Source organism: Panicum hallii, chromosome 1 (assembly GCF_002211085.1).
Source record: "Panicum hallii strain FIL2 chromosome 1, PHallii_v3.1, whole genome shotgun sequence".
NCBI lineage: Eukaryota > Viridiplantae > Streptophyta > Magnoliopsida > Poales > Poaceae > Panicum > Panicum hallii.
Window position 1 is genome coordinate 13,246,477 of NC_038042.1, and position 72,089 is coordinate 13,318,565.

Sequence of the window (72,089 nt, forward strand, 5' to 3'; positions counted from 1 at the left end):
ATCGAGTTCGCGGCAGCTGGTTAACGGGGTTTTTTAGATCCCCATAGCCAACATCGTGGGTGTTGCAGCCAAACTAGCTTCCAGCCAAGACCCAGCTGCACAACAAGCTTTGCGACTAGCTCCAAAAGGCGTGGCTGTAGCTTGATTATCGGAACCCAGCTGCATGACAACTCGCCAACTAAGAACAAGTGGGCGAACGTCACAGTTACCCATAGGCCAGCCGGACTCCCGTGGGACACCCTCGACAGCGCCTCGGAGGCAACCAAGGCAACAGCGACACTATGTAGAGTAGTCGCTCCGCAGGCAGGAGGCCACGGCCAGCTCCAAGGGGCAACTAGGCACCACCTCCTCCACCACTGCAATGTCGAGCCAGCAGCTACAACCGTCGATGACCACTCAAGTACCTGCAATGAGGGGCGCGGTGCTCGCATCATCATTGAAGCTCGATGAGAAGAGCAAGCTGCAGCTGATGGCTAATGCGTACCAGATGACAATGATTGCTTCCCGGCATTAATGAGTCGATTCAGCTTGTACCAGTACCCGGAGGGCTTCAAACCGATCGGCATCACCAAGTATGATGGCAAGAAAGCTCCTCAGCTGTGGCTTAGGTGCTATTCTACGGCCATAGAAGTCACAGGCAGCTCCAACACCACTAAGGTCGTCTACTTCCCAATGGCCCTGGAGACCGCTCTGCTCACATGGCTGGAGAGCCTCAGGAAAGACTCCATCGACTCTTGGGATGTTCTGAAGGCTGTCTTCACCGACAACTTCCAAGGGGCGATCACCCGAGCAGGTACTTGTCATGATTTGCCTCAATGCAAACAGGAACATAACAAGGTCCTACGATCCTACACTCAGGAACATAACAAGGTCCTACGATCCTACACTCATCATTTCTTCGACACGCATGCCACCATCACAAACATCTCCGAGCAAGATGTTATCGACTGCTTCCACAATGGCATTACCAACCAAACTCTCTTTAGAGGCTTTGGCCGCAACCGACCCAACACCGTCGTGGGGCTCTGCGACATGATGCAAGCTTGGGCAGACTAGGAGGAGTAGGAGCGTGATCGCTTCTCGAAGCGCAGCAAGGGCAAGGGCAAGGGCAAGGGCAAGGGCAAGGAGGATGATGAACCAGCGGACAAGTTGGGAGGCACCCAATTCCAGAACGCATGAAAACCGTAAATGTAATCTTTGGTGGTGAATACGGCTTAAGCTCCAAACGAGCTCAAAAGCTAATGTTCCGCGGGATCTTGTTTAGCGAGCCAGCGGCACCACGACCACTCCAATGGTCGGAGGTCCCCATCTCATTTTCAAGAGATGATCAGTGGACTAGCTTCTTAGAGCCGAGAAACTTCCTGCTTATGCTGGATCCAGTGGTAGCCAGTGTCAGGCTCACCAGAGTACTCATAGATGGAGGAAGTAGCCTCAACCTTCTTTTCATGAGTACTTTGAAAAAGATAGGGCTGGATATCATAGATATGCTCACCCCAAGCAAGGCTCCCTTCTACGGAATCGTACCAGGGATCTCGGCCACACCACTCGGGTCTGTGACCTTGCTAGTTACCTTTGGCATGAGGGAGAACTAAAGGACCGAGTACATCAAGTTCAAGATGGCAGACTTCGAATCTTCATACCACACCATCCTGGGAAGACCCGCATTGGCCAAATTCATGGCTGTGCCGCATTACGTCTACTTGCTTTTCAAGATGCCAAGAAAGAGTGGAGTGCTCACCTTCTGCGGTGATTTGAAGAGGTTGTACGACTATGACTAGGAGGCTATAGAGTACGCTTTGACCATGTGTGTGCTAGATTCTTCATCTCAAGTACTCACGACCACGCAGCAGCTCTCCCAGTCAGGGCTGGAGATCCCGATGATGAAGGCGAACAAGTCCAAGTTGTAGACCACCAGGGATGTCGTACTCAAGGCAATCCAGTTGCAGGTGGGTGACTCATCCAAGACAGCCCTGATCGGCACAGGACTTGGTGACAAATAGGAAAGCGTGCTCATTAGTTTCTTTAGGGCCAACTGAGATATAATCGCGAGGAAACCAGCGGATATGACAGGTGTGCCCAAGGGGCTGATTGAGCATAGTTTGAATGTAAATACTAAGGCCACCCCCAAGAACCAGCGACTCTGTAGATTCCCTCAAGATAAGAGGAAGGCGATCAAGAAAGAGATAGCTAAACAACTCGCAGCTGGTTTCATCAAAGAGGTGTTCCACCCAGAGTGGTTAGCTAATCCTGTCCTTGTAGAAAAGAAGAAGAATAATGAATGGAGGATGAGTGTTGATTATACCAACCTCAACAAGCACTACCTGAGGATCCCTTTGGGCTACCACGCATCGACCAAGTCATTGATTCCATCGCCGGCTCCGTACTACTTTGCTTCCTTGATTGCTACTTGGGCTATCGGTTGGCGTTTCTTAGCATTGCTACCAGGATTGTCAGTCGTTGGCAATGGCATCAAGAAATGCCTGTGGCAGAACCAACTTGAATTACACCGGCTCAAGTGCGCTGATCCTACCTGGCGCGCCAAATGTCGGAGGAATTCTCCAGCCGGGTGGCGGAAAGCACCCGCCTAATCCTAGTTAAGGATGGGTTTGGAGGAGACTTAGGGGCGCACGATCGGTGGACAGATGAGCGCAGGAAGGATACAAAGATTTAGAGTGGTTCAGGCCGCCGGAGCGTAATACCCTACGTCCACTTTGGTGTTGTATTGATTGTGTAGGCCTGCCTGGAAGTTGGCCTGGACTTGTGTTTGTCTGTGTCTGAATCTCTCTTCTAGCGAGTGCACTCTCCCTTTTATAGTCCAAGGGGAGCGCTTACACTGAGCGGGGCCCCGACATGTGGGTCCGGCCTACAGGAGCCTGTTCTACGAGAGATATGGAGGTCATCTCCTCGAGCTCCTCTCCGTAGTCCTCTTTGATCGAGAAGTTGATGCGTGTATCCACAGTACTTCAAATGGTGTAACCCCGTGGTCTGTCGGGTAAAGTCCCGATAAAACCACCTAACTCGGGATCAAAACAAGGTACCTCGCACGAAGACAAGTCCAGAGATACAAACACCAATCATTTTACATCACAGGCATAATATTATATTATTATTCAAACATGTGTGGTAGCAAGACCTAACTAGTATGAATTTATACAAAACTGTTCAAAGTTAGAGAAGTTGCAGTGGAAAAGAAAATGCAACACTTCCAGACGTCGCGGAACGGATATTGAGCTAAGCCCCAGCTCAATATCACTCGGAGGGACTTGTGTTGGCCAGGGACGGATCCCACTCCACGGACCAACCATCAGGAAGAGCATAGGGCCATGGCACAGGCAGAGTAGAGTCCTCAGGGGGATTACCTGGAACAAAAGTCACATTGCAAGGCTGAGTATTCTAATACTCAGCAAGGCTTACCCGTTTCATGGTATACTTAGCCATGTAGCTAGACTATGAAAGCTTATAATGGTTCTAGGTATAGTTTCAGCTGAAAAGCAGCAAAGAGTAGATCCTTAATTTTAACTTTTAGCTTTCAGGTTCTAGTTGATTATCCATTCTAGGTAAGCAACTAGAACTATTCAAGCATGGTAGAATCTTTTAAACAAACATCATCTTTGATAATCATAAGGTTGCTCTTGTTACTCTATGTGGCAAAGGGATCAAACAGTCTCAATCTCTGTAAGAAACGGACGATTCTAAATCGAATTTAGAAAATCTTGCAAGGGTAAACCTAACTCACACGCTTGGAACATCCAGTGATCGTTCCGAAGCAACCGTTTGCCTTTCATTCCGACTCATGGATCAGTGCCACCACAAGCGACTGTAGGACCATACGCACATCCAATGTGCAGGATGTCGTCTATAGCGCGACTACATGACCGTACTCCTGTCCGCTATCCGAAACGTACTCCTACATTGTGCATGACTGTAGGACGTACTCTCATCCGCTGCAGAATGTACTCCCGCACGTCGGTGCATGTGCAAAAAAAAAACCAAATTATGAGTGGTGGGGGGTATGTCCACTCCTCGGGCCGATCGGTTACTAGGCTTACCGCTTACCATATTTCACGGTATGTGGCTAGTACTTTCAAACGCTTAACCACCGCTACCACACACTGCGACCTTATCAAATTTTCATCAACACAGACGGGGTTTTTACCAAGGTCATGAATCATAATCACAACCCCGTCCGTCAACCTTATAGTGGTTGCAGGAATGTAAACATTGCAACTCCTATAAAGCTCGCGAGTGACAGGGAATCACTCAACTTCTACTAGTCCTATTAGCTTAGCAGCTAGTCGGACTCAGGTTCTAGTATTCAATACATAGGTTCTTAGGAATATGCAACTAAGGTTTCAATACAAGTCCTAGAAACTTAAATGCACAAGTAGATATACATAGATATATGAATTGCAGTGTAATAAAAATAGCGGTTTATGTCCGGGGCTTGCCTTCTTGGGTGGGGTTGGGGTTAGGAATGTCAATAACTTCCGAACTTTGGTTCGGGGCTTCAGTTAATTCCTCGGCGATGTTCACTTGGTCTTCCGAAATGCCCTGCTCGGGTTTCGGAATCAACTCGTAGGTTCCATCGGTGAGGGTAGTCGAATCTAGATGATATGCGGTGATTTGAAGCAATGGTTATTGATTTAAGAACTCTACTTCACGATAAAGTTGCAATCCAACAATTCAAAGTCAAAGCATCACAAAACAAGGATTTGAATTCTAAGAATTCTAATCTACTTCTTTGTAAATTAAACTTATGATAACAAGTTTTATTTTTAATTTGAAATCTAGAAAGGTTCTGGTCTTATATTTTGATAAATGTGTTTACCTCTATTAAATGAGCTTACTGTAAATTTTTCATAAATTCTTGAAGACAGAAATTAAGGTATTTGAATTAAGTTTAAATTTCAAGTCTAAATCCAAACCTTAGGTAAAACAGTGCTCTTAAATGCTTGACAATTTATTATAAGCCACTTAATATCAGAACTACATATGGCAAAAAGATCTAGGCAAGAAAGCATTAGTATCATACTTGAATAAATTGATTTCTTTTCAAACTTTATTTGCACAAAGTTTAAATGAGTTTAAGTTAAAGTGTAATATTGAAGGTGAAATTTGCACACAAGTTTACTTACTCCCTAAACAGGTTGCATACCGAAAATCATATGAAATAAAGCTAGCATGCAAAAGTTATATACAAGATATCCTTTTGCTAAACTTTAAAATAACTTTAAAGCATTTAGTGTCAAACTAAACTCTAGTAATATAAGTTGTAGAGTTTAGTTCAAGGAATCAAACAAAACTGGTTTGACATTTTTCTCAATTTCCTACGAATTTCTATAAATTTTTAAAGATCACTGATTTGAATTGGAAGAGAGGGACTGAAATCTTGCAGTCAGACCCTTAGAAAGATTTAAATCAATGCAATCAAGTCCCTAGCTCGTTGGGGAAGAGAGCCGAGACTTGCCGGCCAAATTCCGACGGCGGTGGTCGCTGGCAGCGAGGGGAAACCGGTCAGGGAGGATTAGGGGGTGAGTGCCGGTCTAGCTGGGGGTGATGTGATGGTCGGGGTCGACCGGAGGGGGTAGAACGGCGATGACCCGAAGCGGCAGCGATGGAGCTCGTCTATGGCGGCGGTGTTCCGGCGAGGGGGTTCACCGGTGGTGGTCCACAGGTTGGGGAAAAACTCGAGGGGAACAAGGCGGTTCGATTGATCACCTTGGCAAGGATTGAGGTAGTCGAGGAGGTAGATTTCCACGGCAGACCGAGGCGGCGGCGGAGAGGTCGACGGCGACGGTGATGCTCTGGTGATCAACATCGGTGAAGGTCCTGCGCACGAGCATCGGTGAGCCATGGGTGACGCATTGCTGCATTCAATTGAGGCTAACAGCTACGGGAAAGAGGTGATCGACGGTGACCGTGACGACGGTGGAGAAGAAGAACACCGGCGAGCGTCGGAAAGGCCAAACTGGAGCTCAAAAGTAGTTGATTGAAGGGTGGGCGAGCTTCACAGGGGCACGGCGAAGATGCCGGAGGTGATAGTGTGGCTGGAGAAGGGGCGGAGCGAGCTGTCCACGGCGGCGGCAGGGGCTGCGGCGGAGGTTCGGTGAAAGCAATCAAACAGAAGAAGGAAACAGCGGGCGCGTGAGGGGTAGAAGTAGTCGAGGGGCATCCTGGAGCATGCTTTAAGACCAGGAGAAGGCACAGCGAGCAGTAGCAGCTGCTGTCGACCGGCGGCTCGATCTGGCGGCCGGGCGGAGCTCGGGTAGAGGCGGGCGGCGTGGCGCGCGCGGAAGAAGGCCAGAGGGGAAAAGCTAGGGCGGTGGCCGGTCTAGAGGCGATGCGTGAGAGCTGCCAGAGCAGGAGGTGGTGCCGGTAGGGCTGCAGCGGCGGTGAGCGGCGGTGGCCAACAACAGCAAGGTGGTTCGGTCGGGCGACAGAGCGGCATGGCGTGCTCGGGGAGGGCCAGCAGAGAGGGGCTAAGGCGGTGGACGAGCTCGGGGGCCACGCGTGGAGCGGCGCTGGAGCAGGAGGTAGCCTCGGGCGGCGCGGCACGGCGGCCAGCGGCAGCGCTGCTGCGCGGCAGAGGGGGAACAGAGGAAGAAGAAGGAGGGGGGGGGGGGGCGCTAGGGGCTGAGTTGAGAACTTCAAAAACCCCAGGGACCTCACTATAACATAGAATTTCCTACTATTCTAAAGGTCAAATGAGAAAATTGTCTAAATAAAAGTTGTAGAACTTTTTAAAACCTACAACTTTGATTTAGAGTTTAGATTCAAAAACTCAAAGGATATAGCTTTTTTTAAAAAAAACTTTGGACCTAATTCAAACTTTTCAAAGTTTTTGTCCTTAGTTAGGTAAATTTCATGTATTCTTGGACTTAATTGCAAGTTTTATACACTGCAATGATGACTAACATTTTTACACATTGACCCCTAGTAAAATTTAAGAGTTACCTTTGTAATTCAAATATTTTGCATAAAAGGGCTCATATTTTTGAAACAATTACACATAAGTCCTTATTTTCACACATTCACTCAATTCAATACACACATTACACATTCTTTACTAATGTTTTAAAATTTTGACACCTAGGGTGTCACAACCTTCCCCCCTAAAAGGAATCTCGTCCCGAGATTACGAGAATGATATATTAGAAGAAAGTTACCTAAGGATTCTTAAGGAACTCGGGAAAGTTTTTCTGAAGATAATCTTTAGTTTCCCAGGTGGCTTCATCAATGGTATGGTAGTCCCATAAGATCTTATACATCTTAAGCTTCTTTCTTCTAGTGACTCTCTCTTTGGTATCTAGAATTTGAAGGGGTTGTTCGACATAAGATAGATCAGGCTCGATCTCGATGGCTTGTTGTTCGATGATCTCAGTAGGCACTTTGTTGCATTTCTTGAGTTGAGATATATGAAAGACATCATGAATGGCGGCCAACTGAGAAGGAAGACGAATTCTGTAAGCCACTGGGCCACAGGCTTTGGTGATTTCAAAAGGTCCGACATATCGGGGTGCTAATTTTCCCTTTATGCCGAAACGTTGAACACTCTTAGTAGGAGATACTCGAAGATAGACGTAATCTCCTACTTGGAACTGTAATGGTTTTCTCCTTTGGTCGGCATAACTTTTCTGTCTAGATTGGGCTGCCTTAAGATTGGCAGCTTGACTTTATCTTCGGCTTCGGTAACTAAGTCTGGTCTGAAGATTTGGCGTTCACCGGTCTCAGACCAACTCAAAGGAGTTCAACATCTTCGACCGTAACAATGCCTGAAAGGGAGCCATTTGAAGACTGGATTGATAGCTGTTATTATAAGAAAATTTGGCCAAGGCTAGACATTTGTCCCAGTTCGTACCATTGTGAATGATACAAGCTCAGAGCATGTCTTCAAGGATCTGATTAACTCGCTCAGTCTATCCAATACTTTGCGGATGATACGTAGAGCTTCGAATTAGCTTGGTTCTGAAAGAAAATTGTCATTGCTCCAAGAAGCGCGCAACAAATTGTGCCCCTCGATCAGAAATGATTGTTTTAGGGACACCATGCAGTCGAATAATTTGCTCCAAATAGATTTCGGCAAACTTCTTAGCAGTATAAGTTGTATGCGCAGGAAGAAAGTGAGCGATTTTGGTGAGTCTATCAATGATTACCCAGATGGAGTCATGCTTTTGAGATGTGTTGGGAAGTCCAACGATGAAATCCATAGTGACGTCTTCCCACTTCCAAGATGGAATAGAAAGTGGTTGGAGTGTACCGGATAATTTCAGATGACTTGCTTTAATTCTCTGACAAGTATCACATTCAGATATGTATTTAGCAATTTCTCTTTTCATCCTGGTCCACCAAAAGTTTTGCCTAAGGTCTTGGTACATTTTAGTACTTCCAGGATGAATAGAAAACTTAGACAGATGTGCTTCATCAAGGATCTATTTACGAAGCTGATGATTCTTTGGTACAACAATACGGTTGTTGAACCATAGAACTCCTTGATGATCCATGTGGAAACACCTATATTTTGCTTCTCCCTGAGATAGTTTCTGTTTGATAATTTTGATATCTTCATCATGTAATTGCGACATGATGATCTTATCTTGAAGAGTAGATTTAATAGATATGAGATTCAGTCTTCCTTGAGGAATAATCTCCAAATTGAGTTTCCTCATTTGATAGCAGAGATTTTCACTGAAGACTTCTATGGATAGGCAATGATAATGTGCCTTGCGGCTTAGTGCATCCGCAACCACATTAGCCTTGCCGGGATGGTAGTGTACCTCAAGATCATAATCCTTGATCAGTTCTAACCAACGCCTTTGCCTCATATTTAAGTCAGCTTGAGTAAAAATGTATTTGAGGCTCTTATGGTCAGTGTAAATATTACACTTGGCGCCCATAAGATGATGTCTCCAAATCTTGAGAGCGTGAATAACAGCTGCTAACTCAAGATCATGGGTTGTATAATTTTGTTCAAGATTCCGGAGTGCTCTGGAAGCATAAGCAATAACCCGGTTGTTTTGCATAAGCACACAACCAAGTCCGGTTCCGGAACCATCGCAATAGACATCAAAAGGCTTGGTACTATCTGGTTGAGCTAGTACTGGAGCAGTGGTTAAAAGTTTTCTCAGTGTGTGAAATGCTTCTTCGCACTTATCATTCCAATGGAACTTAACCTCCTTCTTAAGTAGCTCAGTCATAGGCTTGGCTATCTTAAAGAAATCTGGAATGAATCGACGATAATATCCTGCTAATCCAAGGAAACTACGGATTTGATGAACTGAAGTTGGAGGCTTCCAATCCATAACTTCTTAAACTTTGATTGGATCAACCGATATGCCTTCACTGGAGATAGTATGTCCTAAAAATTTCACACTATCAAGCCAGAACTCACATTTAGAGAATTTGGCATAAAGGCGGTGATCACGTAGTTGTTGAAGAATGACATGTAAATGATCAGCGTGATCTTCTTCAGTCTTAGAGTATATTAGAATATCGTCGATGAAAACTACGATGAATTTATCAAGCTCTGGCATGAAGACTGAATTCATAAGATACATGAAGTATGCCGGTGCATTAGTGAGTCCAAAAGACATAACTAGATATTTATAAAGTCCATATCTGGTCGAAAAAGCTATTTTTGGAACATCGCTAGCTTGATTTTGATCTGATGATAACCAGAGCGTAGATCAATTTTAGAGAAGACTTTGGCTCCAGCTAGTTAGTCAAAGAAGATGTCAATGTGGGGAAGAGAGTACTTATTCTTTATAGTGACCGAATTGAGTGGACGATAGTTGACACATAACCTTAAGCTATTGTCCTTTTTCTTTACAAAGAGAGTGGGGCATCCCCAAGGTGAGGCACTTGGGTGTATGAAACCCTTATCAAGAAGATCTTGAAGTTGTACCTTTAGCTCGGCCAGTTTATTAGGCGGCATTCGATATGGCCTCTTGAAAATAGGAGCTGTACTAGGTTGGAGCTCAATAATGAACTCAATGTCTCGATCTGGTGGCATTCCGGGTAGATCGTTTGGAAAGACATCAGGATTTTCACAGACTATAGAAATGTCTTCTAATTTGATGTCTGTGGTTGCATACACACAAGAGTTGAAGTGCTCTTGTTGGGGTAGATAGAGGGTAGTGGCTCCATCATATAGTGAATCAATCTCAATAACTCGGGAGGTGATATCTTACACCTTATGTTTTGTCATCCCATCCATTCCAAGTATGATATCCATACCGTCTAAAGGGAGTAAAACCAAATCAGTTTTTATTACCTTACTACCCAACTATATTGACACATATCTAATCAGTTGATTGGAATTAATCTTTCCCCCAGGGGTAGAGATTATGTACGACCCCTTGGCTTGACAATAATCAAGTCCCACTCGGGAAACACATTTGTCACTAATGAAGCTATGAGTTGCACCAGAATCAAATAAGATAATAACGGGTTTATAGTCGATAGAAAATATACTCGTCATTATGAGGGCTCCTTCTGCAAGTCCTGCAAGGGTGGTGAAGTTGACTCGCCCTTGCCGGACTTGCATTACTCGCTTCTTGCCCTTGCCCTGATTGTTTTGATTAGAACTTTGCCCTTGATTAGGCTTCCTGGGTCGAGGACAGTCTCTGATGAAGTGATCCGTACTCCCGCAGTTGAAACAACGATAAGTGTTGCTTCTCTGCTGAAATTGTTGAACATTTGGCCTTGTGCCAAACTGTTGCGGCTATTGCGGAGGCACTGGATGTCTATACCCTCCTTGCTGTTGGGGCGGGCGGAAAATGAATCTGCCAGGTGGGGTATTCCGCTGCGGCGCTCTGATCTGTGCATTGGGAACAACACGATACCTTGGTGACTGAGTACTCGAGGGTCCAGTAGGGGTCTTCCATTTCTTCTCGGCATGATGTGCCATGATACAATCCTCCTGGGTTAGGGCCATATTAACCAGATCACTGAAAGTATTAGCCTTAATAAGGTTCAGGCGTTCCTTGAGCTTGGTACTGAGGCTACGACAGAAACGATCCTGTTTCTTTGCATCATTGTCAGCGTGAAAGCCTGCATATTGGCACAGATGATTGAAAGTCTGTGCATACTGCAGTACCGTACAGGTGCCTTGGGTGAGTGCTAGGAATTCATTCAGCTTTCGCTCCATCAGTCCTTCAGGAATATGGTGTGCCCTGATGGTAGTCCGAAATTCCTCCCAGGAGATAACATGGCCATCAGGTTGCATGGCACAATAGTTATCCCACCAAATACGGGCGGCACCACGAAGTTGTTGGGCGGCAAAGTGAGCTTTACTCGAGTCCGCACATGGTATAGTAAGAAGGGCGAACTTCGATTCAATGGTATGAAGCCAGGCGTCGGCATCCAAAGGTTCTTCAGCTTTACTGAAAAATGGGGGCTGAGTACTGAGAAAATCCTGATAGCTTGCAATTTGGGGGTTGATGTCATCACGACCTCCTCGGGGTTGTTGACGATACTAGGTCTGTTGTGTTTGTACCAGTAGATTAAGAAGTTCCGTCTGTCGTGCCATAACCTCTGCTAGATTTGGGGTGGTGGTGGCGGTTGTTGGGAACCGCTAGCCTGGTCTGGCCTGAAACCTTCAGGAGTTCCACGCGTAGCGCCAACCATCTGAAAAACATGTAAGATGTCCATTACATCAAATTATCCTTGCTTCCACTTTCAGAATATACCGCACACAAAAGGAATAGATAAAGATAGTACAACAGATTGATAGCTCGATAGATAACTGAACAGGAACTCAAGTGGCCCTTAGGTCAGATTGGACTACACACTCCCTATGTTACACCATACTACACTAAACACATCTAGGATATTGACGACAAGGATGAACTAGAAGTCGTCGAGATTGCCCATAGAAGACTGGCTGCTGGAAGAAGAATGATTGAGCTGAGGATTAGGTTCTGGATCTCCATGTTCTGAATCTATCTCAGACACACCTTCAATTTCCTCGGGTTCTTCTTCTAAATCTTCCTCCTCTTCTTCTAGCTCATTCAGCACCAGAGGAGGCATTTGCTGTTCTTGGTGTGACAGTTCATGTACTTGTAAGCTAGGCATATAATTTGTTAGTGTGAAGTATGTGTTTGTTAGCGTAAAGCTCATGTGTGTTTATGTGAATCTTTTGAAAATTTAAAGTGCAAGTAAAAAGGGGTATTTTGTAATTACAGAAAAACCTAGGGTTGTCTTTGCAAAAAGTATTTGGATTAGGGTAATTTCAAAATAAGTGAAAGGTGGTTTTGGTAAACATGTTTTTCCTATGTTATCCCTTGTGAAAATGTATGTTTATTTGAAAGTTTCATTTGAAATGTGTATGTTGAAGTGTGTAAAAAATTTCGGGTAAAGTGGTGAAAATAAGGGTGTTTATGTAATTTTATAAAAGTACAAGTCCTTTTGTGCAAGTATTTGATTTACAAAAGTAATTTTCAAAGTTACTCAGGGCTAAAGTGTAAAAAGTGCAAGTCATCTTGACATGTCTATCCAATCATTATGACGAGTCTATCCCGTCATCATGACATGTCATAAATGCTTGCATTTAGGTCCTGAATATTATAAAATTTCACTCTTTAGGACAAAAGCAATTCAAATCCAACTTTTGTTCAAAATTTCATGTTTAAAGATGTAAGTTTTGAGTTTTTGAACTTGAGCCCTAAAGCAATGTTGTAGATGGGAAATTTTGCTTTACAGACAGGTCCCTGCAATTTTCTGAAATTGCGCATAAGTCCTTGGGGAAATCCATTCCCCCTTCTCCTCTGTTTTTCTTCTCCCTGGTGCTTATTTATCCTCTGCCGACGCCTTTCTCTCTCTCTGGTCTCCACCCTAGTTCTTCCCCTTCCTCTCTCTCCCCTCCACAGGCGGGCGCTGGCGCGGCTCGGGTGAGCCCCAGGGGACGGCAGGAGCTGGGCGGCGCTGGCTCGCGGGCGCGCAGGTGCGGGGCACGCGGGAGCAGGCGGCTCCAGGCGAGCGGCGGCGGCTCGGCGTGGGCTTGGGTGGCTGGCGGCCCGAGCGGCTGGGCGAGCGCAAGCGCACGCAGGCGCGCAGCGCACAGGAGCGGGAGCGGGCGGCAGTTGCTGGGCGCGCGGGGGCGGCTCGGCTGGTGCAAGGCGCGCAGACGCGCAGAGCGGAGGCTCGGGCGGGCCCAGGAGCGGAGCGCTGGCGGAGGGCTGGAGCGCGTGAGCAAGTGCTGTGTGCGGCGGCTCGGCTTGGGCAGGCGCTGGAGAGCGCGCGGAAGCAAGTAGCGGGCGGCCGTAGGCGCGGGTATGGACGCGGCTCGCGCGGGAGGCGTGGCACAGACGCGTGAGCGGTACGGGGGCCAGGCGGCACGGAAACGAAGCTCGCGGCGTGGCGGCGCGCGAGTAGAAGAGGATTGGTGTGGCAGCGCTGGAGCACGCTCGAGGCTCGCGGTACTGGCGCGCGCGTGCGAGTGGAGCTGCGGCTGCGGCACGCGAGTGGTGTAAGCAAGATGTGACACGGCCAAGAACGCGCGCGGTTCGGGCGTGCGCGGATGGAGGTGAGGTGTGGCGGCTTGGGACCAACCCGCACGGAGGGCAACGAGGCCGCGCACGGCGGTAATTTGGCAAGGACGGCCGCGGAGGGACCTGCGACGTGGCAAGGCCAAAGCGAGCGTGTGTCCAGCAGCAGGACGAGGAGTAGCGAGGAGCGGACGTGCGTATGGCAGAAGCACACGCAAGGGAACAGAGGAGCAACAGAGGCGGGTTCGGCAACAGCTTGCCTGCAAACAGCATAGCGTCCAGGGTTTCCTTCCAGGGTTCTACCACGTCGAGTGCTCGGCGTGGGGCGGCGGAGGCAACAGATAGTGATGCGGCTACGCTTTTGGCAAGGCGAGCCAGAAGGAGAAGCGGCAAAGCAAAGGCGGAGGTCCGGGCGGAATTGGACTGGCGCGTCCGCGGATGCGAGCGGAAAGTTCTACCGGTGGCCGACTCAGCTCGTTTCCGCAGGCGTATGCGCGTGCAAGGCAACGGGCCACGCGCATGCAGGCTGGGGGCCGTTGATACGGGAGCAAGTAGAAGCGGCGCACTTGAGATGTAATCAAGCACGGCAGTCCTGCAGGAAGCTACGCGGGTGTGCCGGCCGTGTTTCAGTGGCACACGTGCGTGAGCAGAAGGAGTTCAACCCGTGAGCAGGAAAACCCTGAGGTTCACGGAGGAGTCAGCATAGCGAACCCATCCGGCTTTATCATCTCGTCCCCGGGATCCGCGACATCCAGCAGCTCTTACCCTTCACCGATCGTCCGAGCAAGACCACGACACCTCGAGGAAGCTCGTGAACCCTCTTATCGAGCCTCTTTGGATCCCTTCGCCAGAACATCGTTGCCGTGGCAAAGCCGACTATCGCCGCCACGGATCACCGTGAGGAATACCTCTCCGGAATCTCATCACCGTCGAACTCATCTTATCGCCGATCTTGTTCGCCGCGGGAGTTCACTTTCCATCTGTTCTTGTCCTTCACAACCAAGGCTACCCCAAGGTTTGCCCTGATTCACTGAATCTTCTTAATGCCGGCGATTCCTTTGCCGGAATATCGTCGTTATCTTCCTGTTATCTGTTTTCCCCAACTAGGGACTTAATTGCTTTAATTTAAAAAGTTCTAAGATGTTATTTGTAAAGTTTCCAAAGCTTTCTTTATTTCAAATCAGTGAACGTTTACAAGTTTTATGTTGTGCTCTTGAATTGAAAGTCTTGATTTGTGGTCTAGGTTAAATATTAGGGAATGAATGATTTACTTGTTCCTTGTGTTATATGCATGTGATATAGCTGAAAAGTAATCATAGGATATATGTCTTAAATAGAGATGTGTGATGTTTAGTTAATCCTTTCATATGAGTGCTCTTATCCCTGCCATCAAGACTTTAAATTTAGCTATTAGGTGCGACCTAAGCACATCAATCAGCTAAACCTCTGTTGTTTCCAATCGGCTCTGTTGTAGCCTTCAACGAGTAGCCGATTCTAATTAGTTGTCCACCTTTATTAGTTGTCCACCTAAAGCTCTGTTTAAATTTAGCTTCAAATCTTTTTGGTTGTTATGTGAATAGTGTGTTATATGAATGCTGGATTGCAACTGTATTATGAAGTAAGATAGTTTCATATGCACACTTTGAATGTCATGTCGCATTGCATGTAGATACGATTACTTCGGCAACGGTACCTACGAGATCTCCCGGAGTCTGCAGATGATGTTTCTGAAGACCAAATGAACGTTACCAAGGAATTAACTGAAACCCCAAACCAAAGTTCGGAAGATATTGACATTTCTGACTTCAGCCCCACCAGTAAAGGCAAGCCCCGGACATAACCCACTACTTTATTTACACTGCAATCTATGTCTATCTATCTATACTTATGCATTAAGTCTAGGAGTTGTAATGAAACCCTAGATGCATGGATACTAGGAATCCAATGTAATGCTCCTGAGTCCTTATCGGATAGATGCTCCGCTAATAAGGCCGGTAGAAGTCGGGTGATTTCCTGTCACTCGCGCGATATAGGAGTTGCTTGTTTACAATTCTGCAACCACTATAAGGATGACGGACAGGGTCATGTGCTGTATCATGACCTGAGGTTTTACCCTGTCTATTTTGGTAAAAGCTGATAAGGTCGATATGTGTGGTAGTGGTGGCTAAGCGTTTGAATAGTACTAGCCACATGCCGCGAAATATGGTAAAGCGGTAAGCCTAGTAACCAATCGGCCTGGCGAGTGGGCATACCTCCCACCACTCGATTAATTTGGTTTTTCTCACGCACCGACCTGTGGGAGTACGTTTTGCATGGCAGACAAGAATACGGGTTTTGTAGTCACGCTACAGACGTATGTCCTGCACGAGTGATGTGCGTACGGTCCTGCAAGTCGCTTGTGGTGGCCTGCCCACGATCCGGAATGAAAGGCAAACGGTTGCTTCGGAACATTCTATGGATGTCCCAAGCGTGTGGGTTAGGTTTACCTTGCAAGGTTGAATTTCGATTCAGGAATCGTCCGCCTCTCACGATGAATGAGACTGCTTATCCCTTTTACCACATAGAGTAAAAAGTGTAATTGTTGATGAAATAATCTTGATGGATGATAATATCTATCGTGCTTGTTTAGTATAGGTGCTTACCTAGAATGGCTAATCAAGCTAGAATCTGAAAGCTAAAATTTGAAAGTAAGTTATACTCTTAGTTGCTTTTCAGCTGAAAATAAACCCAAAACCTTTACAATGCCTTCATGAATCTAGTTAGGGGCTAAAGTATACCCAATCCCGGGTAAGCCTTGCTGAGTATTAGTATACTCAGTCTTGCTAGTTATATGTTTTTCAGGTATAGTCTTTGAAGATCCTACTCTTCCCCTGCCTTGGCCCTGTGCTCTTCCAGATGGTTGGTCTGTGGAATGGGATCCGTCCCCGGCCAACACTAATGATCTCGAGTGATGTCGTGCCAGGGCTTAGCGTGACATCTATCCTGATGACGTATTGTAAATCATCGCGTATGTTTTCCGCTGCCAAAAATCATAACTTTAACAATTTGTAATGTTTTCTCTAAATTTGAAACTTCGTACTTGTTTTGGAAACTCTTGTAATGTAATTCCCTGTAATGTAAAATATGATGGTGACTGTATCTCTGGACTCACCTTCGTGTGAGGTAACCTTATTGATCCTGTGTTCGGTGGTTTATCGGGACATTACCCGACAGGCCAAGGGATTATACCGTTTGAAGCACGTTGGAGCCCTCTGGAGTGGACTCGCGTACTTGAGCCGGTATAATTCAGGTTGGTTCTGCCACACTTGGAGCCTCTCAATATGTCCAAGGGTATCACCTAATTCTTGGTTCAAGTCATGGACTTGTTCTTGCAAAAAGTCAATTACGGTGTTGCGCTGGAGAATTTGAGCATCACCCTCCAAGATCTGCACCTCCAAATGTCTAATGGTAGTATCCCTACCGGCAATTCCTTGACAAAGTGAATGAATCTGGTCATCTTTCAGGGTAAGATCCCTGTGAAAATCCTGGGCCAGATTCACCATATCGTCCATACACCTTTGCTTGAGTGACTGGAAGCGATACTGAGCGTTCATATACTTGATCACTGCCCTGAGGGTCTCTTCTGCGAGATTTCCAAGTAAATGTCCAAAATGGTTTGTTCTGTAGATCTACTCAGCATCGTTTGCAAAAACTGCTGGAAATAGTCCAATGGGATAAGCTGCTACTTCCTCCGAATGCTGTTCATGTAACACCCTAAGGTAATTTCCTCAAATTTTAATTAATTTATTTGGGGCTCGAATAAATTTTCCAGGGTTTTCTCTAATTTATCTCGTATTTAAAGTAATTTTATAACGTAAGTAATTAAAATATATCATAGGATTAAAGTGTTTGTGCATTCATGCCGCAGCATTGTTTTTATTTGTGTTGAGTGTATAGATTTGAATTCAAATTGTATTTGAATTCAAGTAGAATTGTTTGAATCAGTGGGGTAGAAAAGGAAAAGAGAAAGAATAAAAGGAGAAGCCAGCCCAAACCATTCCTCTCAGCCCGGCCCACTTTCTTTTCTTCCCTGGACTCCCTTCCCTCTCTCCTTTCCCTCCCGAGGCCCAGCACAGCCCTCTTCTCCCTTTTCCCTTTTCCCCCGCGTGGGCCGTGCCCAGGCCCAGTCTTCCCTCAGCCGCGCCCTTCCTTTCCCTCTCGCTGGCCGCTCGACCCCAACCGTCAGTCCTTTCCTCTTCCTCCTCACGCTGCCCTCTGTTCCGCTGACCCCCCGCCCCGCCGGCCGCACCTTGGCAACCTGGGCCCGCCTCTCTGCCTCGCAACCGCGCCGCACCCCGGCCCGCGACTGAGCCCTTTCCAGAAGCTTCGCCGCAGAGCCAACGCTACGCGGGGTAGTTGCGCTTGATCCGTTTCCCCCGCGTGTAACGATCCCCGCCGGGATTCTTGCGCCAGCTCGGGCACGCGCGCCAGAGCTCACCCGTGGCCCTTAAGGGACTTCCCCGCACGCCCTGGAGCCCAACCACCGAAGCCCGCAAGCGCTAGCCGCCGCCGCCGCCCGTGAAGCTTAGCGGAGGCACCCTGCTCCGCCGTGGTCCGTCGGTCCCGACCCGCCTCCGGTCTTTCTTTTCCCCCTCGGTGAGCACCTCAGCATTCCCGGGCCCTTTTGCATTGATGTGGTGGTTTCTAGCCTCCCTCAGCGACCGGACCGCCGTCCGCCCATGGCCGCCGCCGCACCGAGCCGCTTTTACCGCCGGGCGGACCTTCCTAGCCACCGTAGGCTCGGGCCAAGCGCTCGGATAAGTTGCCCAAGCTGCCAGCTTCCCCCAGAACCCGATCTCGTGCTGGATGAGGCCCAGATGGCCAAGATGGGCATCTCCGGTGTGGCGCCGCCGTGGAGGCCGTGCTCCGGTGAGCAATCGCCGCCACAGGCCCCGGTCTCCGTTCCCCTTTCGTTCTGGCCACCCGATCCACGATCTACGGACCAAAATAGAAACCGCATACCCCTTCGCCGTGAGCCCTTCGATCTGCATCCTGTGCTCGAGATTAGGTCGCGATGGGAGTAGTTCAGAACCGCCAGATCCCGATCCAAGAGCCGAGATCCACGCGTACCTCTTCACTTAGTGGATCTAATCCCAGCCGCACGATCAAGATCCGAGGGCCCAGAACAGGAGATACCGGTTCGGGCTGTTCTTTTTGCTAAAGAGTCCTCGGGTTTTCTGGGAATCAACCCGCGCTCCGGTGAAGTTCAAAGATAATTACGGATAGGTCCTGTTTTATGCCTTTAGGCCCCTGGCTTCTCTGGATTTTGAACCCGCAGTCCATCTCTTGAGTTTTCTCGAGCTAGCCCCTAGATCTAGGCTTTAATTACGTTTTAGTCCCCGAGTTTTGTCCAGAAGCCCCTGGTTTCTCTGTTTTTCTTACAATTAGGTCCCTGGATCCTGTCTTAAGCGCAGTTTTCACGTTTTAGCTCCGTTTTAGGTGTTCTTTATGTGCACGCGATCGTTGTAACGCGTAGAATAGCTTTAGACTAGTTTTGTGTGCTGTTTCTATGTAATGTTGTACTGTTTTCTTATGGTTTATTCTTGTTATGCATGTGTGTATGTGTGGGCTATGCTTGATGATCGTGAGTAGACGCGGAGCCTTTGGAGCAGTACCAGGAGCAGCCGTCTTCCGAGCAGTTTGAGCAGCAGCCGGGAGAGTACGAGGAAGGCAAGTATAATATGAACCTCCTATCACTTTTAAATACAATTTCATACAGCATTTTAATACTGTATACCTATAAGGATTTCCTAGCCACCTTTATATCCTAAATATATATCCTTTGGGTTGCATTGTGGTTAGTTGTGCTAGGTTGCTGCGCTATAACACACTTGGTCCTTTTTAATTAATTTGTTAATGGTCTTATGCAACTTAATTCTGGAGCCGACCCTCTGTGCTGTGTGCTTGAGTGGTTTGTGCGTCCTTAAAAGATGTTTTTGTTAGAAACATGGTTTAGGGGGCCAGCACGGTGCTTAGTGCTTGGTTGGCCACTCTCCATAAGGACCGGTTCATAGAGCGACAATCTGGGACAACCGCGCAACCACAAGACTGGAATGGGACGGTCTTGACTTACTAATTAGGTCATTTTGGTTCGGGGGTAACTTACCTGCGTGGGCAAGAGGGGTGGTAAGCTTCAATGGTCCCTGCTCCTCCGGCTTGGTCTGTGCTGTGTGTCTTGTACCCCCGGAGGTGGGCCCCATCGTCGCTGATCCAGAATCCTTAGTGGTTACACCTTACCAACGTGATTCTTTGTAACGGTCTCGTAGTGTGCTTGCTAGCCATCTCACCTAAGGAAGTGTGATGAACAACTAGTGTAGCTCACGACTTGTGGGTAAAGTTGTGCAACCTCTCGAGAGTGTAAAACTGATATATCAGCTGTGCTCACAGTCATGAGCGGCCCAGATCCTCCGTCTGATTAGTGGGGTTATCAACCTTTGACGAGGGCGATTCCCCGGGTGGTTGGTTTGGGTGGATCTCAGTAGTTCTTAATTAATATTGATTAATTTATTATGCAATTGGGTTTATGGTAATTCATCCACTTGTAGTAATTAGTTTTAATAAAACTTTGCCAAGACTAAAAGCTAATGCAGTTGAGTCATCTAACCTTAGAGCCTCATGCTCGTGTTATACTTGTTGAGTACTAGTTTGTACTCACACTTGTCTCTCTACTCTTCTGTTCTATTCCGGCTATCTTCGACTGCTGCTCAGTGCCCGGCAACGTGGAGGATTACGTCAGCGGCTTCGACGACTTCTAGGCGTTTGTCTCCCAGTCGACGTCCCTGTGGCGCCCAGCTCTCTATGTATCTCTTTTACGCTTCCGCACTCTTGAACCGATTCTTGATTCGGTTGTAATAAAATAATTCATTTATTGATTCATTTACGATTTATATTAATGTTATTCCTGACATGTGTTGTGATATCTTGATGATCTGTTGTATATATGCGTGACTTGATCCTGGCGCATATATGATTGCTCGATTTGTGTTCTTATAAATCGGGTGTGACAGATTGGTATCAGAGCCGTGTCGACTGTAGGACGAAGCCTAGGTAGAATTGGTCGAGTTTAGGACTTCGGTTCTCTTGCTTGCCTCCGCAAATCTTCAACCATCATTTTTCTGCTCCTATTCCTTGAGTCTTAAGCCCTAGATTTGCTATCTTCCCCGTCTTTACTAAGAAGTAGCTTGAGTTTTCCGTAGACGTTGGCCTGAGTCGCCTAATCCTATAAGTTATAAGTTTAAGATGTCCCGATGGAAATACGCTAGAACGAGTGTGTTGGTCGAGTAGAGTGGAAAACTCGACTAAGTTGTGAATATTGAATGTTTGTTATTGTGCAAATGTTTGATTTGGATTTTTGGTTGACTGCATAGGCTAATAGTTAAACTTGTTCATGCAAATCGACCTAACCCAACTCGAACTAAATAATAAAATTGAGTTAGAATGTTGGGGGTAAAACCTATATTCTTTTTCTTTCTGTCATATCCTTCCGAAGTTTCATTTCCGCAGTGGCACGACATCTTTTTCTCATAAATTTCGGTTGTTGCAATCAGATGGTGAACACCAGGCGCACCGGTTCCAGTTCTGACCAACAGGAGCAGAACAACCAGAGTACAGGTCAGCCGCTGCCGATGCCGCCACCACTGACCCCGGAGCAGTTCTTCCAGCTCCAGATGCAGATGATGGCTACCCTGAACAACACCGTTCAGGCTCTGCAGCAGATCCATGCTCAGCCACCGCCTCCACCGCCGCCTCAGCCCCGTGACAGGCGTGCGGACTTCCTGAGAGGTCACCCGCCGACCTTCTCTCACACCACGGACCCACTCCAGGCGGACGACTGGCTTCGCTCGGTGGAGCGCCAGTTGGTTGTTGCACAGTGCGACGACCGGGAGCGAGTCCTTTACGCAGCAGGGCAGCTGCGAGGCTCCGCTCTTGACTGGTGGGAGTCCTACCCAGCTCAGGATCGTGAGGCTCTCACGTGGGACCAGTTCCGTGAGCGTTTCAGGAACCATCACATTCCTGAGGGCATCATGAAGATGAAGCAGAAGGAGTTCCGTGCCCTTAAGCAGGTAAAATTTAACGGAATTCCCTACCATTTCTTTTGAGCTTGATCTATCCTTGACTTCTTTCGTAAAATCTGACCAATTGAGCGATTTCTATCCTTGTTATCTGTGTCCGTTATTTCAGGGGTCGATGACGGTGACGGAGTATCGTGACCGTTTCCTTCAGCTTGCCCGCTACGCCCCTGCTGACGTCGCTCGTGATAGCGACAAGCAGGAGTACTTCAAAGAGGGACTGGATGATCACATCCAGTATGCGCTGCTGAACCACCGCTTCGACAACTTCAACCAGCTGGTTGATGCGGCCCTCAACACCGAGCGCAAGCGCCGGGAGATTGAGGATAAGAAGAGGAAGATGGCTCCATCCTCTTCGGGCAGCAACACCCGTCCCCGCTACCAGTACCCTCCACAGCAGCAGCAGCAGAGGCCGCCCCAGCAGTACCAGCAGCGGCAGCCGTTTCCGCCTCGTCCTCAGCAGCAGCAGGCGGGACAGGGTCAGAGGCTTCCAGCGCCTCCGGCCCCACCAGCTCAGAGGCAGGGAGCGCCCACTCCTCCTCCTGGGCCGCAGGCCGCTGCATTTCTGCGAGTGTGCTTCCACTGCGGCGAGCCAGGGCACTACGCCAACGTCTGCCCCCGGAAGGCGCAGGCAGTACAGCAGGGCCGTGCAGCACCGCCCAAGGCCCCAGCTCAGGGCAGGGTGAACCACGTGACGGCCGAGTCAGCGGCCGAGGCTCCTAACGTGGTTATTGGTACGTTCATGGTTAATGCCCATCCTGCTACAGTGCTTTTTGATACTGGTGCTACGCATTCTTTCATCACCCAGTCTTTTGTTGAGCATCATGGCATTCCTACTAGCACGTTAAAGAGGTGCATGTTAGTATCTTCACCGGGAGGGCAGTTGAGGTCTCATGTCTTCTGTCCCAGAGTCAGTGTGGCTATAAGGGGGGTAGATTTCAGTGCGAATCTGATGGTGCTAGACTCCAAGGGCATTGATGTGATCCTCGGAATGGAGACTCTTGCTAAGTGGGGAGTCCGGATAGATTGTGCTCAGAGGACGGTTCTCCTGTCAGCACCGGATGGTCAGGAGGTTACTGTTGGAGCTACGGAGCCTTCTGGATTTCTTCATCAGATGGAGGCTAGGCCCACGGATGGTATTCGCGTGGTGTCTGAATTCCCGGATGTCTTTCCGGATGATTTGCCAGGTATGCCGCCTGATCGCGACATTGAGTTTTCTATTGATCTCTTGCCTGGCACAGCTCCTATTGCTAAGAGGCCCTATCGTATGGCTCCGGTCGAACATGAGGAGGTTAAGAAGACTGTCGACGAGTTGCTAGCTAAGGGTTATATCCGTCGCAGTTTCTCTCCTTGGGCTTTTCCTGTATTGCTTGTAGAGAAGAAGGATGGCGCGAAGAGAATGTGCGTCGATTATCGGGATCTGAATGCAGTCACTATCAAGAACAAGCATCCATTGCCCCGTATTGAGGATCTCTTTGATCAGCTTCAGGGTGCTTGTGTATTCTCGAAGATTGATCTGCGTTCGGGCTATCACCAGCTGAAGATTCGTCCTGAGGATATTCAGAAGACGGCATTCACCTGCAAGTATGGGTTATACGAGTATACGGTCATGTCCTTTGGCTTGACCAATGCTCCGGCTTTCTTCATGCATCTGATGAACAAGGTTTTCATGGATTATCTGGACACCTTTGTGGTGATATTCATTGATGACATCCTGATATATTCCAAGACAGAGGCGGAGCATGAGAAGCATCTGAGGCTTGTGTTGCAGAGGCTCAGGGAGCACAAGTTGTATGCCAAGCTCAGCAAGTGCGAGTTCTGGATTGACGAGGTTCCATTCCTCGGTCATGTTATCTCCAAGGGAGGTATTGCTGTGGACCCCGGGAAGGTGAAGGATGTGCTTGACTGGGTTGTACCGCAGACGGTGAAGGAAGTTCGCTCTTTTCTGGGCTTAGCAGGTTATTATCGGAGGTTCATTGAGAATTTCTCCAAAATTGCGAAGCCTTTGACTTCCTTGCTGGAGAAGGATGTGGGTTTTTCTTGGAATGATGAGCGTCAGAGTGCCTTCGAGGAGCTGAAGAAGAGGTTGACTACGGCGCCAGTTCTGACTCTGCCAGACCAGGGCAAGAGGTTCACAGTGTATTGTGATGCTTCGAGGGATGGTCTTGGTTGCGTTCTGATGCAGGAAGGCAGAGTGATAGCTTATGCTTCGCGGCAGTTGCGCCGGCACGAGCTGAATCATCCCACTCATGATCTGGAGTTAGCCGCAGTTGTGCATGCTCTGAAGATATGGAGGCATTACTTGTTTGGGCAGAGGTGTGATATTTACACCGATCACAAGAGCCTCAAGTATATTTTCACTCAGAGTGAGCTGAATATGCGGCAGAGAAGATGGCTAGAGTTGGTCAAGGATTACGACCTGGAGATTCACTATCATCCGGGCAAGGCCAATGTTGTAGCAGATGCTCTGAGTAGGAAGAGCTATGTTAACATGGCCGTGGCTTTTCAGATGCCTCAGGAGTTATGCGAGGAGTTTGAGCAGTTGAGTCTGGGTTTCTTGCATCACACCTCGGGTACATCGTTCGAGGCGGAGCCCACTCTAGAGGCCGAGATCAGGCAGCATCAGAAGGAAGATCAGAAGCTGCAGGAGATTCGTGAGTTGCTCAAGATTGGCAAAGCCCCTCATTTCAGAGAGGATGATCAGGGTACCTTGTGGTACAAGGGTCGTATATGTGTGCCGGATGTGAATGATCTCAGGAAGTTGATTCTGAGTGAGGCTCATGATACAGCATATTCTATTCATCCAGGCAGCACGAAGATGTATTACGATCTGAAGGAACGATTCTGGTGGTATGGAATGAAGCGTTCCGTTGCGGAGTACGTGGCTATCTGTGACACTTGTCAGCGTGTCAAGGCAGAGCATCAGAGGCCAGCAGGGTTATTGCAGCCGTTGAAGATTCCAGAGTGGAAATGGGAGGAAATCACTATGGACTTCATTGTTGGCTTACCTCGTACTCAGAAAGGGTACAACTCCATATGGGTAGTAGTGGATCGGTTGACGAAGGTTGCTCACTTCATCCCGGTGAACACTACCTACTCCGGTGCTAGACTCGCAGAGTTGTACATCTCCAGGATTGTCTGTCTGCATGGTGTTCCGAAGAAGATTATATCTGATCGAGGATCTCAGTTCACTTCGCGGTTCTGGGAGCAGTTGCACGATTCGTTGGATACGAAGCTGCGCTTCAGTACTGCTTATCATCCTCAGACAGATGGACAGACAGAGAGAACCAACCAAGTGTTGGAGGATATGCTTCGAGCCTGTGCTATTCAGTATGGTACCAGCTGGGATAAATGCCTGCCGTATGCAGAGTTTTCTTATAACAACAGTTATCAGGCCAGTCTGAAGAGATCCCCGTTTGAGGCTCTGTATGGTCGGAAATGCAGGACTCCGTTGTATTGGGATCAGATTGGCGAGAGGCAGGTGTTTGGTCCGGATATTGTTGAGGAGGCCGAACAGTTGGTACAGCAGGTGCGAGAGAATCTGAGGGTCGCTCAGACTCGTCAGAAGAGCTACGCGGATGTGCGTCGTCGAGATTTGACCTTTGCAGTGGGTGATCATGTATATCTGAAGGTCTCGCCGATGAGAGGAATCCGCAGGTTTAATGTACGAGGGAAGTTAGCTCCTCGATACATTGGTCCGTTCAAGGTGTTGGAACGGAAAGGTGAGGTGGCATATCGTTTGGAGTTGCCACTCAATCTCTCGGGGGTGCACGATGTGTTCCACGTGTCTCAGCTGAAGAAGTGCTTGAGAGTGCCAGAAGAGCAAGCACCGATAGAAGGGTTGGATGTGCAGGAGGATCTAACCTATGTCGAGCATCCGGTGAAGATTTTGGAGATATCTGAGAGAGTTACCAGGAACAAGAAGATCAAGATGTGCCGAGTTCAGTGGAGTCATCACACGGAGGATGAGGCTACTTGGGAGCGAGAAGATGAGCTGAGGAAGACATATCCCGATCTCTTTGCTAGCTAGCCTATCCAAATCTCGGGACGAGATTCCTGTAAGGGGGGTAGGTTTGTAACACCCTAAGGTAATTTCCTCAAATTTTAATTAATTTATTTGGGGCTCGAATAAATTTTCCAGGGTTTTCTCTAATTTATCTCGTATTTAAAGTAATTTTATAACGTAAGTAATTAAAATATATCATAGGATTAAAGTGTTTGTGCATTCATGCCGCAGCATTGTTTTTATTTGTGTTGAGTGTATAGATTTGAATTCAAATTGTATTTGAATTCAAGTAGAATTGTTTGAATCAGTGGGGTAGAAAAGGAAAAGAGAAAGAATAAAAGGAGAAGCCAGCCCAAACCATTCCTCTCAGCCCGGCCCACTTTCTTTTCTTCCCTGGACTCCCTTCCCTCTCTCCTTTCCCTCCCGAGGCCCAGCACAGCCCTCTTCTCCCTTTTCCCTTTTCCCCCGCGTGGGCCGTGCCCAGGCCCAGTCTTCCCTCAGCCGCGCCCTTCCTTTCCCTCTCGCTGGCCGCTCGACCCCAACCGTCAGTCCTTTCCTCTTCCTCCTCACGCTGCCCTCTGTTCCGCTGACCCCCCGCCCCGCCGGCCGCACCTTGGCAACCTGGGCCCGCCTCTCTGCCTCGCAACCGCGCCGCACCCCGGCCCGCGACTGAGCCCTTTCCAGAAGCTTCGCCGCAGAGCCAACGCTACGCGGGGTAGTTGCGCTTGATCCGTTTCCCCCGCGTGTAACGATCCCCGCCGGGATTCTTGCGCCAGCTCGGGCACGCGCGCCAGAGCTCACCCGTGGCCCTTAAGGGACTTCCCCGCACGCCCTGGAGCCCAACCACCGAAGCCCGCAAGCGCTAGCCGCCGCCGCCGCCCGTGAAGCTTAGCGGAGGCACCCTGCTCCGCCGTGGTCCGTCGGTCCCGACCCGCCTCCGGTCTTTCTTTTCCCCCTCGGTGAGCACCTCAGCATTCCCGGGCCCTTTTGCATTGATGTGGTGGTTTCTAGCCTCCCTCAGCGACCGGACCGCCGTCCGCCCATGGCCGCCGCCGCACCGAGCCGCTTTTACCGCCGGGCGGACCTTCCTAGCCACCGTAGGCTCGGGCCAAGCGCTCGGATAAGTTGCCCAAGCTGCCAGCTTCCCCCAGAACCCGATCTCGTGCTGGATGAGGCCCAGATGGCCAAGATGGGCATCTCCGGTGTGGCGCCGCCGTGGAGGCCGTGCTCCGGTGAGCAATCGCCGCCACAGGCCCCGGTCTCCGTTCCCCTTTCGTTCTGGCCACCCGATCCACGATCTACGGACCAAAATAGAAACCGCATACCCCTTCGCCGTGAGCCCTTCGATCTGCATCCTGTGCTCGAGATTAGGTCGCGATGGGAGTAGTTCAGAACCGCCAGATCCCGATCCAAGAGCCGAGATCCACGCGTACCTCTTCACTTAGTGGATCTAATCCCAGCCGCACGATCAAGATCCGAGGGCCCAGAACAGGAGATACCGGTTCGGGCTGTTCTTTTTGCTAAAGAGTCCTCGGGTTTTCTGGGAATCAACCCGCGCTCCGGTGAAGTTCAAAGATAATTACGGATAGGTCCTGTTTTATGCCTTTAGGCCCCTGGCTTCTCTGGATTTTGAACCCGCAGTCCATCTCTTGAGTTTTCTCGAGCTAGCCCCTAGATCTAGGCTTTAATTACGTTTTAGTCCCCGAGTTTTGTCCAGAAGCCCCTGGTTTCTCTGTTTTTCTTACAATTAGGTCCCTGGATCCTGTCTTAAGCGCAGTTTTCACGTTTTAGCTCCGTTTTAGGTGTTCTTTATGTGCACGCGATCGTTGTAACGCGTAGAATAGCTTTAGACTAGTTTTGTGTGCTGTTTCTATGTAATGTTGTACTGTTTTCTTATGGTTTATTCTTGTTATGCATGTGTGTATGTGTGGGCTATGCTTGATGATCGTGAGTAGACGCGGAGCCTTTGGAGCAGTACCAGGAGCAGCCGTCTTCCGAGCAGTTTGAGCAGCAGCCGGGAGAGTACGAGGAAGGCAAGTATAATATGAACCTCCTATCACTTTTAAATACAATTTCATACAGCATTTTAATACTGTATACCTATAAGGATTTCCTAGCCACCTTTATATCCTAAATATATATCCTTTGGGTTGCATTGTGGTTAGTTGTGCTAGGTTGCTGCGCTATAACACACTTGGTCCTTTTTAATTAATTTGTTAATGGTCTTATGCAACTTAATTCTGGAGCCGACCCTCTGTGCTGTGTGCTTGAGTGGTTTGTGCGTCCTTAAAAGATGTTTTTGTTAGAAACATGGTTTAGGGGGCCAGCACGGTGCTTAGTGCTTGGTTGGCCACTCTCCATAAGGACCGGTTCATAGAGCGACAACCTGGGACAACCGCGCAACCACAAGACTGGAATGGGACGGTCTTGACTTACTAATTAGGTCATTTTGGTTCGGGGGTAACTTACCTGCGTGGGCAAGAGGGGTGGTAAGCTTCAATGGTCCCTGCTCCTCCGGCTTGGTCTGTGCTGTGTGTCTTGTACCCCCGGAGGTGGGCCCCATCGTCGCTGATCCAGAATCCTTAGTGGTTACACCTTACCAACGTGATTCTTTGTAACGGTCTCGTAGTGTGCTTGCTAGCCATCTCACCTAAGGAAGTGTGATGAACAACTAGCGTAGCTCACGACTTGTGGGTAAAGTTGTGCAACCTCTCGAGAGTGTAAAACTGATATATCAGCTGTGCTCACAGTCATGAGCGGCCCAGATCCTCCGTCTGATTAGTGGGGTTATCAACCTTTGACGAGGGCGATTCCCCGGGTGGTTGGTTTGGGTGGATCTCAGTAGTTCTTAATTAATATTGATTAATTTATTATGCAATTGGGTTTATGGTAATTCATCCACTTGTAGTAATTAGTTTTAATAAAACTTTGCCAAGACTAAAAGCTAATGCAGTTGAGTCATCTAACCTTAGAGCCTCATGCTCGTGTTATACTTGTTGAGTACTAGTTTGTACTCACACTTGTCTCTCTACTCTTCTGTTCTATTCCGGCTATCTTCGACTGCTGCTCAGTGCCCGGCAACGTGGAGGATTACGTCAGCGGCTTCGACGACTTCTAGGCGTTTGTCTCCCAGTCGACGTCCCTGTGGCGCCCAGCTCTCTATGTATCTCTTTTACGCTTCCGCACTCTCGAACCGATTCTTGATTCGGTTGTAATAAAATAATTCATTTATTGATTCATTTACGATTTATATTAATGTTATTCCTGACATGTGTTGTGATATCTTGATGATCTGTTGTATATATGCGTGACTTGATCCTGGCGCATATATGATTGCTCGATTTGTGTTCTTATAAATCGGGTGTGACAGTTCACAAAAGGTAGTAATAGTCTTGAGGGCTGCTGCTTCAAAAGCATCCACGAGGTGATATCCAACAACCTCTATCTCAATAGATTTCCACTCAAGGATAGGATGTTGAGGAACAGTGACAGTAGGACAGCATCGAGGGACTCCAACCTCTATAAACTCATGACCCTTATACTGGGGTGGGTACCGGTAGTGAAATATACGAAGTGTATCCCACAAGATTTTCGGAAACCCTTCCCAATGTAAAAAAGCGGTGTGAGCATATCCCTCAGCATCCCAAAAGATCCTCTGAACATCTGCCATCTGAATCAAAAGGATTCAAATGTTAGATTGGATATAAATTCCTTAGGGTTTTAAGAAGGCTGCAGAAAAATGTGAGTTAAGCTCAGGAAATGTTGGAATGCACCAAGATATGCATCCAACTAAGAACTCACAAAGTAAATGGAACAAGATATTGGATTCTAATCACAGCAAGGACTGATTATTAGATAGTTATGATAGATTTGGCGGATGAAACAAAGATACTGAGATACTAAACCCTATGGCTGTTTGTGTGATCATTTCTAGACTGCACTTATGGATAACCATACTCTAAGTATCCCCATAACAACATAAGCACAAGTTCTAATTTACAATCAATTCAAAGATGCATGCATGCACTAACGTCCTCACAAACCAAAATAACTGCCAAATATCTTTGGACTTACGTAGTTAGTTACGGTGGCATAATATAGATACGTCTCTCCCTATAGTACCTAGTCGACAAATCCTAACCATTCAAAACCTACCAATTTGTGGTTAGCGTACCTGCAGAAAACCACAACATATATATCCAATGAACCTTTCATGCCAGCATGTCATGAAAGCGTCCCCAAACATTACTGTTCACTATAGAAACAGTATCTGTACAATTACCGCCGTACAAACAACGTTATCATACGTTATCGAAACAACGTATTCACGGGGGTACCGCAAAAATGCGGGGGTATGAACAGCGATCGCCATACCCTGCGCCTAACCATATACTCCCAATATAATCAACCTAAGTTGATATATTGGCAGCATCTCAAATAGGCCACTGCTTGAGAAACAGCGTTCGGTTCGCATCACCGACAGGAAGGCTAACTCCTCAGTTAGTTGAGGATCCTTACCTTCTTACCTCATCGTCGAAGGTGTCGTTACAAAATGTAAAGTTTGGTTGTGCATAAATTTAAGTTTTAACAGAAAAGTAATGCTGGAAGTTAGTGTGATATATATATATATATATATTATAGCCACCTCTAACTCCCTTATTAAACATTACCCTAGGGCTTTATGTACTAAGCACAATCCTTAACGAAACCAACGTAGTTTTGCAAAATACTTTGTTGGTCAAATTTTATACGAAAAGCATTTTTTAAGGCAATTCATATCTCCGGGGTACACTTGTTAGCTCTGACACCAGCTGTGGCAGAACCAACCTGAATTACACCGGCTCAAGTGCGCTGATCCTTTCTCGGAAGGCAGTAAGTACTCGACCGCACTTCAAATGGTGTAACCCTGTGGTTTGTCGCGTAAAGTCCCGATAAAACCACCTAATTCAGGATCAAAATAAGGTACCTCGCACGAAGACGAGTCCAGAGATACAAACACCAATCATTTTACATCATAGGCATAATATTACATTATTATTCAAACATATGCGGTAGCAAGACCTAACTAGTATGAATTTATACAAAATTGTTCAAAGTTAGAGAAGTTGCAGCAGAAAAGAAAACGCGACACTTCCAGACGTCGCGGAACGGATATTGAGCTAAGCCCAAGCCCAATATCACTCGGAGGGACTTGTGTTGGCCGGGGACGGATCCCACTCCGCGGACCAACCATCGGGAAGAGCATAGGGCCATGGCACAGGCAGAGTAGAGTCCTCAGGGGGATTGCCTAGAACAAAAGTCACATTGCAAGGCTGAGTATTCTAATACTCAGCAAGGCTTACCCATTTCATGGTATACTTAGCCATGTAGCTAGACTATGAAAGCTTATAATGGTTCTAGGTATAGTTTCAGCTGAAAAGCAGCAAAGAGTAGATCCTTAATTTTAACTTTTAGCTTTCAGGTTCTAGTTGATTATTCATTCTAGGTAAGCAACTATAACTATTCAAGCATGGTAGAATCTTTTAAACAAACATCATCTTTGATAGTCATAAGGTTGCTCTTGTTACTCTATGTGGCAAAGGGATCAAGCAGTCTCAATCTCCACGAGAAACGGATGATTATGAATCGAATTTCAAAAACCTTGCAAGGGTAAACCTAACTCACACGCTTGGAACATCCAGTGATCGTTCCGAAGCAATCATTTGCCTTTCATTCCGACTCGTGGATCAGTGCCACCACAAGCGACTGTAGGACCATACGCACATCCAATATGCAGGACGTACGTCTGTAGCGCGACTACCTGACCGTACTCCTATCCGCTGTGTGAAACGTACTCCTACAGTGTGCGTGACTGTAGGACGTACTCTCATCCACTGCGGAATGTACTCCCGCACGTCGGTGCGTGTGTGAAAAAAACCAAATTATGAGTGGTGGGGGGTATATCCACTCCTCGGGCCGATCAGTTACTAGGCTTACCGCTTACCATATTTCGCGGCATGTGGCTAGTACTTTCAAACGCTTAACCATCGCTACCACACACTGCGACCTTATCAAATTTTCATCAACACAGACGGGGTTTTTACCAAGGTCAGGAATCATAATCACAGCCCCGTCCGTCATCCTTATAGTGGTTGCAGGAATGTAAGCATTGCAACTCTTATAAAGCTCACGAGTGACAGGGAATCACTCAACTTCTACTGGTCCTATTAGCTTAGCAGCTAGTCGGACTCAGGTTCTAGTATTCAATACATAGGTTCTTAGGAATATGCAACTAAGGTTTCAATACAAGTCCTAGAAACTTAAATGCACAAGTAGATATACATAGATATATAAATTGCAGTGTAATAAAAATAGCGGTTTATGTCCGGGGCTTGCCTTCTTGGGTGGGGCTGGGGTTAGGAATGTCAATAACTTCTGAACTTTGGTTCGGGGCTTCAGTTAATTCCTCGGAGACGTTCACTTGGTCTTCCGAAATGCCCTGCTCGGGTTCCGGAATCAACTCGTAGGTTCCGTCGGTGAGGGTAGTCGAATCTAGATGATATGCGGTGATTTGAGGCAATGGTTATTGATTTAAGAACTCTACTTCACGATAAAGTTGCAATCCAACAATTCAAAGTCAAAGCATCACAAAATAAGGATTTGAATTCTAAGAATTCTAATCTACTTCTTTGTAAATTAAACTTATGATAACAAGTTTTATTTTTAATTTTAAATCTATAAAGGTTTGCGACACTCAGGTAATTAGAAATATAGACACTAGGTTTTAGTGTGAAAAGTGTATGTTTACTATGGTGTATGTGTAGAGCGCAAAGGAATAGGGGTATAATTGTAATTCTGCAAAATATAGGTCCTTAAGTGATAATTGGGTAAGAATGGGAGATAGCATTAAAACCTAGGACAAATATAATACTAGGTGTCAAATTTATATTACCATAGGAAAGAAAGTGCAAAAGATAGGTTAAATCCTAAGGAAAATATGTCTTTATGTGAAAGCAGGGACCTAAATATAATTAATGCAAAAATATGGGTCCTCTTATGCAAATTACTGAAGTATAAGAGTAACTTTCAGAGTTTACTTAAGGGTTAGTATGCAAGAATACAATCATGATGACATCCCTTGAAAACTTACAAATGTATCCAAAATTACATCAAATCCATCTTGGTAAGGACAACAATAATTCAAATTCCACCTTTGCTCAAAATTTAACGTGCAAAGCTACAAACTTTGGCTTTTTGAATTGAACCTTAAAACAATCTTGTAGAGTTTGAAAAACTCTACAACTTTCATTTTGGGCATTTTCTCATTAAACCTCTAGATCAGTGGGAAATCTTTATTTACCGAGAGGCCCCTGAAATTCTTGGAATTTCCAAACAGGTCCCCCGGACCCCTCCCTCTCTTCTTCTTCCTCGGGCACGTGCTGCCTGCTCTGTTTCCCTGCCGCCGGTGCAGTACTTCGCCTCTGGCCGCCGCTCTGCCGCCGCCGCCGTGCCACCTCCTGCTGGAATGACGTCCACGCGTCGTTCTCCCCCTACCCCGGCCCTGTTCCCCTCCCCTGCTGCCCTCCCACGCACGCGCCACGCATTCCCGAGCCGTCCGCCGGCCGCCACGCCCTCGCCGTCGTTACCAGCTCCTACTTGCACCGTAGCCTCACTCTTGGCCTTAACACGTGCTCAACAACCACCCTGTGATCTTGTTTACTCATTGCCGCACTTCCTTTCCACCGCATTTTCCTGTCCCCGAGCTTACTCCCTCACCGGACCTCCGCCGCCCCTCCTGGCCAACGTTGACCGCCGCTGCCGTCGCTCCGCCCCAATCCAGTGCTCGCACAACACCGTAGTGACCCACCGATGCTCTATAGCCCATCCAATTTCGCCCTTCCGCTTCCAAGTCTCGTCTTCCACAGCTTCGGCTAGCTCGAGTTCCGCCGCCGCCTTCTGCTCACCGTGGGCAGCCCACTCCAAGCCCATCTGCACCACGACAACCCCTCAGCTAGCACCACATCGACCCCGTGAAGCTCTACGATTCCTCCATTGGCTCCCTAGTGCAACACATCGACTCCCCGATGCTCGTCGGCGTTTACCCCCGCCGCCATCGTCACTGCCTCCATCAGTTGCCCCTAATCCGAGGCTTATGTTCCCAATTGATTGCACCAATACCTTCCCCACGACTCACTGAAGCTCATGCGCAGGTCCTTCACCAACGTTGGCCACCGGAACATCACCGTCATCATTGACCCCTCCGCCGCCGCTTCGGGCTCTCGTCGAGATCCTTTTTCCCGACCACCTCTACTCTCGACACGTGGCTCAATCTGACCGCCGTAAGCCCCTGAAGCTCTCACTCCCCTCGGACCTCGCCGCCGGTGACCCTCCTCGACGGAACACGGCCGTCCAACCCCTGCTTCCCCTTTCACCTCTAGCCAAGGACCACGGGTTAAAAGATGCAAAAGCCCAGGGGGCTATCAGCAAGGCTTAAGACTCATGTGAATAGTGCATTAAGGACCCCCTTGTGATAATTGTGCAGTCAACTTTGAAATTCTATATCAATTCAAGGAAAAATCATAAAAATGCAAACTAAAATTTGTTGGAATCCTAATTTTAAGATTTACAACTTTCCTTATAGATGGACTTTCGGTTTCTAAGTGGTTGATGCTCTAATTTAAATACTAAGTTTGGTTAGTTGTAGGCTAAGAAAATGCATGATAAATAGTAGAAAAATGGTAAAAATGTGAAACCAATTGTGTTAACCTTGTTTTGGCATGTAGGACTTAGGAAAAATAATTAACCTGCTGTGTGTGAAATATTTCCATGATATGTGATTTTAATTATGAAGAATGCTTATTTAACCTATATATTTAATATCTATAGTTTTAAATGTTCAAAAATCATGAAAATATTTTGAGGTACTGTTCTTAGGTGGTGTAACCTGTCACTAAATTCTCACCCTAAGATCAAGTATAAAACACCAGGACAAATAAAACATGCAATGATAATGTTATGCTCTTTTCTAAATAAAATAAGTCCATGATTAAATAATGACCTAGGGTTAGTATAAGTAATTAGCAAGCAAATAGATAAAGTTAGTAATAATTGGTTTAAATATTTGAAACCAACTCAACCTGTTGCCTCATGCCATTAGTTAAATATTTAGGGTAACCAACCCTGTTAGTTAATTTAACTAGGTAAAATGGTTAATACCCGATAAATGACTGCCCAGTAGAGAGATAAATGATATGTGTAAAAAGTAAATCATACTTTCATTGGATTGCAACTTTATCATGAAGTAAAATAAAAGAATATGCATTCCTTAACTTATAACTTTGCATATCATGTAGACTCGACTACTCTCACCGACGCTGACTACGAAGTAATCCCGGAACAAGGAGTGGAATCAGCTGAAGACCCCGGGAACGCCGTCAAAGGTCTAACTGAAGCTCCAAACCAAAGTTCGGAAAACTTTGACACTACTGCCCCCCAACCCTACGCAAGAAGGCAAGCCCTGGACATAACCCCTACTTTATTTACACTGCAACCTATATTATTTATATCTATCTATGCATTACGTTCATAGGAATTGTATTGGAAACCCTAGTTGCATTTTCCTAGGAACCAATGTATTGAATATTAGCACTTGAGTTCGAATAGCTGCTCTGCTAATAGGACCGGTAAAAGTCGGGTGATTTCCTGTCACTTGCGCGATATAGGAGTTGCAATGTTTACATTCCTGTAATCACCATAAGGCTGACGGACGGGATGTATGTGAAGTATCATGATTGAGATGATACCCCGTCTGTGTTGTTGAATTTGATAAGGTCGCAGTGTGTGGTAGCGGTGGTTAAGCGTTTGAAAGTACTGGCCACATGCCGCGAAATATGGTAAGCGGTAAGCCTAGTAACCAATCAGCCCGAGGAGTGGACATACCTCCCACCACTCGTATTTGGTTTTTCCTGTTACTTGATTCGACGTGTGGGAATACATGTTGCCGGGCAACCAGGAGTACAGTCGTGTAGTCGCTCTATAGACGTACGTCCTACACATTGGATGTGCGTATGGTCCTGCAGTCGCTTATGGTGGATCTGATCCACGAGTTGGAATGAAAGGTGAACGGTTGCTTCGGAACAATCGTTGGATGTTCCAAGCGTGTGAGTTAGCTTTACCCTTGCAAGGCTGAAATTCGATTCAGGAATCATACGTTTCTCACGGAGATTGAGACTTTTTGATCCCTTTACCACATAGAGTAACAAGAGCAATTATACGGTTATCAAAGATGATGTTTGGCCAAAGATTCTACCATGCTTGAATAGCTATAGGTGCTTATCTAGAATGGATAATCACATAGAACTTGAAAGATAAAACTTGAAATTAAGGACCTACTCTTTATTGCTTTTCAGCTGAAAACTCTACCAAAACCCAAAAAACCTTCATAAGTCTAGTTATATGGCTAAGTATACCATGAACGGTTAAGCCTTGCTGAGTATTAGAATGCTCAGTCTTGCCTTGTGATATTTTTGTTCAGGTAATCCCCCTGATGACCCTGCTCTGCCTATGCTGTGGCCTTACCCTCTGCCCGATGGTTGGTCCGTGGAGTGGGACCCGTCCCCGGCCAACACAGATCCCTCCAAGTGATATCATGCCAGGGCTAGCATGATATCCATTCTGACGACATGTACAGTGCCCGTACTTTAAACACCGCTGCATGACTTGAAACTTAAAACTGTTTGTAATAATTCCCACAAGTTGGGTTCTGATGTTACTTTTAAATACTCATGTATTATATCTGCCTGTGATGTAAAATGTGATGGCAATTGTATCTCTGGACTCACCTTCGTGCGAGGTACCTTGTTTGATCCTGCATTCGGTGGTTAATCGGGACGTTACCTGACAGGCCAAGGGATTATACCGTTTGAAGCACGTTGGAGCCCTCAAGAGTGGACTCGTGTACTTGAGCCGGTGTAATTCAGGTTGGTTCTGCCGCAGCTGGTATCAGAGCTAACAAGTGTACACTGGAGATATGAAGTGCCTTAAAAATACTTTCAGTATAAAATTTGGCCAACAAAGTATTTTGCAAAACTACTTGGGTTCGTTAAGGATTGTGCTTCGAACATAAAGCCCTAGGGTGATATTTAAGGGAATTAGAGGTGGCTATAGTATATATAACTCTAACTCCCAGCATTACTTTTCTGTCAAAACTTAAATTTATGCATAACCCAACTTTACATTTTGTAACGACATCTTCGATAATGAGGTAAGAAGGTAAGGATCCTTAGCTAACTGGGGAGTTAGCCTTCCCGTCGGTGATGCGAACCGAACGCTGTTTCTCAAGCAGTGGCCTAGTTGAGATGCTGCCAATATATCAACTTCGGTTGATTATATTGGGAGTATATGGTTCAGCGCAGGGTATGGCGATCGCTGTTCATACCCCCGCATTTTGCGGTACCCCCGTGAATACGTTGTTTCGATAACGTATGTTAACGTCATCTGTACGGCGGTAATTGTACAGATGCTGTTTCTATAGTGAACAGTAATGCTTGGGGACGCTTTCATGATATGCTGGCATGAAAGGTTCGGTATATATATATATCTTGTGGTTTTCTGCAGGTACACTAACCACGATCACAAAATTAGGACGGATAGGACTTATCGGCTAGTTATTAGTGAGAGACGTATGTATTAAGCCACTGAAACTAACCACATAAGTCCGGAGATATTCGGCAATTGTTTTGGTTGTGAGGTCGAATAGTACGTGCATGCATAATACATTAACCAACAAAAGGAGTGCTTAAATTTGTTGTTTTTCTAAGGATAGGAAACATGTTGGTTATTCTTAGTATGGGTCCAATAGAATCTTAGTTGAGTACCTTAAGTATTCATCTGATTTTCAGCCTTTGCTGTTATCAGAATCGATTGTCTCGTTCTATTTACCTTGTGAGTTCTCAGCAGGGTAAATACATCTTACCATTTGCATTCTTGTCGTAGATGGCCGCTCGTTCGAATGTCTCCTTGGATCATGCAGGGCATCTTCACACTAATGCCTTGCATTGGGAAGGTTTTCCTCATCTTCTGTGGGAATCCTTAAGTCTGTTCCATTACACCGAGCCTCCTCAATATGATGGAGTGGAGTATCGAGAAGAAGGCGTTCCTCGATGCCGAGTTAGGATGACGATTCCTCAACATCCTTTCTGCTCCCAGTGGCATCCTATAGAAGTTGATGTGGTGGGGTATCGTCTTATTGATACCATCGAAACTGCTGCTCTGGAGGCTATCAATATTTTCTGCAACCAGCATCCAATGGAGGTTGCTGCTTATCCCATTGGTCTGTTCCCTGCTATAGACTCCAGTGATCCAGGATGGAACTTTCAGATAGACCATCTTGGTCACTTGTTGGGAGATCTGGCTGAAGAAACGGTCCGTAATGTCACCAGGTTCATGAATGTTCAGCACCATTATCAGATTTTGCTGCTCCGTGGCATGGGTCAGTTGACTAGTGTGGCTCAAAGTCACTATCGGAATGCTGATCGTCAAGTCACTCGGATAGTGGAACTTCAAGCCATGGTGACTCAGAAGGATGAGATCATCGTAGCACGAGATGAGACCATCCTTCATCGAGAAGATCAGATCAACGAGAGTGGTGCTATCATCACTCAGCGCAATACAATCATTGAGTTCCTCCAGGAACAAATTCATGATCTGATCCTTGAGGCCGACGATGCCCAGGCTCACATTGAAGAACTACAGCAGCCACCGGTACCTCCCGTTGCACCCCCAGTACCTGGAGGTGGAGAAGAAGATCCGGAAGAAATTGAGGGAGTCTCAGATCTTGACTCCGAGCATGGAGATCCGGAGCCCAATCCTCAGCCAGATTACTCTTCATTTGGCAGTCACTCTTCTGTAGGCAATTTTGATGATTTCTAGTTGTCAAATCATTGACTCTCTAGATGTAACTCGTGTGAAGTGTAATAACTTAGGTAGTAAGTAGTTTACTTAAACCGTGTGCCATTTGTTGTATTATAGATGGCCTATGTATGGGTCCTTCGGATGGGTGATGTTAAGGACAATTAGAATCTAGGATGTAATATAAGCCTTGTGTTTTATCATCTTATCCAATATCTTTATTTTCTGAAATGAGATGATTGAATGGAGTATATGCATTGCTTATCTGAGTGGTATATCTTCTGAAAATGGGAGAAAGGCTATGTGGTTAATAATGGATATATCCTTTGTTTCAGATGGTTGGAGCCACACGCAGAACCCCGGAAGGCTTCCGGGCAGATCAGGCCAGCGGTTCTCAACAACCGCCACCGCCACCTCCAAATCTAGCCAAGGTGATGGCTCGGCAGACCGAACTTCTCAATCTGCTGGTACAAGCACAGCAGAACCAACAATGCCAGCAATCACGAGGAGGTCGAGATGAACCTCAGGTGGCAAATTATCAAGATTTCTTCAGTACCCAGCCTCCGCTATTCAACAAAGTGGAGGAGCCCCTTGATGCCGATGCTTGGCTTCACACCATTGAATCCAAGTTCGCTCTTCTTACGATTCCATGTGCGGACTCTAGCAAGGCTCACGTCGCTGCCCAACAACTACGCGGAGCTGCCCGTATCTAGTGGGATAACTATTGTGCCATGCAAGCTGAAGGCCATGTTATCTCCTGGGAAGAATTCTGGAATGCTTTCCAAGCACATCATATACTTGAAGGACTAATGGAGCGGAAACTAAATGAGTTCTTGCCACTTACCCAAGGCACCCCCACCATACTACAATATGCGTAGGCTTTTAATCACCTGTGTCAATATGCGGGCTGTCATGCGGATAGTGACACCAAGAAGCAGGACCGTTTTCATTGGGGCTTGAGCACTAAGCTCAAAGAACGTCTGAACCTTATAAAGGCAAATACCTTCAGCGAGCTGGTTAACATGGCCCTGACTCAGGAGGATTGCATCACGGCACACCGTGCTGAAAAGAAGCGAAGGATTTCCATTAGACCTGCGAGTGTTCAACCCTCGCGGTATCAATTCGTTCAGAATGCACCGCCTAGAGCGCCACAGCGGAATACTCCATTTGGCAGATTGGTTTTCAGGCCGCCTCAACAACAAGGAGGGTAAAGACCTCCCGTACCTCCACAACAACCACAACAATCTGGCCCACGGCCAAATGTTCAACAAGTCCAACAGAGAAGCAGCACTTATCGCTGTTTCAATTGCGGAAGTACGGATCATTTCATCAGAGATTGTCCACGGCCCAAGAAATCTAATCAAGGGCAGAGTTCCAATCAGGGTAACCAGAACAAGGGCAAGAGACCGATGATGCAAGTTTGGCAAGGGCGAATTAACTTCACCACCCTTGCAGAACTTCCGGATGGAGCTCTCATCATGTCGGGTACATTCTCTATTCACCACAAACCGGTTGTTACATTATTTGATTCAGGAGCAACTCATAGTTTTATTAGTAACAACTGTGGTACCCAAATAGGACTTGATCATTGTCCTACCCAGGGGTCATATATGATTTCTACCCCCGGAGGCAAGATCACTTCCAACCAAATGGTTAGAAGTGTGCCAATTCAATTAGGAAGCCAAGTAATCAAAACTGATTTGGTTTTGGTAAACTTAGAAGGTATTGATGTTATACTTGGGACAAATTGGATGACTGAACATAGAGTACTGCTAGACATCTCTTCCTGAGTTATTGAGATTAACTCACCCTATCAAGGAGTTATTACCCTCTATTTGCCTCAGCAAGAGTATCTTCACTCTTGTACTTATGCTATCACAGACATTAAAGTAAAGGATATTCCTGTAGTCTGTGAGTACCCCGATGTCTTTCCAGATGACTTGCCTGGAATGACACCAGACAGAGACATCGAGTTTACTATTGAACTTCAACCTGGCACCGCTCCTATTTCAAAGAGGCCGTATCGCATGCCTCCAAATGAATTGGCTGAACTGAAAATCCAACTCCAAGATCTTCTTGACAAAGGTTTCATACACCCAAGTGCTTCACCTTGGGGTTGTCCGGCTCTCTTTGTAAAGAAGAAGGACAATAGCCTAAGGTTATGTGTCGATTATCGTCCACTCAATGCGGTCACTATCAAAAATAATTACCCTCTTCCCCGCATTGACATCTTGTTCGATCAACTAGCTGGAGCTAAGGTCTTTTCTAAGATTGACTTACGCTCTGGTTATCACCAGATTAAAATCAAGCCTTGTGACATTCCAAAAATGGCTTTCTCGACCAGATATGGATTATATGAATATCTGGTTATGTCATTTGTTCTTACTAACGCACCGGCATATTTCATGTATCTCATGAATTCAGTATTTATGCCGGAACTCGACAAATTCGGTGTGGTCTTCATCGACGATATTCTGATATATTCCAAGACTAAATAAGACCATGCCAATCATATACGCATCGTTCTTCAACGACTACGTGATCATCGCCTTTACGCCAAATTCTCAAAATGTGAATTTTGGCTGGATAGTGTGAAATTTTTGGGACATACTATCTCTAGTGAAGGCATATCGGTTGATCCAACCAAAGTCCAGGAGGTTATGGATTGGAAGCCTCCAACTTCAGTCCATCAAATTCGAAGTTTCCTTGCATTGGTAGGATACTATCGCCGATTCATTCCAGACTTCTCCAAGATAGCCAAACCCATGACTGAGCTACTTAAGAAAAAAGTTAAATTTCGTTGGGACGATAAGTGTGATGAAGCATTCCACACCTTGAGAAAACTTCTAACAACTGCTCCAGTGCTAGCTCAGCCAGATAATACCCAGCCTTTTGATGTCTATTGTGATGCTTCTGGAACTGGCCTTGGTTGTTTCCTTATGCAAAACAACCGGGTCATTGCTTATGCATCCCGAGCACTTCGGAATCATGAGGAAAACTATCCAACTCATGATCTTGAATTGGCAGCTGTTATTCATGCTCTCAAGATCTGGAGACATCATCTTATGGGTGCCAAGTGTAATATTTACACTGACCATAAGAGCCTCAAATATATCTTTACCCAAGCTAACCTGAATATGAGGCAAAGGCGTTGGTTAGAACTGATCAAAGACTATGATCTTGAGATACACTACCATCCTGGCAAAGCCAATGTGGTTGCAGATGCACTTAGCAGCAAGGCATATTGTCATTGCTTATCTATAGAAACTTTTAATGACACTCTCTGCAATCAGATGAGGAAACTCAATCTAGAAATCATTCCTCAAGATAGTCTGAATCTATCGTCTATCGAGTCTACTCTGCAAGATAGAATCATCATGTCGCAATTACATGATGAAGGCATCAAAATTATCAAATCAAAACTATCTCAAGGAGAAACCAAATATAAGTGTTTCCACACAGATCATCAAGGAATTCTATGGTTCAACAATCGTATTGTTGTACCTAAAGATCATCAACTTCAAAAACAAATCCTTGATGAAGTAAATCTATCTAAATTCTCTATTCATCCTGGTAGCACCAAAATGTATCAAGATCTTCGACAAAATTTTTGGTGGACCAGAATGAAAAGAGAAATTGCTAAATATGTATCTGAGTGTGATACGTGCTAGAGAGTTAAAGCTAGTCATCTAAAAGCATCTGGTACACTCCAACCACTACCGATTCCGTCATGGAAGTGGGAAGACATTAGTATGGATTTCATTGTCGGTCTTCCTAACACGTCCCAAAAATATGACTCCATATGGGTAATCATTGATAGACTTACTAAAACTGCTCATTTTCTTCCTATGCATACCACATATTCTGCTAAGAAGTATGCCGAACTCTATCTTGATCAAATTGTTCGGTTGCATGGCGTCCCTAAAACCATTATTTCTGATTGAGGGGCCCAATTCATTGCACGCTTCTAGGAACAATTGCAGTCTGCTCTTGGAACCAAACTAATTCGAAGCTCTGCATATCATCCTCAGACTGATGGACAGACTGAGCGAGTCAACCAAATACTTGAAGACATGCTCCGAGCTTGTATTATTCACTATGGTACAAGCTGGGACAAATGTCTTGCCTTGGCCGAATTTTCTTACAACAACAGCTACCAATCTAGTCTTCAGATGGCTCCTTTTGACGCGTTATACGGTTGAAAATGTCGAACTCCTTTGAGTTGGTCCGAGACCGGCGAACGAAAAATCTTTGGACCAGACCTAGTTGTCGAAGCCGAAGATAAGGTTAAGGTTATTCAAGCCAATCTTAAAACCGTCCAGTCTAGACAAAAGAGTTATGCAGATCGAAGAAGGAAACCTCTGCAGTTCCAAGTTGGAGATTTTGTCTATCTCCGAGTATCTCCTACCAAAGGTGTTCAACGTTTCGGCATAAAAGGGAAGTTAGCACCCCGATATGTCGGACCCTTTGAGATCCTTAAAGTCTGTGGCCCAGTAGCTTACAAAATTCGCCTTCCATCTCAATTGGCTGCCATTCACGATGTTTTCCATATCTCTCAACTTAAGAAGTGTATCAAAGTACCCATGGAGATCATCGGAACCCGTGCCATTGAGATTGAACCCGATCTATCTTATACCGAACAACCTATCCAAATCTTGGATACCAAGGAGAGAGTCACCAGAAGGAAGAAAATCAAAATGTATAAGATCTTATGGGATCATCACACCGAAGAAGAAGCATCATGGGAAACAGAATTCTATGTTCAACGAAACTTCCCAAATTTCCTTCAGGCCAATTCGCAAATCTAATCATCCGATTCTATTCTGCTTCAGAATCTCGGGACGAGATTCTTTTTAGGGGGGTAGGCTGTGACATTCAGGTAATTAGAAATATAGACACTAGGTTTTAGTGTGAAAAGTGTATGTTCACTATGGTGTATGTGTATAGCACAAAGGAATAGGGGTATAATTGTAATTCTGCAAAATATAGGTCCTTAAGTGATAATTGGGTAAGAATGGGAGATAGCATTAAAACCTAGGACAAATATAATACTAGGTGTCAAATTTATATTACCGTAGGAAAGAAAGTGCAAAAGATAGGTTAAATCCTAAGGAAAATATGTCTTTATGTGAAAGCAGGGACCTAAATATAATTAATGAAAAAATATGGGTCCTCTTATGCAAATTACTGAAGTATAAGAGTAACTTTCAGAGTTTACTTAAGGGTTAATATGCAAGAATACAAGTCATCATGACATCCCTTGAAAACTTACAAATGTATCCAAAATTACATCAAATCCATCTTGGTAAGGATAAAAGTAATTCAAATTCCACCTTTGCTCAAAATTTAACATGTAAAGCTGCAAAATTTGGCTTTTTGAACTTGAACCTTAAAACAATCTTGTAGAGTTTGAAAAACTCTACAACTTTCATTTTGGGCATTTTCTCATTAAACCTCTAGATCAGTGGGAAATCTTTATTTACCGAGAGGCCCCTGAAATTCTTGGAATTTCCAAACAGGTCCCCCGGACCCCCTCCCTCTCTTCTTCTTCCTCGGGCACGTGCTGCTTGCTCTGTTTCCCTGCCGCCGGTGTAGTACTTCGCCTCTGGCCGCCGCTCTGCCGCCGCCGCCGCGCCACCTCCTGCTGGAATGACGTCCACGCGTCGTTCTCCCCCTGCCCCGGCCCTGTTCCCCTCCCCTGCTGCCCTCCCGCACGCGCGCCACGCATTCCCGAGCCATCCGCCGGCCGCCACGCCCTCGCCGTCGTTGCCAGCTCCTGCTTGCACCGTAGCCTCGCTCCTGGCCTTAACACGCGCTCAACAACCACCCTGTGATCTTGTTTACTCATTGCCGCACTTCCTTTCCACTGCATTTTCCTTTCCCCGAGCTTACTCCCTCACCGGACCTCCACCGCCCCTCTTGGCCACTTGATAGCCGCTGCTGCCGTCGCTCCGCCCCAATCCAGTGCTCCCACAGCACCGCAGTGACCCACCGATGCTCTATAGCTCATCCAATTTCGCCCTTCCTCTTCCAAGTCTCATCTTCCACAGCACCGGCTAGCTCGAGTTCCGCCGCCGCCTTCTGCTCACTGTGGGCAGCCCACTCCAAGCCCATCCGCACCACGACAACCCCTCAGCTAGCACCACATCGACCCCATGAAGCTCTACGACTCCTCCATTGGCTCCCTAGTGCAACACATCGACTCCCCGACGCTCGCCAGTGTTTACCCCCGCCGCCATCATCACTGCCTCCACCGGTTGCCCCTAATCCGAGGCTTATGTTCCCAATTGATTGCACCAATACCTTCCCCACGACTCACTGAAGCTCATACGCAGGTCCTTCACCAACGTCGTCCACTGGAACATCGCCGTCGTCATTGACCCCTCCGCTGCCGCTTCGGGCTCTCGTCGAGATCCCCTTTCCCGACCACCTCTACCCTCGACACGTGGCTCAATCTGACCACCGTAAGCCCCTGAAGCTCTCACTCCCCTCGGACCTCGCCGCCAGTGACCCTCCTCGCCGGAACACGGCCGTCCAACCCCTGCTTCCCCTTTCACCTCTGGCCAAGGACCACAGGTTAAAAGATGCAAAAGCCCAAGGGGTTATCTGCAAGGCTTAAGACTCATGTGAATAGTGCATTAAGGACCCCCTTGTGATAATTGTGCTGTCAACTTTGAAATTCTATATCAATTCAAGGAAAAATCATAAAAATGCAAACTAAAATTTGTTGGAATCCTCATTTTAAGATTTACAACTTTTCTTAGAGATGGACTTTCGGTTTCTAAGTGGTTGATGCTCTAATTTAAATACTAAGTTTTGTCAGTTGTAGGCTAAGAAAATGCATAATAAATAGTAGAAAAATGGTAAAAATGTGAAACCAATTGTGTTAACCTTGCTTTGACATGTAGGACTTAGGAAACATAATTAACCTGCTATGTGTGAAATATTTCCATGATATGTGAGTTTAATTATGAAGAATGCCTATTTAACCTATATATTTAATATCTATGGTTTTAAATGTTCAAAAATCATGAAAATATTTTGAGGTACTGTTCTTAGGTGGTGTAACCTGTCACTAAATTCTCACCCTAAGATCAACTGTAAAACACCAGGACAAATAAAACATGCAATGATAATGTTATGCTCTTTTCTAAATAAAATAAGTCCCTGATTAAATAATGACCTAGGGTTAGTATAAGTAATTAGCAAGCAAATAGATAAAGTTAGTAATAATTGGTTTAAATATTTGAAACCAACTCAACCTGTTGCCTCATGCAATTAGTTAAATATTTAGGGTAACCAACCCTGTTACTTAATGTAACTAGGTAAAATGGTTAATACCCGATAAATGACTCCCTAGTAGAGAGATAAATGATATGTGTAAAACGTAAATCATACTTTCGTTGGATTGCAACTTTATCGTGAAGTAAAATAAAAGAATATGCATTCCTTAACTTATAACTTTGCATATCATGTACACTCGACTACTCTCGCCGACGGTGTCTACGAAGTAATCCCGGAACAAGGAGTGGAATCAGCTGAAGACCCCAGGAACGCCATCAAAGGTCTAACTGAAGCTCCGAACCAAAGTTTGGAAAACATTGACACTACTGCCCCCAACCCTACGCAAGAAGGCAAGCCCCGGACATAACCCCTACTTTATTTACACTGCAACCTATAATATTTATATCTATCTATGCATTACGTTCATAGGAATTGTATTGGAAACCCTAGTTGCATTTTCCTAGGAACCAATGTATTGAATATTAGCACTTGAGTTCGAATAGCTGCTCTGCTAATAGGACCGGTAAAAGTCGGGTGATTTCCTGTCACTTGCGCGATATAGGAGTTGCAATGTTTACATTCCTGTAATCACCATAAGGCTGACGGACGGGATGTATGTGAAGTATCATGATTGAGATGATACCCCGTCTGTGTTGTTGAATTTGATAAGGTCGCAGTGTGTGGTAGCGGTGGTTAAGCGTTTGAAAGTACTGGCCACATGCCGCGAAATATGGTAAGCGGTAAGCCTAGTAACCAATCGACCCAAGGAGTGGACATACCTCCCACCACTTGTATTTGGTTTTTCCTATTACTTGATTCGACGTGTGGGAATACGTGTTGCTGGGCAACCAGGAGTACGATTATGTAGTTGCTCTACAGACGTACGTCCTGCACATTGGATGTGCGTATGGTCTTGCAGTTGCTTGTTGTGGCTCTGATCCATGAGTCGGAATGAAAGGCAAACGGTTGCTTCGGAACAATCGTTGGATGTTCCAAGCATGTGAGTTAGGTTTACCCTTGCAAGGCTGAAATTCGATTAAGGAATCGTCCGTTTCTCGTGGAGATTGAGACTGCTTGATTCCTTTACCACATAGAGTAACAGGAGCAATTATACGGTTATCAAAGATGATTTTTGGCCAAAGATTCTACCATGCTTGAATAGCTATAGGTGCTTATCTAGAATGGATAATCACATAGAACTTGAAAGCTAAAAGTTGAAATTAAGGACCTACTCTTTGTTGCTTTTCAGCTGAAAACTCTACCCAAAACCCGAAAAACCTTCATAAGTCTAGTTACTTGCTGAGTATTAGAATACTCAGTCTTGCCTTGTGATATTTCTGTTCAGGTAATCCCCCTGATGACCCTGCTCTGCCTATGCCGTGGCCTTACCCTCTGCCCGATGGTTGGTCTGTGGAGTGGGACCCGTCCCCAGCCAACACAGATCCCTCCGAGTGATACCATGCCAGGGCTTGCATAATATCCATTCTGACGACGTGTACAGTGCCCGTAGTTTAAACACCATTGCATCTGTTGAAACTTAAAACTGTTTGTAATAATTCCCACAAGTTGGGTTCTGATGTTACTTTTAAATACTCATGTATTATATCTGCCTGCGATGTAAAATGTGATGGTAATTGTATCTCTGGACTTGCCTTCATGCGAGGTACCTTGTTTGATCCTGCATTCGGTGGTTAATCGGGACGTTACCCGACAGGCCAAGAGATTATACCATTTGAAGCGCGTTGGAGCCCTCAAGAGTGGACTCGCGTACTTGAGCCGGTGTAATTCAGGTTGGTTCTGTCACAAGGTTCTAGTCTTATATTTTGATAAATGTGTTTACCTCTATTAAATGAGCTTACTGTAAATTTTTCATAAATTCTTGAAGACAGAAATTAAGGTATTTGAATTAAGTTTAAATTTCAAGTCTAAATCCAAACCTTAGGTAAAACAGTGCTCTTAAATGCTTGAAAATTTATTATAAGCCACTTAATATCAGAACTACATAAGGCAAAAAGATCTAGCCAAGAAAGCATTAGTATCATACTTGAATAAATTGATTTCTTTTCACACTTGATTTGCACAAATGTTTAAATGAGTTTAAGTTAAAGTTTAATATTGAAGGTGAAATTTGCACACAAGTTTACTTACTCCCTAAACAGGTTGCATACCGAAAATCATATGAAATAAAGCTAGCATGCAAAAGTTATATACAAGATATCCTTTTGCTAAACTTTAAAATAACTTTAAAAGAATTTAATGTCAAACTAAACTCTAGTAACAGAAGTTGTAGAGTTTAATTCGAGGAATCAAACAAAACTGGTTTGACATTTTTCTGAATTTCCTACGAATTTCTATAAATTTCTAAAGATCACTGATTTGAATTGGAAGAGAGGGACTGAAATCTTGCAGTCAGACCTTAGAAAGATTTAAATCGATGTAATCAAGTCCCTGGCTCGTCGGGGAAGAGAGCTGAGACTTGCCGGCCAAATTCCGGCTGCGGTGCTCGCTGGCAGCGAGGGGAAACCGGTTAGGGAGGATCAGGTTGTGAGCGTGGGTCTAGCTGGGGGTGATGTGATGGTCGGGGTCGACCGGAAGGGGTAGAACGGCGATGACCCGAAGCGGCGGCGATGGAGCTCGTCTATGGCGGCGGTGTTCCGGCGAGGGGGTTCACCGGTGGTGGTCTAGAGGTTGGGGAAAACTCGAGGGGAACAAGGCGGTTCGATTGATCACCTTGGCGAGGATTGAGGTAGTCGAGGAGGTAGATTTCCACGGCAGACCGAGGCGGTGGCAGAGAGGTCGACGGCGACGGTGATGCTCTGGTGATCAACGACAGCAACGGTCCTGCGCACGAGCATCGGTGAGCCATGGTTGATGCATTGCTGCATTCAATTGAGGCTAACAGCTACTTGAAAGAGGTGACCAACGGTGACCGTGACGACGGCGGAGAAGAAGAACACCGGCGAGCGTCGGAAAGGCCAAACTGGAGCTCAAAAGTAGTCGATTAAAGGGTGGGCGAGCTTCACAGGGGCACGGCGAAGCTGCCGGAGGTGATAGTGTGGCTGGAGAAGGGGTGGAGCGAGCTGTCCACGGCGGCAGCAGGGGCTGCGGCGGAGGTCCGGTGAAAGCAATCGAATAGAAGAAGCAACAGCGGGCGCGTGAGGGGTAAAAGTAGTTGAGGGGCGTCCTGGAGCATGCTTTAAGACCAGGAGAAGGCACGGCGAGCAGTAGAGCTGCTGTTGACCGGCAGCTCGATCTAGCGGCCGGGCGGAGCTCGGGCAGAGGCGGGGCGGCGTGGCGCGCGCGGAAGAAGGCCAGAGGGGAAAAGCTAGGGCTGTGGCTGGTCTGGAGGCGACGTGTGAGAGCTGCCAGAGCAGGAGGTGGCGCCGGCAGGGCTGCAGCGGCGGTGAGCGGCGGCGGCCTGCGATGGCAAGGTGGTTTAGTCGGGCGACAGAGCGGCGTGGCGTGCTCCGGGAGGGCCAGCAGAGAGGGGCTAAGGCAGTGGACGAGCTCGGGGGCGACGCGTGGAGCGGCGCTGGAGCAGGAGGTAGCCTCGGGCGGCGCTGCTGCGCGGCAGAGGGGGAACAGAGGAAGAAGAAGGAGGGGGGGGGGGCGCTAGGGGCTGAGTTGTTAACTTCAAAAACCCCAGGGACTTCACTGTAACATAGAATTTCCCACTATTCTAAAGTTGAAATGAGAAAATGGTCTAAATAAAAGTTTTAGAACTTTTCAAAACCTACAACTTTGATTCAGAGTTCAGATTCAAAAACTCAAAGGATATTGCTTTTGTTTTTAAAACTTTGGACTCAACTCAAACTTTTCAAAGTTTTTGTCCTTAGTTAGGTAAATTTCATGTATTCTTGGACTTAATTGCAAGTTTTATACACTGCAATGATGACTAACATTTTTACACGTTGACCCCTAGTAAAATTTAAGAGTTACCTTTGTAATTCAAATATTTTGCATAAAGGGGCTCATATTTTTGAAACAATTACACATAAGTCCTTATTTTCACACATTCACTCAATTTCACTCAATTCAATACATACATTACACATTCTTTCCTAATGTTTTAAAATTTTGACACCTAGGGTGTCACAATGCTATGTCGGAATCCCCAAGCACACGGATATACTGTTGTAGCATTACACCCGGATAGTATTCGGGTATCGATATTTATATTTTCCCGTAGTATGGCATGGTGTAAAAGAGTTTTACTAGGTACATATTCAAGATATGATGCTTAGGCTATTGACTATATTTCATACAGGGGTAAGTTATGATAAATGATGTGTAAGGGTAATGCATCACACACACAAGCCAATCTCAATAATAAAGAATAACAAATAAACCAAAGGTTAGTTGGAGCATAGGCATAAAAGGGATCCTAGTGATATCAACTCAAGTTAGCAAGGGTTATACGACACATGGTTAGGATTAACATTAAGCATTCAACAAATGGGTAGAGTTCACAGTATTGGTCTGCTAGCAACTGGAATAGCACTTTAGACTCCTATACCACATCCGAACTTGGGGGACTATGAAGGACGGATAGGGTTGTCACCACCTGCCGACTACCCTGACAGACCGTGGGATGCAGTCATATTCGATACATCCCTCGTGCCCAGAGCACCACGCTCATGCAAAAGATCACTACTCTAGCCCCTTGGAACCCCCACAATGATGGTGGACAGGCATAGAGCATAGAGCAGGCCTGAAAGCATACCAAACCAATGTTGATACTTAAAGCTAAGCGAAACATGATTATATAACTTGAGGGAGCATAAGACATGGCAAAGCATACTATCAAGTTAGCAGAATAACCATGAATCAACTCTATATTATGAGTAGGGTACCGATGAGTTGAATACAAAGCCATACCAAGGCCCAAGATTTCTCAACGACCCAAGGACAACCTGGATTTGCTAAGGAAGATAACTAGCCTAGCTCCACTAGCCTAAGGAGTACAAGTCACAAGTGTAGAGAGGGAGAGAGGCTTCAAGTGTGGTGTGTGTTGTGAGGAGGGCTCCTTCTCCTTCTTTTGTACTCTCCAAGGGCGGTTCCCACTGGAGCTTAAGGATGGAAACAATCAGGAGCCGACGTAGGATAGTGGTGGGAGGCTTCCTGCCAAAATGCACCTGGATGGGCTTCAGTCCAGGGTTGGCCGAACCTTGGGTTCGGCCGAACCCCTGGTGGGGTCACTGGCCACTGCCTTTGGCGAGGGCACTGACAGGTGGGTCCTCATCCTTGATCTTATCAGCTGCTGCCTTTGTATGTTGTTTGGCCTGCTAGGTGGGCCCTTCTAGTAAGTGTGACGCAGGATAGGATCTTTTGTGTACTTCTTCTGCGTTTGCTGCATGTTTTCTTCTTATTTTGGACTTGCATCCTGAAATGGCCAAATATACAAATACATCTCTAGAACTAGGTTAGTAATACAAATATGTGAGTAAGTGAGGTGGTTTTTGTTTATTCCTGAGTATAGTTGGCGGTGAGATTTTGCACTAAAGGACCACCAACAACTCCCCCCCAGCTAACCCTTTGCTCGTCATGAGCAAAGCTTAGACTTAGGCTGTTGATCAGGAGTTATTACAATGTTGCATTTCCAACTTATACCATAGGCACAACAAAGTGTTCTTACCTTGACTCTGAATCAGTTAGCCTTGATCTTACCCTTCACTTTATTCATGTGGGGCATGTAGCTTCACCTCATCTTTGGCGGTTGAGAGTAAGAACAGTCTTGTAGAGTGCCAATTTTTCTCACTCCTTTTTGTTCAACCTTCAATTCAGAGGTCTTGTAAAATTTTTCAAAAGAAAAGGTAAAGTCCCTCAAATGATCTCTCAGATCGCTCAATGTGTTCGATTCCTCACCAAGGCTTTTATTGTGCCTTTCTTTCTCATCCTACTCCTGAAGGCTTGTTTTGGTGGAGCTGTGGGTATAGAGGTTTTGAAGGCACAATTGTTTCCTATATTTTTGCTAAGTCAAAAACCGGATCCAAAGGAGAAAACAAGTCATAATCTTTGATCAAGATGTGCATGTGTATAGATATTTGGTTTTTAGTGGATGGTGTATGAACTCCTTTTTCATGGACCATCTCTCTCCTTTATTTCTTTTTCTTTTTTTCTAGGACCTTCATGTGTCCAATGCCTTTTCTTTTTCCTCTCATGCTTTCTTGAGCATATCTTTTATTTCTGTTTGCATAGCCCATATCCTTTTTCTCATGGTAACTTTGGAGTGAGAGAGTGGTCATGAAACAAGATGGAGTTTTATTTTGTGGATGGATAAATGTAGTGCTTGCTGTCTTCCGGTGTAGAAGCTTAGCATATGGTGGAGATGTGTACGTGATTTTGATCATGGGAGTATGAGATGTATCTTACAAAGGGTCACAATAATTTGACAAAACTCAATGAGATAACAAATTGTATATGTGGAAGGTTTTCATTCTATACCAACATCTGGCTTTGGGTAGATTTTCATATCATTGAGGAACTTTACTTTATTTTTGTATTTTTGAAAAATAATACTCCAGATATCAAGCATCACGCTAGGAGCATATCATAGCGACTCTATTTCAACCATTTCATAGCTCACAACAACCTAGATTTGGATCATGCTTTTTTTGCTATGCACAAGTTTCAAGCTTAAGGTCTGATTATCTAGCCAACAAACTCAAAACTAAGTAGAGCACAAAGTTGTAACTAGGCATAAGAAGGAAATTAACAGAGCAACTATTCATCATCTCAACAAGGAAAAACTACACCATGAACTCTTCCGCCGCCGCTTTTGCTCACCGCCGATCCGCCGCTCCAGTTGTTCCCCGCCCTCGACAAGTGTACCATCCGAACCACATCACCCCGGTGCAGCTCATAGACCACACCCCCACCCCTCTTCGATCCCCAGCACGCCGAAACACCGCCGCCATAGTCGAGCTCCATCACCGCCACCTCGGGTCACCGTCGTTCCACCCCCTCCGGTCGACCCCGACCTTCACATCACCCCCAGTAAGGTCCGCTCTAGCCCCCTGATCCTTCCTGGCCGGTTTCCCCTCGCCGCCAGCGACCACCGTCGCCGGAATTTGGTCGGCAAGTCTCGGCTCTTCTTCCCAGACGAGCCAAGAACTCAATTGCAATGATCTAAATCTTTCTGAGGGCCTGGTTGCAAGATTCCAGTCCCTCCCTTCAATTCAAATCAGTGATCTTTAGAAATTTGTAAGAATTTGTAGGAAATTCAGAAAAATGTCAAACCAGTTTTTTTGAATCCTTGAAGTAAACTCTACAATTAGAATAAATATTAGGAAATAGATGTGCTAATTAAATCTCTGGATCCATAGCTATCCTGTTGATGAAATTTGAAACATAGGATGTGTGTCTTATGTATAGCTTTATGTAAAATTTACAAACTAAGAACTGTTTCCTAGCTATGATGTTTAAGTGTCTTTGTTTTATATTGATAAAAGTTTTAGGATTTATTCAAGGGTGAATCTGTTAGTGTTTGTAGCTGAAAATTTTACTCTAACTTTCTTTCAGCATGTGTAATTGATCATAAAATTTAGAATATCAGTAGCATAGAGTAGCTTGAGTTATGAATTTAGGTTTAGATTCAAAGATAATTCATGAATAATAGTTCTAATGTATGAAAATTTATGAAATTAAATTAGAATGTTACTTTTTCATAGTCTAACATGTTCACAAAATTGCAGCACAAGATCTAGTGTAGAACTTATGATATAAATAGATCTTAGTATAATAGTGTTGTTTTGTTTATTTTTGTAGCACAGTTTCTGTAACAATAAAATCTTGATAAATTTTCAGTAGCTTAGATACAGATTAACTTGTCCCTAGTAAAAATTTCAACTTCATTGCTGCAGTAATTCGACCTGTAAAAATAATTCATGTGTTATGTATACAACATTTGTTATGAGTTATCTACTAAATGAAATGTTCTGAAAATTTTGGGATAGGATTATTTAAATTAGATCTATTTATACTAATTTTTATAGCATTAGTAATCACTCCTAATTTAGGGTTTTATTATTTGACCAAGAATTAAAATAATAACCCCCAACTCTTTTCCATGTGTTTAATATCATTAGTTTGATTGTTTAGGGTAACTAGGTAGGTTATCTGATGAAGTTAGGTAATGTAATTTAATACTTGATAAATGACTGCCCGTAGAATAAGTTTAATTAACTTGTTGGATTGTAACTTTATCGTGAAATAAAATAGAAGTGTATGCATTTCCTTAACTGTGATGTTTGCATATCATATAGACTTGACAACTCTTGCTAACGGAGATTACCAGCTGATCCCGAAATCAGAAGGGGATATTTCTGAAGACACCGGGAACGTTATTGGAGATTTAACTGAAACCCCGAACCCCAATTCGGAGGATTTTATTAACGTCTCTGACCCTAGCCCCACCAGCGAAGGCAAGCCCCGAACATAAACAACTATTTTTACTACACTACAATTTATATATTCATGTATATCTACTTGTGCATTTAAGTTTTCAGGAATTGTATTGAAACCTTAGTTGCATATTCATAGGAACCTATGTACTGAAAACTAGAACCTGAGTCCGACTAGCTGCTAAGCTAATAGGACTGGTAGAAGTCGAGTGATTCCCTGTCACTCGCGAGCTTTATAGGAGTTGAATGTTTACATTCCTGCAACCACTGTAAGGATGACGGACGGGGTTGTAATTATGATTCATGACCTTGGCAAAAACCCCATCTATGTTGATGAAAATTTGATAAGGTCGCAGTGTGTGGTAGCAGTGGTTAAGCGTTTGAAAGTACTAGCCACATGCCGCAAAATATGGTAAGCGGTAAGCCTAGTAACCGATCGGCCCGAGGAGTGGACATACCCCCCCACCACTCATAATTTGGTTTTTCGCACACGCACCGACGTGCGGGAATACGTTCCGCATAGCGGACCGGAGTACGGTCATGTAGTCGCGCTACAGACGTATGTCCTGCATATTGGATGTGCGTATGGTCCTACAGTCGCTTATGGTGGCACTGATCCACGAGTCGGAATGAAAGGCAAATGGTTGCTTCGGAACGATCATTGGATGTTCCAAGCGTGTGAGTTAGGTTTACCCTTGCAAGGTTTGAAATTTGATTCAGAATCGTCCGTTTCTCGCGGAGATTGAGACTGCTTGATCCCTTTTCCACATAGAGTAATAAGAGCAACCTGATGATGATCAAAGAATGATGTTTGTTTAAAAAGTTCTACCCTGCTTGAGTAGCTATAATTGCTTACTTAGAATGGATAACCAACTAGAACCTGAAAGCTAAAAGTTAAAAATAAGGATCTACTCTTTGTTGCTTTTCAGCTGAAACTATATCTAGAACCATTACAAGCCTTCATAGTCTAGCTACATGGCTAAGTATACCATAAAACGGGTAAGCCTTGCTGAGTATTAGGATACTCAGCCTTGCAATGTGACTTTTGTTCCAGGTAATCCCCCTGAGAACTCTACTCTGCCCGTGCCCTGGCCCTATGCTCTTTCTGATGGTTGGTCCGTGGAATGGGATCCGTCCCCGGCCAACACAGGTCCCTCCGAGTGATGTTGAGCTTGGGCTTAGCTCAATATCTGTTCCGCGACGTCTGGTAGTGTCGTATTTTATTTTCCACTGCAGATACTTTAACTTTGAACAGTTTTGTATAAATTCATACTAGTTAGGTATTGCTACTATATATATATTTGAATACTAATGTAATATTATGCCTGTGATGTAAAATTGTCGGTGATTGTTTCTCTGGACTCACCTTCGTGCAAGGTACCTTGTTTTGATCCTGAGTTAGGTGGTTTTATCGGGACTTTACCCGACAGACCACGGGGTTATACCGTTTGAAGTGCGGTTGAGTCCTTACTGCCTTCCGAGAAAGGATTAGCGCACTTGAGTCGGTGTAATTCAGGTTGGTCCTGCCAGACTCCACATTGGCATTTGGCCAGAAGGACTTAACGAGCCCAAGCACGTGCGCTACATAGGTCATGGTGGTCTCGGAGACGTAGCTGGCAATCTTCTGTGGGGCTTCACGTAGTCGCTCCAACAGAGTCCTATTGTCAACTACTACTTCTCCCAGAGGGTCCACCATGTCGACAACTACTTGCGCAGTTTCCTGGAGGTCTTCAAGATGCTTCCACATCAGCTCCTTTTCTTCGGCCATGAATTTGATTTGTTGCATACATTGCACAAGCTGCTTGTCAGCATCTTTGAGTTGCTTCATCAGGAACTCCACATCATCTAAATGACGGTACACAAGATTCTACAATTTAGCCAGAAGTTCTTCTTTATACTTTAATATATTTTTGAGTTCTACTGGCAAAAGAAAAGAAGTACTTGCCGACTACATTAAAATGGGCAAAGTACTCGGGAGAAAGTTACCTCGATGGACCTTCGCTTGGGACTTATTCTTCTCTTCAAAATTTTCAATTTCTTTCTTGACACTACACCAAAGCAGCTCAATTTTGTTGGCCAAAATCAAGCCGATGAAAATAGATAGTTTATTTCGACGGCCGACACAGGCCGACGAAATTCGAACTTTTTTCGTTGGCCCACCTCAGGCTGACGAAAAATGATTCATATTTTCGTCGGCTAGGTCCTAGGCCGACAAAAATATCTCTACTTTCGTTGGCCCATTTGGCCGACGAAACTAGAGGAACCCTAATAGGCGCCATTCAGATCTATTCTAGGCCCAGCCCACATGCAAGTCTTCTCTCCTCCCCCGCGCCCGAGCCCCCCACCCCCCGCCCCGGGCCCACCACCACCGCCCGCGCCGCGGCCCCGCCGTCAGTCCACTCTTGAGGGCTCCAACGTGCTTCAAACAGTATAATCCCTTGGCCTGTCGGGTAACATCCCGATAAACCACCGAATACAGGATCAAACAAGGCGCCTCGCACGAAGGCGAGTCCAGAGATACAATTGCCCTCACATTTTACATCACAGGCAGGCATATATTACACGAGTGTTTAAAAGTAACATCAGTTCCTCACGGATGGAAATTATTACAAAACAGTTTAAGTTTCAAGTTATGGCAACGGAGTTTAGAACACGGACACTGTACACGTCGCCGATACGGATATCATGCTATCCCTGACATGATATCACTCGGTGGGATCTATGTTGGCCGGGGACGGGTCCCACTCCACGGACCAACCATCGGGCAGCGAGTAAGGCCATAGCATAGGCAGAGCAGGGTCGTCAGGGAGATTACCTGAACAAAAAGTCACAAGGCAAGACTGAGTATTCTAATACTCAGCAAGACTTACCCGTTCATTGTATACTTAGCCATGTAACTAGACTTATGACGGCTTGAATGGTCGAGGGTGAAATTTTCAGCTGAAAAGCAACGAAGAGTAGATCCTTAATTGCAAGTTTTAACTTTCAAGTTCTAGGTGATTCATCATTCTAGATAAGCACCTACAACTATTCAAGCATGGCAGAATCTTTAGCCAAACATTATCTTTGATAACCATAGAATTTCTCTTGTTACTCTATGTGGCAAAGGGATCAAGCAGTCTCAATCTCCGTGAGAAACGGACAATTCCTGAATCGAATTTCAGCCTTGCAAGGTAAACCTAACTCACACGCTTGGAACTTTCAGAGATCATTCTGAAGCAACCGTTTGCCTTTCATTCTGACTCGTGGATCAGAGCCACCACAAGCGACTGCAGGACCATACGCACATCCAATGTGCAGGACGTACGCCTGTAGAGCGACTACATGGCCATACTCCTGGTTGCCCTGCAACACGTATTTCCACACATCGAATCGAGTAACAGGAAAAACCAAATACGAGTGGTGGGAGGTATGTCCACTCCTCGGGCCGATTGGTTACTAGGCTTACCGCTTACCATATTTCACGGCATGTGGCTAGTACTTTCAAACGCTTAACCACCGCTACCACACACTGTGACCTTATCAAATTCATCAACACAGACGGGGGTATCATTTCAACCATGATACCTCTCATAATTTCCGTCCGTCATCCTTATAGTGATTACAGGAATGTAAACATTTCAACTCCTATATCGCGTGAGTGACAAGAAATCACCCGACTTCTACCGGTCCTATTAGCAGAGCGGCTATTCGAACTCAAGTGCTAGTATTCAATACATTGGTTCCTAGGGAAAATGTAACTAGGGTTTCTCATACAATTCCTAAGAACGTAATGCATAGATAGGTATAAATAATATAGATTGCAGTGTAAATAAGGTAGGGGTTATGTCCGGGGCTTGCTTTCTTGCGTGGGGTTGGGGACAGTAGTGTCAAGGTTTTCCGAACTTTGGTTCGGAGCTTCAGTGAAATCTCCGACGGCGTTCCCGGGGTCTTCAGAAACTTCCACTTCTCGATCCGGTATCAGCTCGTAGTCTCCGTCGGCGAGAGTAGTCGAGTCTACATGATATGCAAAGTTATAATTTAAGGGATGCATATACTTTTATTTTATTTCATGATAAAGTTGCAACCCAATGAAAATATAATTTATTTATTACACATATCATTTACTTCTCTACTGGGCAGTCATTTATCGGGTGTATATTAACTTAGTTAGCATCATTAGGCAACATGTCCAAATAAACTACTATAGCATTGGGTTGAAATTTTTTTTACCAATTATAGATCAAGCTATATTCAAGTTGTTGTCAATTTATTAAGATTTTATTTCTATAGGGATTGTGCTACAAGGATAATTAATAATAAAGCTACTCATTAGATATTATTTAAATCCATATATACATGCAAGACTTTATCCTAGATTTTTGTATATGGGTTACACCACTTAAGCCTAACCTTTCAAAATAATTTCATGATTTTTTAGCATTTAGAACTACACATATTAAATGCATTAAATCATTTAAGCTTTATTTAAGTTTAAACCTAAACATTACAAAAGTATTATATAAACAGTAGGTTAAATATTTTTCCTAAGTACTACATGTCAAAACAAGATTAACACAATTGGTTTCACCTTTTTACCATTTTTCTGCTATTTACTATGTCTTCCTTTAGCCTACAACCAATTAAACTTAGTATTTAAATTAGAGCACAAAATACTCAGAAACTGAAAGTCAACCTATAAGGAAAGTTGTAGATATTAAAATGAGGATTCCAACAAATCTTAGTTTACATTTTTATGATTTTTCCTTGAATTGATATAGAATTTCAAAGTTGACAGCACAATTAACATAAGGGGGTCCTTCTGGCACTATTCATATGTGTCTTGGCTTTGCAGACAGCCCCCTGAGTTTTTGAGTCTTTCAACCCATGGTCCTTAGCCCTTGTCAGAGGTGGAGACAGGGGTTTGACCGGCCTGATCCACTGACGGCGATCGCCGGCGGCGAGGGTGGAGAGGTGGGGGAGCATCATTGAGTTCTCGCGCACCTGGGGGCGGTCGGGATCGGATCGGGGTAGCTTGTAACGGCGGCGCGGCGAGGACAATGCGGCTGGTGGGGGAGGTGAACGGCGGGAACGGTGCTCCGGTGGTCGGGGGTGGTGAGGAAGAGGTCGGGGAGCTTCTAGACAGTGTAGCGAAGCTCAGTGTGGGACCAATTGGGGTGGTGGGGGGCCGGAGAAGGGTGCTCCACGGCGAACAGAAAGCGGCGGCGGGTGGAGATCACCGGCACTCGTCGGGGAGCCGGTGAGGTGCACTAGGGATTAAATTGGGAGGTCGTAAAGCTTCACGGGGTCGAGAGGAGTCTACCTGAGGTGTTGTCGTGGTGCGGGGATGACTGAGGCGGCCTGTCCACGGTGAGCAGGAGGTGGCGGCGGAACTTGTGCTGGCTGGAGCTGTGGAAGACGAGGCTCGGATGCGGGAGGATGAAATTGATCGCGCTGGAGAGCACCAGTGGGTCACGGCGGTGCTCTAGCAGTGCTGGATTGGGGTTTAGAGGGAGCGAGGGTAGCTGACGAGGGTGGGCAGTGGGGGCAGCGGAGGTCCGGTGAGGAGATGAGCTCAGGAAAAGAAGAACGCGGTGGAAAAGAAGTGCGGCAACACGTACACAAGATCACAGAGCAGTCGTTGAGTGCGCGTTAAGGCCAGGAGGGGTGCTGTGGATGCGAACAGGAGCTGGCAACGGCGGCGATTATGTGGCGGCCGGCGGTGGCTCGGGAAACTCGTGGCGCGTGCGGAGGAGGGCAGCAGGGGAGGGGAACACGGCCGGGGCAGGGGGAGGACGACGCGTGGAGTTCATCCCAGCAGGAGGTGGTGCGGTGGCGGCGGAAGAGCGGCGGCCAGGGGCGAAGCACTACGCCGGCGGCAGGGGGGGCAGAGCAGAGCACGTGCCCGAGGAAGAAGAAGAGAGGGGAGGGGTCCGGGGGACCTGTTTGGAAATTTCAAGAATTTTAGGGACCTTTCGGTAAAGAAAGATTTCCCACTAATCTAGAGGTTTAATGAGAAAATGCCCAAAATGAAAGTTGTAGAGTTTTTCAAACTCTACAATATTGTTTTAAGGTTCAAGTTCAAAAGGCCAAAGCTTATAGCTTTACCTATTAAATTTTGAACATAGGTAGAATTTGAATTACTTTTGTCCTTACTGCAGTATATTTCATGTAGTTTGGGACCCATTTGCAAGTTTTCATGCAATGTCATGATGACTTGTATTCTTATATTTTAGTCCTAAGTAAACTTTGAGAGTTACGTTTATACTTCAACTATTTTACATAAAAGGCCCCATGATTTTTATTTAAATCACATTTAGGTCCCTGTTTTCACATAAAGGCCTATTTTTCTTAGGATTTAACCTATCTTTTGCACTTTCTTTCCTATGGTGATATAAATTTAACACCTAGTGTTATATTTTTCCTAGGTTTTGATGCTACCTCCCATTTTACCCAATTAACACTAAAGAACCTATATTTTATAGAATTACAATTATACCCCCATTCCTTTGTACTATACACATACACCATAGCAAGCACATACTTTTCACACTAAAATCTAGTGTCTATATTTCTAATTACCTGAATGTCACATCGCCCCCACCCCACGCGGCCCCCGTAGCCGCCGCCGGTGCCTCGCGCCCCTCTGCCGCTGCCCCGCCGCCGATCTGCCGCTGCCTCTCTGCCCCGCTGCCCCGCCGCCGCTCTGCCGCACCCCTCTACCGCTGCCCCTCTGCCCCGCCGCCGCTGCCCTTCTGCCGCTGCCCCTCTGCCCCGCCGCCATTCATCACTTTCACTTTATGAATGCTGCATGTGCAAAATGGATTTTAGTATCTTCCATATGATTCATTTCCTTACTAGTTTTATGAGCCTGTTGAATATTATTCCATACAAGTCTAATGGACTCCTCTCCTTGGTAAGGGCGCCCTAGCTTGCTTGGATGGATTGTTTTCAACTTTACTGCGCACATACCTGTACATTAATTTACCAAGTTTTCCTGGGGGTTTTCAATTGAATCGCCATTGCCTGTAGCTACGTCCGCCACCGGATTCAGACATGGGAGAAGGTGGAGAAGAGAAATCATTCAATTTCCTACAGTTTTGCTCAGTGCGTCGATCTCTCTTATCATATCTCTCTCCCGTAGTATTATCTCTTTGTGTTTGTTGGATCTGTGCTCCGCAGTGCAGCCAGAATTTTTGGTTGCTCATGGTCACTGGTGTGAGCTAGGAAGTTGCTGCTAAGTTCCATGATGAAATTGGTTAAACAAAACCTTAGCTGGGTTTAACTTCAGGGGTTCTGCATAAGTGCTATAACATCACCTTACTCTTTTATTTTGACCAGAACATCCCCTTTCTGTCATTAGTCACAATATTATAGCTTAGGTCGTAATGTAGCATAATCTGGAGTACGCTAATTGTAATATGGCAATCCTGCTGCTCTGAGAGCTAGTTTCTTATTGAAACCTTGTCCATTGTGGATGTGGTTATGTCTGGAGGGTTTGAGTGGTGGACTGGTGGTTGGCCCTGTATCGCCAACTGTATTGCTGGGCTTAGAAAATCTTTGCTGTTTGCTCAGTTCGGCTCAATATAGTTCAGCTGCCTTCTGGTAAAGGAAAATGACACTGATCGTTGTATAACTTTGTCTTTTTCAGAGGGCAGCATAGCTGGAGGAACCGATGGTGTTGTGGTTGAAACAGCACTGTACCCAATTGACACGATAGAAACCAGGCTTCAGGTCAATCATCTTTTTGCTGCACGATAGCTGTTTCTACAACCTGACATCTTGAGAACAAGAGCAGTATGTGTTGTGCATACAAAATATTCATCTAAGCATGCTTGAATGACAACTAAATCCTATTCCACTCATGGTCCAAAAAATGACATTGGCTGCCTAGTTTTTCAAATTATGTTGCGTTTCTAGTTTCCCATATGAGTCAATTTTTCTGCTAATCATTACAAGTACCTTGGAATATTAATATGACACTGTCAGAAATTTGTGATTTTTGCAGGCTGCTCGAGGTGGAAGCCGAATTGAATGGAAAGGCCTCTATTCTGGATTAGCTGGAAATCTTGCTGGTGTTCCCCCGTGAGTACATTATATGTCTTCTTCATATAGCATCTTAGATGTTTACTTGTTATACCTTTTGCATGATATTTGGTTGATTATTAAGGCAATTTTGGTCTGTAAGCTGTGAGCTTATCTTACGTGGCACCAACTTTTGTTGGATGCTATATTGAAGTAGTAGTAATAACTCATGATGTGATGCACTTCCTGTTATATTTTCATTAGCTGATCAAGTGCTGTTTCACATTTTAACTGACTGGCATGCACATATTAAGAAGTCATATTCCATGATTTCACCTTATGCAAAGATACCATGGGATGATATTGCTGTCTTATATTGATCCTGTGTATGTGATTTTTCTTAACATATCTATAAATTATTCCAGGGCTTCTGCGATATTTGTGGGAGTGTATGAACCTACTAAAAGAAAACTATTGGAGACACTTCCTGAAAATTTGAGTGTTGTTGCCCATTTTGTAAGTTAGTACAGATTTAGCCTTCTGTCGTACTACCAGATTTCTTAAAACAATGCTTGTTGGATGGCTTTGCTGTCTATACATGTACCTTTTCATTTCACCTGCAAACATATCCATGGCATCTTATAAGGCTTGCTGACTGCATCCAACTGAAGGAGTTCCACATATCTAGCTTGAGAATACTGCTGTTTTTTTAAAATAGGATCCCATTATTTTCGTCGGCGAGATGGCCGACAAAAATACTGTAGCATGACCAGCAAGGCCGACGAAAATAAAGCTATTTTCATCTACTTTATTCCGTTGGCCTAATTTCGTCGGCTGACCGACGAAAATAGCTATTTTCGACGGCTTTCGGGCTATTTTCGTCGGTTTCTGGCCGATGAAATTACACTATTTTCTTGTAGTGTGAGAAGCCAGTTCTCTCATGTGTGCCTAGACGTTGCACTTTGATTCTCTTGTGGATCTGCTCCTCAATTTGCCTGTCCTTGGCTTGCAACTAGTGCGGACCATCTTCAACAGCTTTCAGCTTGTCAGATTTTTGTCTGGATCGATTGGCCAATGTCTACTCGATAAGAAAAATGGTCAGTTAAATAAGCAAGTAATTCAACTAAGTATGTTCTAGCAGAACAACAAGCATACCATTGAGAACTTGTACAATTCCTTGAAAGTATCTTGAAAATTCTTCAAGACTTCTAAGGTCAGCATTGGATCATCTATAAGCTCTGTCGGGACGATGTGCTGCCACCCTGATGGCGAAACTAGAAGGTTACCCACTTACCCGAGGAAGTACCCACAACATCCTGATTCTCATGAGTTGGCTGCTGCTGTCGAGTACCTGCCACCTCGCCCGCAAGAATCAAACGCGCTGTGGGTAAGACGCAACTCGCGGGCGAGGGCGGCAAAATCGGCTCACCTGATGGAATCTCGGGGGCTGGTTCCACCAACCTGGGATCTTCTGCTGTGTCTCACTCTGCACTCGCCACATCCTCCTCGACTTCAGTGGCGGCGGGTGCAGGGGACTTCGCATGTGGCGGCAGCAGATTAACCCGAGCGGCGATGGCCACTGTCGTCACCAATGTTGCAGCATCTGACTTTTTTTCGGCTCGGGGGCTGGGGCAGCCGCAGCATCGCCAGGCTCATCCATGCCCAGAGTAGAGGATTTCCTACATCCAGCAAAAGCAGTAGTCAGAATTGTTATCAACTATGAACCTACAAATAGCAATTGAAATAGTACATGAGTTTTTACAGTGAAGATTTCTTGACATCTAGTTTCTTCACTTTGAGTACCTTAGGCACCGGAGCGGCACCCAAAGTACTCGGTGGCGTCGGCTTGCCAGTTGAGGATGAAACTTGTCTTGGCGGGGCACCCAATATCACCATAGACAATTGGCGGCTAGCCGAGGGCGGTGTTTGTCCCGGCGTAGCCCTACTACTACTTGGCAATGGGTCGACTGCAACAGAGGACACGTCGCGCTTTGTTGCAGCATCATCCTCGACGGTTTCCTCTTCAACCCTTTGCCTTGAGCCCTTGGGGTTGGAGGCAGCAGCACTGAAGCAAAAGAAAGGGAGAGTAGTCAAAAAATCAGCAAGGAAGAAATTGACAAAAAAAACTTGTAGATTTATGAGATGCACTCACCTTGACTGTTCATTATCATCATCGTCAACTGCGAAGATAGTTGCCCTGTGCTTCGGTGTGCCGACCCTGGTTTTCTTGGGGTAGCTAGGCAAGAGTTCACCATCAGGAGGGCTTGCATCTTCCTGGGTGGTACTCGTACTTGACTTCTTCAGATGGTCTCTGAGAGTAAGATCATCATCAGTATCATCACCTTCATCATCGGTCACGGGATGGATGGAAGGACGGTTAATTCTGTGCGATCGATATGCACTCGGCTGCAAGTGATCGAGGCACTCTATCTCAGGAAGTAGAGGTGAACTCCTATACAAGTTTGTGTGGCCCTACAAATTCATCAAAGCGAAGTCAGATACAGAATACAATGGTAGCAGAAGTACTCGAGCTAAGGAATTTCGTACCGGTTTTGGTTCATTCTTGGTAGAAAATCGTGGCAGGACATATGGTACAGTTTTTACATCCAACAGCACACGTCCTACTATCGCCTCAGTGCTTCCCCCGCTGGCAACTCCCTGCAGATATACTGTGACACCCTAGGTGTTAAATAGAGCAAGCTAATAGGAAGAATGTTTGGTGTGGATTGAATTGTGTGAAAATTGAGTAAAGTTCTGAAATTAAGGGTATTTATGTAATTTTATGAAAGTACATATCCTTTTATGTAAATTAGTTGAAGTACAAAAGTAACATCCAAAAATTACAAAGGGTCAAAAGGTAAAAACGTGCAAGTCATCATGACATGTCATAAATGCTTGCAATTAGGTCCAAAGTTATAAGAAATTTACCTTAATAAGGACAAAACTTATTTAAGTTTGATTTGAGTGCAAAATGGTAAAATAAAACATTGTGCTTTAGGTTTTTGAACTTGAACCCTAAAGCAACGTAGTAGGATTTGAAAAACTCTACAACTTCTATTTTGACCATTTCCTCATTAGAGCTTTGGATCAGTGGGAAAATTTAGTTTACAGTGAGATCCTTGAGGTTTTTACAAATTCCAGGAAGGTCCTTCGGACCCCCTCTCCTCTTCTTCTTACTCTGGCGCCTGCTATGCTCCCCTGCTCTGCTTCTCTGCCGCCGGTGTCAGCACCGCTCCCCGTCGTTCCAGCCGCTCCCCGGCGCCACCTCCAGCTCCTAGCCGTTCCACGCGTCACTTGGACGCCGACCACCACCCAAGCTCCTTCTCCCTGACCCTCTCGCGCGCGTGCCACGCCGCCCCGTGGCTCTACCGTCCGCCACCTCGCCACCGCAGCAGCCGCCCGTGCACGCCCCCTCGCCCCTCTTTTCTAGTTCATGAGCATCACTAGCTCCCTCTCTTTCCATTCCACTCGCTCTTTGGCTTTCCAATCACCCCAAGCCGCTAAACACCACCGCCACTCCTTCTTCGCCGGCAAGCCTCTGGTCGCCCCGGAGCTCCCACACCGAGACCCCCATTGTACCGGACGACCACCTAGAAAGCTTCACCGCTCCACTCCGAAGCTCTACGACCCCACCCCGACGCCAATCCTTCGCTGGAGCCCGGTCGCCGTCGTTCTCCTCTTCTCCGATGAGCTCCTGTCGCCGTCGAACTCCTACCTCTGCCCCTTCTCCGTCCAATCCGACCACCCCAATAGCTTCCCCTCCTTCGCCGGGAAGCCCCTCGCCGACGAGCTCCTCTTCGCCGCCGCCTCGGGCGCCGTGGGGACCTCACCTCCGGTCACCCTCTCTTCCTCCCAAGCCCACCCATGGATGCGCCGTGAGCTCCTGGTGCCCGTAGGCCAGCCCTTCTCCACCCCCCGTTGCCTCCCTCACCGGAATTTGGCCGGCGCTGCTCCTGCTCTTCTTCCCCGATGAGCCAAGGGCCTACTTGTTAGGATTTCAAAAGTTCTAATGGTCTAGCTGCAAGATTCCAGAGGCCCCCCCCCCCAATTCAAAAGCTGTGAAATTCAAAAATGTGTAGGAAATTGCAAAAATTCAGAAAAATGCCAAACCAGTTTTATTTGAATCCTTAAGTTATATTCGACTACTTTTATATAGTGAGTTTGAGCTGTATGTGTGTATTTTCTGATGTAGGTTAAATACTAGGGAATGAGTGTTTTAATTGTATCTCATGTTATATGCATATGTTGTGGCTGAATTTTGGAACTTAGGTTGTACGCTCCATGTGTAGCTCTGTGTAAAAAATTTCGAGTTCGTTACTGCTCAATTACTTAGAAATTCGAGTACCTTTGTTATATGTTGATGAAATGCTTAGATTTTAATTAAAGATGTTTCTATTAGTATTTGTATCTGAAATTTATACCATAACTTCCTTTTTGCATGTGTAATCCATAATAAAAATATTAAGATTATTAGTAGGCTATACACCAAGTTATGGATTTATACTTGTTTTCAAAGATAATTCAATTATGCTAGTTCTTGCTTATGAAAAATTATGAAAATATTTTGAGGTGTTACTCTTGAGTAGTGTAGCATGTCCACAAATTCTCAACCCATGATCAGGTGTAGAACAACTAAAATAAATAGAACTTGATAAGTAGATCCATATTAAATAATAACCTAGGGTTATTAAAGATATTTAGCTAGTCAAATAAATGAAGTTATTAAGTGTAATTAGTTTAATTGTTTAAGATAACCAAACATGCTACCTAATGTAGTTAGTTTAAATGTTTGGGGTAGACGACCATGTTACTTAATGTAACTAGGTGGTTTAATTAATACTCGATAAATGATTGCCCAGTAAAGGGAAATTGTGTTGTTTGCTAGTATGTAATGTTAAGTTCGTTGGATTGCAACTTTATTGTGAAATAGAATAAAAATCTATGTATTTTCTAAACTGCATCTTTTACATCACATGTAGACTCGATACTTTTCGCCGACGGAGATTATCAGATTCTCCCGGAACCCGAAGTGGAAATCTCTGAAGACGCCGGGAATGTCGCCGAAGATTTAACTGAAGCCCCGAACCTGAGTTTGGAAGAAATTGTTAACGTCTCTGACCCCAGCCTCACCAGTGAAGGCAAGCCTCGGACATAAACCCACTACTTTATTTACACTGCAATCTACATTTATATATATACTTGTAGTTCTTAGGAATTGTCTGGAAACCCTAGTTGCATATTCCTAGGAACCGATGTACTGAATATTAGAACCTGAGTCCGACTAGTGCTATGCTAATAGAACTGGTAGAAGTCGAGTGATTTCCTATCACTCGCGCGATATAGAAATTAATTGCTTACAATTCTGCAATCACTATAAGGATGACGGACGGGGTTTACGTGCAGTATCATGGAAAGGAATGATACCCCATCAGTGTTGATGAATTTGGTTAAGGTCGCAATGTGTGGTAGTGGTAGTTAAGCGTTTGAAGGTACTGGCCACATGCCGTGAAATATGGTAAGCGGTAAGTCGAGTAACCAATCGGCCCGGGAAGTGGACTCGTCCCCCACCACTCGACTTTTATTTTATGTTTACACGCACAAACGTGTGGGAGTACATTCTACAGAGCAAACGGGAATACGGTCATGTAGTCGCGCTACAGACGTGTCACACCCGATTTATAAGAGCATAAATCGAGCAATCATATATGCGCCAGGATCAAGTCACGCATATATACAACAGAATCATCAAGATATCACAACACGTATCTCGAAATAAATGCGTATAAATTATAAATGAATATCTTTATTACAACTGAATCAGTTCAAGGAATGCGGAAGCGTAAAATAAATACATGAAAAGCAGGGTGCCACAAGGACGTCGGCTGGGAGACAACGCCTAGAAATCGTCGAGTCCGCTGATGTAGTTCTCCACGTCGCCTGGTACTGAGCAGCAGTCGAAGATGTCCCAGAGAGAATAGAAGAGTAGAGAAGGCAAGGGTGAGTACACAACTTGTACTCAACAAGTATAACACGAATTATGAGGCTCTAGGGTTAGCTGACTCAACTGCATTAGCTTTTAATCTTGGCAAATTTTATTAAAGCTAATTACTACAAGTGGATGAATTACCATGACCCAAGTTACATAATAATTAATCAAGATTAACCATGAATCTACTGAGAACCAAACCAAACCACCCAAGGTAGATTCCCACAAATTAGACGGAGGATCTGGGCCGCTCATGACTGTGAGCACAGCTGATATATCAGTTTTACACTCTCGAGAGGTTGCACAACTTTACCCACAAGTCGTGAGCTACGCTAGTTGTTCATCACACTTCCTTAGGTGAGATGGCTAGCAAGCACACTATGAGACCTTTACAAAGGATCACGTTAGTAAGGTGTAACCGCTAAGGTTTCTGGATCAGCGATGATGGGGCCCACCTCACGGGGGTACAAGACACACAGCACACACCAAGCCGGAGGAGCAGGGACCATTGAAGCTTACCACCCCTCTTGCCCCGCAGGTAAGTTACTCCCAAACCAAAATGACCTAATTAGTAAGTCAAGACCGTCCCATTCCAGTCTTGTGGTTGCGCGGTTGTCCCAGGTTGTCGCTCTATGAACCGGTCCTTATGGAGAGTAGCCAACCAAGCACTAAGCACCATGCTGGCCCCCTAAACCATGTTTCTAACAAAAACATATTTTAAGAGACGTGAGCCGCTCAAGCACAAAGCATAGAGGGCCACTCTCAGGATCAAGTTGCATATACCATTAATCAAATTTAATTAAAAAGGACCATAATATGTGAGAGCGCAGCACCTAGCACAACTAAACAAAATGCAACCCAAGGTATTTATATAAAGGATAAAAGTGGCTAGGAAATCCTTATAGGCATACAGTATTAAAATGCAGTATGGAGTTGTATTTAAAAGTGATAGGATGTTCATGTTATACTTGCCTTCCTCAAAGTTCTCCTGCTGCTGCTCAAACTGCTCTGCAAAAAGGGGCTCCTGGTACTCGTCCAAAGGCTCAGCGTCTACTCACGATCGCAACGCCAAAACACGTCCAGCACATACACATTCATGCAAACAAAAACAAAAGATAAGAAATAGTACAACATTACATATAAACAGCACGCAAAACCATGGTAGAACTATTCTATGCGTTACAACGATCGCGTGAGCGTAAAAGCCACCTAAAACGGAGCTAAGACGCGGAATCTAGAGCTAAAACAAGGTCCAGGGGCTTTTCTGCGAGAAAACAGAACTTCCAGGGGGTTTCTGGGCAAAAACTAGGGACCTAGACGTAATTAAACAATAGACACAGGGTCTAATGTGTAGAACTGCGCTCCAGGGATTGCGGACCCTATTTCTGGAAAGCTCAGGGGCTTCGGTGCAAAAACAGGGCTTAACTGGAATTATCTTTGAACGGAGGTGGACTGCGGGTTGATTCCAAGGAAGCTCAGGGGCTCTTTAACAAAACTGCCACGGCTGAAGGGGTATCTTCTAATCTGGGCCGTCGGATCTGGATCGAACGGTTCGGACCCAATCTACTTCGGAGGGTCCGATCTGCACGGCGGGGGTCCGGACGGTCCGATCTGGATCGGACCGGTCCGATCTGGTTGGGCTCGCGGGGACGGCGGGGCGGTCGCCGGAATTTGACTCCCGCGGCGGCGCGCGGCTCGGGCTCGCCGGAGCTCCTCATGCTCCGAGGGTCAAAACTACTCGAGCTTGGGTCTAGGATGGCCTACGCGACATGGGTAATCCACCTAGGGTTACTATAGGGCTCGGGGAGGTCTCAGGCAGCACGCATGACGACGGGGGTGGATCGGCACGGCGGCGCATCGCCGGCGCGCGCGTTCCAGCTACAAGAGCGAGCTTTGGTCCACGACATATAGCGCAAGATGACCAGGAGGATGATGTGGTGCTCACCGAGGGCTTGAGGTGGGTTGAGGTACGGCGGAGGGTGACCGTCGACAATGGCCGGCGGCGGAGACGGGTCGGGCTTCGCGGGAAGGTCGATGCAGAGGCGCTCCGGGCTTCTGGTCACCGTGGGTCGACTCGTGGAGATCCTGCGAAGGTCCTACGGGGGTTAGGGAGGTCCGGGGATCACCGGCGGCGAGGAATCGCAAGGGCAGAGCAGGATACCGGCGGCGGTCCTCGGGCTCGATTCCAGCGCGGGCAGGGCTCGGGGTCGAGAGTGGAAGCCTCGGGGAGCTTCCTGGCGGGACGGCGAAGCTGCTGCGAGCCTTGGTCGGAGCTAGGATGCACCGGAGCAGCCGGCCCACGATGGAGCAGAGGTGCTGCACGGCGGAGCAAGATGCCAGTGGTGCTGGGGATTCGGGGCGGCTGCACTGCAGCGGTAGGGCACAAGGAGGGTTTAAGGGAAGGGTTACAGGGGCCAATTAAGGAAGAGGCCGGTGGTTTGGGCGTGCGTGCCTCGGTGGGGATTGCGGTCGTGATCCGCGTGGGAGAAGCGGATCGTGCAACCGCCCTGCGCGATTCGGCTCAGGGAAAGAAGCTTCTGGAAGGAGGGCGCGCACGGGAGACTGGCCGATGGGCTCGTGTTTGGGTACGGGGTGGAGCGGGGCCACGTGCAGCGACGGCACAGCAGGGCGGAACAGAGGGAGCCGGCATGGGGAAGAAGAAGGGAAGGAAGGAGATGTCACCGATAGGTGGGACCGGACTATCAGAAGAAAGAGCTGTGGAAATGACTGAGAAAAGCACGGGAATGACTGAGAAAAGAACGGAAATGACTGAGAAAAGAAGAAATGACTGAGAGAAAAGAAGGAATGACTGACCTACTTTCCTGTTTCCTCCCTTTTCTTTTTCAAACCAACTCGATTCTATTTGAATTCAACTCAAATTTGAATTCAACTCCTATGCACTCAACCAAATAAAACTTATGCACCAGCATGAAGCACAAACATGTTGAACCTAAAATAAATTTTAGTTCTTTGTGAATTAAATTATAAATAAATGCAAGCTAGGCAAAATAAATCCTTAGAAAATTACAGGAGCCCAATTAAATTCATTATAAATCTCAAAATTTTACCTTAGGGTGTTACAAACCTACCCCCCTTATAGGAATCTCGTCCCGAGATTCAGATAGGCTAGCTAGCAAAGAGATTGGGGTATGTCTTCCTCAGCTCATCATCTCGCCCCCAGGTAGCCTCCTCCTCGGTGTGATGACTCCACTGAACACGGCACATCTTGATCTTCTTGTTCCTAGTAACTCTCTCAGACGTCTCCAGAATCTTCACTGGATGCTCGGTGTAGGTCAGATCCTCCTATACTTCCAACCCTTCCAATGGTGCTTGCTCTTCCGGCACTCTCAGGCACTTCTTCAGCTGGGATACATGAAACACATCGTGCACTCCTGAGAGGTTGGGAGGCAACTCCAAGCGGTATGCCACCTCACCTCTCCGTTCCAACACCTTGAACGGACCAATGTATCGAGGGGCTAGCTTCCCTCTCACATTAAACCTGCGAATTCCCCTCATCGGCGAGACCTTCAGATACACATGATCACCCACTGCAAAGGTCAGATCTCGGCGACGAACATCCGCGTAGCTCTTCTGATGAGTCTGTGCGACCCTCAGGTTCTCGTGCACCTGCTGTACCAGCTGTTCTGCCTCCTCAACAATATCTAGGCCAAACACCTGCCTCTCGCCAATCTGATCCCAATACAATGGAGTCCTGCACTTCCGACCATACAGGGCCTCGAAAGGAGATTTCTTCAAACTGGCCTGATAGCTGTTGTTGTATGAAAACTCTGCATACGGCAGGCATTTATCCCAGCTGGTACCATACTGAATAGCGCAGGCTCGAAGCATATCCTCCAACACTTGGTTGGTTCTCTCTGTCTGCCCATCTGTCTGAGGATGATAAGCGGTACTGAAGCGTAGCTTCGT